This window comes from Palaemon carinicauda, unplaced genomic scaffold, assembly GCF_036898095.1.
Source record: "Palaemon carinicauda isolate YSFRI2023 unplaced genomic scaffold, ASM3689809v2 scaffold483, whole genome shotgun sequence".
NCBI lineage: Eukaryota > Metazoa > Arthropoda > Malacostraca > Decapoda > Palaemonidae > Palaemon > Palaemon carinicauda.
In genome coordinates this window covers 32,501-90,000 of record NW_027171743.1, presented here as the reverse complement: position 1 = coordinate 90,000, position 57,500 = coordinate 32,501, and the positions used below count along the sequence as shown (strand labels likewise).

Here is a 57,500-nt window from a genome sequence, read left to right as displayed (position 1 = left end):
ATTTTGAAACTTTAGTATCATGTACAAACATTTTAGAAACCGTGATCTGTCACTCTAATTGGTCTGTTACTTATCGTTATCAACTCTGTTTTTTTTTCCGATTTTATCTTTCTTTATCCAAACAACTCGGTGTTTTTTATCGTTTGAATTGTAAATTGAGGAAAAACTATAATTTAAAATAGAGGTTTTTAGCTTTTCTATAAATAATGTTTGTTCCACGAATGTATTTCGAATTAAACATTTATAACGCTATTGCTTTAAAGAGTAGTAAAAACTGTCAACAGAAGTATTCATCCTTTGCTATATGATGCTTCTGGTGTAAGGCGCAGGGTCAGTTCTAGTTATCTTTTAAGCGGTTGAGGATGTAAATCAGCACGATGCTTAGATGCAGTTTGGTGTAATCAAGGGCCAAAGTGACAGGTGAACTAATTAAGTAGGACCGTTATATTTTGCGGGAATAGAGTAACAAGGCAAAAGCGTTTATTTGCGTCACCATTCATAGATGTAAATTTATATTTTTCTCCTCTTATTGAATACTTATTCTATACATAGACTTTTTCTTTTTATGTCTCATATCACTAGATTCCTCTTCTGTTCTTTTCCTTCATCTCGTTTTTCAATAATTTATTTTGTATCCGCTCCTTAACAATATTTTTTAAGCATTAGGCCAAAAAGGAAATTGGTCAGCCTGAACTTTATATCTATTTTAAAGAATATTCCATTTTCATTCCATGGTCTTTAAAATATCTATTGTCTATATTTTTATTATTATTATTTTTTTTTTTTTTTACAGACCCGTTTCTTTTTCTGGTGCTAATAATTTTAGACAGTCATAATCACCGCAGCTTTTCTAAATTTCCACTTTCTGTTTTTATCCCAATGGACAATACTGGCATTACATTTCTGTTATTTGGTATGGCCTCTTATCTTAGTTTTGACATTTCTACTTTTGTTCCATTTTAAACTTCACAATATTTTCCAGAGAATTTTATGTTGGTCATATTTGGCAATCGGCAAAATTTCCATGTCTGTTTTCTTGCATTAGTTTTACTTTGTATTTTACCTTCATCCAAGGTCCTGAATGCATTTTCATTTTACATTTATCTAATGTTATGTTTGGAGGGTTGTGATTTCATATTAGCGAGATATATGTCCGGGAAATTTATCTCTTTAAAGTTCCCTTAAAAATTCTTTGTATTTAAATGTATCAATCATAATCTGAAGAGTTAAACTTGTAATCCCTATACATTAACTATCAGCATAGCATTCTGAGATCTAATCTATTCAGTCAGATCATTTTTTTTAAACTGTCTAATGTTTTGCATCGATGATTTACGATGATAAAATATATACTATATATAAGGTGTAGCCCAATAAAAAGAGCGTGGTGGATCCCATAGAACATTTCAAGGTCTTTGAGCAATTACTTGCTCGCTGGTAACACAATTATCCGTCATCTAAAAGGTGATGTTATGTTCACCTAAAATTATGAAATTTGTCATTAATGTATTCATTAGAATTTATGTACGACAGTTGTTATTTTGGAACATTAAAAACTTTAGGTAGACTACTAGTAATTAGCAACATTCCTTTAATTAACTGTCTATTTACATCACTACGTATGATTTCAGGTTAGGCTACTCATATACATATATACATATATACACATATTTGTATAGATTATGTGTATATATATAGTGTGTGTATTTTTTATATAAACTGGGGTCCTCTTACAATGACTGTTCAGTACTTTTATATGATGGGATTTATTCACTTCGAATTTATTGAAAGATTCATACGGAAGAGAGAGAGAGAGAGAGAGAGAGAGAGAGAGAGAGAGAGAGAGAGAGAGAGAGAGAGAGAGAGAGAGAGAGAGAGAGATCTGTTCTTTACGAAGAAAATCTTGCTATTTGGAGACAAACAAAAGACCTACTAGAATGTACTCTGGCACACAAAAATGTAAAGTTCCCGTTGGAATGTACTGGCATTTATTAGTTATTAAAAGAGATACAACATAGAACAAAACACGTAAATCATAGGACAATGATAATTTATTATTATTATTATTATTATTATTATTATTATTATTATTATTATTATTATTATTATTATTATTATTATTATTATTATTATTATTATTATTATTACCTGCTAATCTACAACCTTAGTCGGAATTGCAAGATGCTATAAGCCCAACAAGGAAAATAACCTAGTTAGGAAAGGAAACAAGGAAAAATAAAATATTATAAGAACTGTAACCTTTAAATAAATATTTCCTATATAAACTATGAAAACTTTAACAAAACAAGAGGAAGAGAAATTAGATAAAATAATGTGCCCAGGTTTACTCTCAAGCAAGAGAACTCTAACCCAAGACAGTGGAAGATCATGGTACAGAGGCTATAGCACTAACAAAGACTAGAGAACAATGGTTTCATTTTGGAGTGTCCTACTCCTAGAAGAGCTGCTTATCATAGCTAAAGAGTCTCTTCTACCCTTACCAAGAGGAAAGTAGCCACTGAACAATTATAGTGCAGTAGTTATACCCTTGGGTGAAGAAAAATTGTTTGGTAATCTCAGTGTTGTCTGGTGTATGTGGACAGACGAGAATCTGTGAAGAATAAGCCAGACTATTCGGGCAAAGGAAAAGTAAATCGTAACTAAAGAGAAGACTTAAATGTAGTACTGTCTGGCCGGTTAAAGGACCCAATACCTCTCTAGCGGTAGTAGCTACACGAGTGACTGGTGCCCTGGCCAACCTACTACTAAAGTAGTAAACTAATTTGCATGAGAAATGTGCTACGATGCAATGCTTTGTTCAGAAAAAAAATTTATTAGTTTCCTTTGAAAAAAAGCTTAAACATTAAAATCAAGAATAAAGTTGTTTTTGATTATCTCAAATGGAAAATAGTGGGAATTTTATCTGTGCAGAATGAATGTCAAATACTTCATTTCATTCAATAGGCTTTTGGCTTTTTCAAAATTTTTAGGAATCGATTCGCTAAAAGGATTTACTGGAATATCTGTTTCCTATCAGAATTTACTGATCTCGTAATAACATTTTCAAACAATCTTTTATTATTATTATTATTATTATTATTATTATTATTATTATTATTATTATTATTATTATTATTATTATTATTATTATTATTATTATTATTAGCTAAGCTACAAGTGTAGATGGAAATAGGAAGTTGAAAATGGCAAAACTGCATGAGAAACAAGAAAAGTTAATATGATATATCAAAACTTTGGTAAAATACACGTGTCATATATAAAACATGGCAGTCTGTTCAACATAAAAAAAGGTCATTCCACATTCTAGTCACGTCTGGAATAAAACTTCTAGAATACTTTGCAGTGCTGAATACTTCGTAGTATTTAGCCTTATGTTAGAAAAGTCATGACTTTTAGAATTAACTGTATACTTAGTATTACGTACATAAGAATAGTCTGGAGATATATGACTGCAACATGCATAAAAAATTAATTGAACGACGGTGCCAGAGATTAATGTCTAGACCAGGATTAAGAAATTTAATAAGCCGAAAATTTTTATTCAACAGATTAAGATGAGATTCTGCATCTGAAAGAATTATAAACAATCTTCAGACCCGATTGTTCATCGAATATCTTAAAAGACTTTCACATTGAGCCACTTTTGTACAATTAATGAAGCGGCAGGCCAAATGTGTTCCTCAAAAGTAAATTTCAGTCATGAATCACACATCAAATTTAAAGGAAAATGTATGGAGTTAGAAAAAAACGTTAGTGCTGAGATCAGGATGTTGAGGAGCTACTGTTCACTATCTACTTACAATTATTCTTTGGGTTTTGCTAGGCTTCCCCGTCATGCAATATAATTCAAAACTTGCACCAATTTAGGCTAGATTTCTATTAAGGAATTCAGCAGCCCTAGATCTACATTCAAGGAATGGATTTCAGGCGTAGAGAGTAGCAACGTTTAGATATGCTACTAGATTGTTTTCCAGGCCAAACCACATATCAAGTGTATATAGTATGAGAAGTGAAGGACCAAGGAAACTACCCTCAGGAACACCAGATATCACATTCCTCTACTCAATATGCTGTCAATCCACAATTACTCGTTGCAAGCTATGGCTTTAAAATTCAAAAATAATACCAAGAAAAGACCCACTTACTTTCAACTATTTTAGGCTGAAATGAAGGGATCCAATATTGACAAGGTGAAAGAAAACACTAAAATCATGGCCAATTATACGAACTTCCTGACCACAATCAAGGTTTTTTTTTGTACAGCATTGAAAACTGTATGAACGGCATTACATGCTCCAAGACCTTCGATAAGCCAAATTGTAAATTATAGCGCGTGTAAAGGGTAAACTGAACAGATACCGCCACCGCCCGGAAAAAAAAAAAGAAAAAGTTTATATCATCTTTTCATTAACTTATTATATACCGGCTCATAAGATCATTCTTTGATCGGAATCGTTGGCATGAAGGATAATGTATAGAACTAATAATAGGTCTCTACTCTCCTCTGTTATATACGGATAAATAATTGATTTAAACGTCGATTGGCCTTCAATAAATTGCGTTACTAATGAAAAAAGTACCACATAAGAATGCTGTGCTGCTTTGATTTGAGGTGGGTTGTGTTTTATGAACACCCTATACCCATAACAACCTTTACACTCTCTCTCTCTCTCTCTCTCTCTCTCTCTCTCTCTCTCTCTCTCTCTCTCTCTCTCTCTCTCTCTCTCTCTCTCTCTCTCTCTCTCTCATATATACATAAATATATATATATATATATATATATATATATATATATATATATATATATATATATATATATATATATATATATATATATATATATATATATATATATATATATATATACAAGGGGATTGGTTAAAAAATCTTAGACCAAGACAATACATATCTACTCAGGAAGGACAGATGGCGTTGGGAGAGGTGTAGGTATGATGATGACACCAAGAGCAGAAAAGAATTAACGGAACTAAGAGCTGTAAATTTATTGTTAATTGCTAACTTTAAATCAAAGCAGTGCAATATAAGTATTATAGTTTACTATGCAACAACGAAAGACTCTCCTGAATATAGAAAAGATGAACTCTGTGAAGAAGAACAGAGAGTAATAGATGAGATCCTGGAGAGATATAGGTATTGTGATTGGTGACTTCAATGATGAAGTTGGTGGGAGAAATCATGGTATGGAGAATGTGATGGGTGTTGTGGGTCTTGGTGAAGTTACACATTTCATAGGTATGTGTTCAACAAGCAATATTATCATCGGAGGTACTATTTTACAGCACAAGGCCATACATAAATATATATGGACTTCACCATGTGGCAGTTACAAAAATATAATAGATCACTTAGCCATTGACAAAGCGAAAAGGAGGTATAGAGGTGCAGATATTGGCAGTGATCATCAGCTCCTCATATCCAAACTGATATTAAAATCTAAAGCACCCAAAAAGAAAGGTAAACAGAATACCTAGGTTTGATATAACTAAGCCTCTAGCAGATGAACACAGGAAAACCTTTGCAATTGAATTTATGAATTGATTTGCAGTCTTAAACACATTAAGTGGACGAAGATGAGACAATTATTGAAGAATGGTATGATATCAATAACACATGTCAGCCAGTTGGTAGTGAAGTTTTGTGATATACAGTTATGAGGAGAAATCAGTGGTTATTAAATGATACTTGGGATACTATAAAAGGAGACAGAAGCAGAAATTTATTGTTAAAAGTTTCAGAGGAAGGAATGAAAATTACATGGTAGAGCATGCTTAGTATTCCAATATTTATAAAGAGGTCAAAAGAAAATCCAGGAAAGATTAGAGAAAATATTTAGACAGAGAAAGGAGATGAAGATGACAAAGGTATAAGTTCATATGGGGGCTGTTGTGTAAGAATTGCTCAGAATTATTATTGAAATCTCTTCTGGGGCAAAAAGGAAGAAGCATATAATTATCGAAAAAAAAAATGAAAGTATCATAACAACCGAACATAAAGAAAGGTAACGTTAGATGGTATATTTTGGTGAGGTCAGGAATTAGAGAGATGAAGGGAATAATTTGATTGATGTACCTGAAGCTGAAGAAGACATTGATGTGCCCATTAAAGAATACAGTGTGTTTGAAGTCGAAGTTATTGTTAAAAAACTCAAGAGATGAAAAGTCCCCGGATACGATGAAATTAATGCTAAGATGATAATAAACTGCTAAGATGATAATGGCTTAAATGAAGCGACTCCCAGAATACTTACAAAAATATTTTGTAGAATGTGGCGGGAAGATGCAAAACCTGCGTTGCCAGTCGTTTCAGCAAAGTCACTTTCAGCGAGTTTTTTGTTTCAGATAGGTAATTTTTAGCGAAGCCAATTAACCGAAGTTAATTTTAAGCAATGCATTAAGAGCAAATGCTAGATTTGGTGACTTACTAATAAACTTCGCCAACAAGTATTATGAAGAGAGTTTGAAACAAATATTAGTATTGAGAGTTTTACAAAGGTTATTAAAAGAAATATAAACATAAACACTGTCTTTAACAAAATAGTTATAGATTGAACTTCATAATACTTTTCATGTGTTAAAATATACATAAACAATGTACATCAAGAGTTTGACAATGATTATCATAAGGAAGATAATCATTAACCATATGAAGAATTGTACTAAAAAAGATGGACAATTACTGTTTTCAACTGTGTCCTTTACTATCATTGAGAAGGTATGATTCAAAAATTACAATGTCCACTGCTGTTCGAGGAGGAGGCGGTAACCTGTTTTGTTCATGTCCCAATCTTTAATGCTACTTCATCTGAAACCCCACTTGTTGCTTCCTGAAGTATGTGCCATGATGGATGATATGTCTTTTCGCCATCGATCAAAAATTTATCTTCAATCTTTTCCATGTCAACTTTCACTGAATCATAAGTATGTGGATGGTCACCTTTTTCGTACAATTATTGTCATTGATGTATTCTAAAGATGTGTTTAATGGCCTTCTACAGTTATATGCCTCAAATTGCCATATAATAGTGGTTAGAGTTGCTAAGTGTTTTCTATATATAATTTGAATATAACTTACTTTTATCGTCCACACTTTGATAATATGGTTTCCAAGATTGGTACTACTATTAATTAAAAAAAAAAAAAAAAAAAAAAAAAAACGAATCACATGCCCTTACTATATGGAAAAACTGTAGTCTACTGATTTTAAAATGTTAAATTCTAGTTTTCCAATAAGTAGCAAGAATAGTTGATCACTTTTAGAGTCCCTCACACTGCTCATTGCTTAAAGTGCTCATCGCTTAAATAGTTCCACTTAAGATGACCATAGTCTAAAGAGTATCGCTCAAAACGACTTCACTTAAACGAACCTCGTCGGAACGGTATATAACCAAAACCTTATAAAAGGGAGTTATGAGTGTTGGTGAAAGTGGCAAAAAAAAAATAAATAAATAAAATAAATAAATAAATAAAAATAGGGAGATCTGACTGATGGAATGATAACAGATGCATCAAAATTTCGTCAGTGGTCATGAAAATTTATAGCATGCTCATTCTGAAAAGACTAGACAGAAACATTAATAAAAAGCGGTGGATGTCGAAAAGGTATAAGTTGTACTAACTAAATTTTCATTTGAAGACATGTTTTACAGCAATGTGTATACTATAGAAATCCACTTTCGATGACATTTGTGGAGTATGAAAAAGACTGATAGTGTGCACCAGCCAATTTTATGGAGAGTCCTGCATTATTATGAAGTTCGTCATGAATATATAAGTTTGATTGAGTCTGTTCATGAGCATAGTAAGAGAAAAGTTAATGTCAATGGCGTCCTATCGGATGAATTTTCAGTGAACAGTGGAGTACCCCAAGGGAATGTGTTGTCACCTAAGTTTTTTTAATCGCACTCGTCAATTTTGTAAGGAATAGAACTGTTGGGATTGGTGGAGAACAATTGGACTGGATTGGAAACATGAATTTAGTGAGCCTGCTGTGTTTGGATAATCCTGTCCTTATTAGCAAAATGCCAAAGGATTTCCAAACCCTGCTTACCAAAAGGCATGAAATATCACATGAAATTGGGCTTCGGATATATAGAAGAAAGACAGATATAAGAACCGAATATGCAATAGAAGAATAAATATCATTTGGGGGAGAAAGGATTAATGGGGTAGAATCATTTAAATATTTAAGAACTATGATATACAATATTGGGTCTTCAGAATTGGTGTTTAATGAAGGATTGTAAAAAGCAAATCAGACAATGGCCAGCTTTATTGAAATTCGGAAATCAAATCACCTGAAATTACATATAAAAACAATGCTATATATCAGTTTAGTGAGATCTGTGTTACTATATGGACATGAGTCGTGGTATGACAATGAACCAATACCAAACAGATTCTATAAATATAGAACCCTGCCCTCAGAAGATTATTGGGAGTTGAATGGCTGGACAGGATTAGAAATGAGACTGTAGGAGAATCAACCTGAGTCCCATTTGTTGATGACATCATAGTGAGGGGTAGATGGAGATGGTTTGGTCATGCTTTTCGTACTCCCGAAGAGGGATTAGTTCACCAAACTTTCAACTGGGCTCCATAGGGCACTAGAAGAGTTAGAAGATCTACGCTACATGGCTGAGGACTGATGCGTGAAGTAGATGATGAATGAAGTATTGATATAAACGCTTAAGATAGAGATGACTGGTTAAATCTAGCTGATTTCCTTTGCTTTAATAGGCGTAGGAGATGACGATGAACAGAGTTATTATAAATCTTATTCTATTGATGTATTAAGGTAGCTAGTCATGGGACCAATGCCCAAAAAAGGTAAGAAAATGTCGCAATAGCGATATTATTATCACGAGTTTCTTCAATAAAAAATGAAAAACAACCCTGTGGTTCCTCTCCGTTCATATTTGATAGCCATTTGTCAATTCCTGAGAGGGCAATGATCTCTACAACGGTTCGATATTAGAAGATTTGTCCAGTGATAGGATTAATTTAGGTCGCTTAAAAAGGGGGAAATGGATTAATTAACCTCACATGTAGATGAAAATACCTGAATGCTAGCAATCTATAGAGGATTTGCTGTGCCATTCACTTTCAACGAATTGCAGCAGGGGGATTATGTCAACGTTAGTCACCCTGCCGTCTAACATTACTTTATGTATCACTCTTTTTTACTGTTCGTGTAAGGAAATCGTAGAAGTAAGGGTTTCTGAATTAACACATATCTACATGATTTTTATATAAAAAAGGATAATTTCTCTACTATATAGCAATAAGAAAATATTTTTACCTGTCATTCCCAAGATATTTGCCGAGAAACTGAAAGTTTACAAATTGTGTGTTCTTGTACACACTTCTATACTATATGGGCCTGTATAAGTTAACAGATTGATGACATCTTTCAGTTGATGAGATAATATCTTTGCATTAGTTATAGTCATTGCTCTGAGAAACAAGCCAATACACCTAATATTATGTATTTCGAATTGTTAATTTGCCTGTAGTTTTTCTCCTTGTTTACAATACTACACAAGAGAGAAAGAACGAACGTCTCTACAATCTCACCAAATGTGTACCTTGACTGATAAGAAGTTATTGATTTTCTGCATAAATAGGAATACCTGTCAGGATCTTTCAGGGTGGTCAAAGGGGAAAAAAGAAAAAAAAAAAACTTACTTTCTTCATGCCCTTTCACTTCTAAAAGATAAAGGCTTTGTCTTTTTCATGTATACAGTATTTCACCTCTGAACCTAGTGTTCAGAGGGGGTTAAGGTTAAGATAAAAGTCATATTTGACCAACCTTTTAAACAATACGTGATAGTGTGAGCAAAATAAATAAAAAGATTATATTCATATGTAAAAAGTAAAATGGGACTTCATTCTTGGCCAAATTATGATAACTAGAAGGCTGTTAACTATTATTAGTTTTGGGGACGGAGGCTTCATATCTGGAATTCATAATCGACATATAAATTTCTTATCAAATTCACATTTCATATAGGAGAAGAAATTTGGTGGTGAATTTACTCACAACTGCATGGAAGGGAAACTTCATACCCGTATTTAAAGTTAACAATATTCTAGCTATACTGATGTGTAGGGTAAGGTCCAGATGACATTTATACTTAGAGATTAATGATAGAAATATAATAAATATTAAATGTAGGCTTACTTTGCTCGTTAATCTGTCTTTCTGTTTGTTAGCACGATTCGTTGTGTGGATTCCTTACCTAAGATTGTGAATTATTACAAATGTGACTTTGGATAAGAAAGAATATTATATATATATATATATATATATATATATATATATATATATATATATATATATATATATATATATATATATTATGTATATATATGCATATATATATATATATATAATATATATATATATATATATATATATATATATATATATATATATATATATATATATATATATATATACATATATACATACACACACACACACACACACACATTATATATATATATATATATATATATATATATATATATATATATATATATATATATATACATATATATATATATATATATATATATATATATATATATATATATATATATATATATATATATATATATATGCATATATATACATAATATATATATATATATATATATATATATATATATATATATATATATATATATATATATATATTATATATATATACATATACATATATCAGCCTTGGATGAGATTTGCGGCCATCTTTTGATAGCTACTATCAATTACAAACAAAATTGCTATTATGTACTGGCAAACGTTTTGTTGTAAGCATATAAAATAGAACCCTCGTGGTCGTATGTTATCAAAACCGGTGTATGCAATGCTAAATCTTCTTATTACGTTAATTTCAGTGGTTATAATAATCATTAATTTTATTATTATTACAATACTAAATCTGAATAAAACGTTAGTCTGTTATCATGATTTCCTCCTAACATGGTATTGAAGGAGTTATCGAGATTATATCATAACTATCGATCCTGGTGGTAGAGATTTTATTGTTCTACTTATTTTAGTTCTATTTTCATACCACAGTAAAATGATTTGCAGATATGGAAGGTTATAAATGAACAGTTTTGAGTGAAAGGGTTTATAGCTGCTTCTGCTCATGAGCTACGTTTGTTTACAGAACTTCAACCTTTAAACGAATAATGATAAAACTAAGTGTATGTTATTTCTGTCTCCTATATGGATGTGTTGCCTGTTATAAGTATCGAGGACATACCTATGATAATAACCTTTAGACTTATAGGATGTTGAAACGCTCCTTTGACCATTTTATACTTATTTAAAAGCTTTGACAAGTCAATTGGAATATATCAATACCGGAACGTTTATTTTTCAATGCATATGAAAAACTATGAAACAATTATAATTTTTAATGAACTTCACCTTGGTTTCCTCCTTTATGAAAATTAGGCTGATTATACAAAGTTACAAAAATATTACTAGGTGTATTTGTATATGACCTAAATCTGTATACTACGGAAATCTGTCGAAATCATATAGGAGAATTGTAAGGAAACAAATATAATCGCATATTTAACTCCACTAATTAGATATTAATGACTAATGAGGCCTTTATAAAGCTAGGGTTTCTTCATGAAAAATATATATAACACCAGCTCTAGGATTAGATATAATACCATTTTCTCGAACTGTTAGGGTAAGCTGAAATTTGAACATTCTACAATGGTAGTTAGGAAAACTCTTCAAAACAATTCACCAAATTTATTATAAACATTTCAGAAAAATAAAAATGCTATAAATGGTCTATTTCGATTGCTTGAAGGTGGTTATATCTAGGGGTAATTTCCAAACTACTTTCAGCTTTTCCAACCTCACCTGTATAGACAACAAAAAGGAATATATCAAATATAATAAAAGAAAGGAAATTATATAAATTCAATTTGAACAAAGTATATATGAATAAATCGTAAATTGCATATATGATCTATATAAACCTAATAAGCCATTACCGATAATGTTTGAAGTGCTCGCCAATGTAAGAAACCGGGAATTTATCCTCGGACTAAGCCACTTCAATTAAACATATGGATAAATGATATCCTGGAAAATGAAATACATTCCGACATCAAACACTGTCCTTAAGCTATAAATATAAGCAATATAATTTTGTATAATGTATTCACTATAAAATTCACCCTTCGAATTAAATCTAATATAAAGTCTTACCAATAATATAAATAAGAAAGATGGACGCAGGATGATAACCCAGGACGACATAGCTTCACCAATTATACCTAAGCGAAAGTATTGTACAAATATCACAATTAGTTTAATAGTACACAATATATATATCTATCAGAGAGGAAGGAATTTATTTTTGTATTGGTGCTTTGAAGGCTTAAGGCAACGGATAATGATTACCATTAAACATTTAGAAACTCCTAACAATGCTTGGTTCTCACCTTTATCCATGCAAGCTATGAGACGAGTCGAATGCCCTCGAAGTTTAAAGTTTCATGCCGAAGGAAGCTCAGAGTCCAAATTAAAGGAAGTTAGTTCATGTTGAATTTCGTCAATGCGGAAACACTTGAATCTTTCAACCCAAACATGGTACGGTAAAATAGCAGCACAGCACAAATTCAATGATAAAAAATCTTGTAGCACGTATCAGGCAGCTCAAATCTTCGTGCCCAAATACTGCCAGTGAAGATATGGACGGTATGGTTTGCTAGGCCAGACTGACTTGGGTATATCCATGAACCTCCCAAGTAAAGAGAAAATGGCGTGATTAGCAGGCTTGTTAGCTAATTACTTAGCTCGTAGTAAGCAAGCAGGACTTAGATGGTACCAAGCATATAAATGTAATTTAACTAGTTATTTTAATAGTTTAAGAGAAAAGTCCTCCTTACTTCAATAAATACATATATAAATATACTAATAAACAAATGTAAGAAATACTAATTTCCGTTTAGTCCACGGAAGAGGATGAAGATTTTTCAAAGGTAAAAAATCTTCATCGCTGTAAATGAACATATGAAATTAGAGCAACATTTTTCTTGTTCTTTCCTCATTTACCGTAGCAGCTTTTCTTTTAGGCCGCGAGGAAATTTTCTTTCTATCAGCACCAGGAACATTCTTATTATCAGTATTACAAACTATATCATCAGTAGTATTACTCTCAAGGAAAGGAATTATTTGACTTACATGTAATTTAGTAATTTTTTTAGTTTTCCCTTTCAGTACAGTTACTTGGGTCACCTCTCCCAAATCATTACTTACAACTTCGCGAACTATTCCTAGGGGATAATTACTCCTTTTAGTATGTTCCTCCTTCACAAGAACTACATCTCCTGGCTTTATCAATGCATGAGAAACAGGAAGATACCTGTCCTTTCGGTCAATAGCTTGATATAATAAATTACCTAAAAACTCATTATGATAAATATTATTAAGATTTTCTTTAACCTTGCACAACCCCTGGTAACTCCTCTCTATGTCTCTGGAATCAAAATCTGGATCCTGTGGAATGCTCTGCAATTCAGGAATCAAATTTAACGAAGACAGCTCATACCCTCTGATCAAATGTTCAGGGGTGATTGGTTCAGGAAGAGAATCTTTACTATCATTTCTAACAACTTCCTTAAAAGCTATGGGACGTCTATTAGCGAGATGGATCACATTACATACTAAAAATTCAAAATCCGAATAGGATAAAATGTTATTCTTTATTGCTCCAAAAATTAACCTTTTTACCATTTTAACGCACACCTCAACCACAGATCCCAACTGACTAGCACCTTTGGAATATTGTTGAAAGGAAAGAGGGGCAACATTATTTTCTTCAAAATAAAGCAAAGTTTCTGGATCCCTGATAAACGATGTAATAATATTAGCTCCGGCTACAAGCTGCGATCCCTGATCACTAATGCACAACTGAGGGATCCCATACTCCAAACAATGCATCTGAAAAGCTCTTAAAAATTCACTTACATTTAAACTTTTAACTATCTTCATATTAATTGCTCTAGACCAAGTACAAGTCAAACATAATAACCATACTTTATGTGTCCCACCACTAACTTTAACTGAAAATGGACCAAGATAATCTATAAATATATTGGCAAAAGGTACATTAGGTGGATTACAACGGAAATCTCTATAGGAATTCTGATTAAGTTTAATGCTACGACTATTGAACCGACGGCAATGAACACACTGCTTCAAAGCTTTCTTAACAGTAGAAAAATGTTTGGGTATGAAATAATTTCTTCTTAATTCGGTCAATACGGCATAACTACCAGAATGAAGTAATTTATCATGAGCATTCATTATAATAAGTCCTGTGAGATAACTATCATTAGGCAGTAGAATGGGAAACTTGTCATCTTTGTTTAAATACCACTTCTTAAATTTACTTCTTACTCTAAGCAAACCTTGCTCATCAAAAAATATGTTAAACTTTGTCACAATAGAAGGAATGTCTTTAATAGGCACATTAACTAGACTGAAATATTCAAAAACTTCCGAAAAATATTTCTTCTGCTCAAAAGATATCAATAAATTAATGGCTTGAGCAAAGTAGGGAGTACTAGAATCATCATTATCACACTTCAACCCTGCTCTAACTTTCCATTTCTGGACACACATCAAAACTCTCCGATATACTAGCACTAGTCTCCTAAAAGTGGAAAACTTGTTAATATCAATGAGAGGTTCCGCACTGGACAAAAGCACAGAAAGACCATGGGAACAATTGCTCTCTTCACCAATTTCAAATGCTGGTATTGTGACTGATAGCTCTGGAATATTGGCTTCATCCAAAATAGGTCCTGAAAAATAATTTGAATTCATAAGTTGATTATACGACACACATCTTGTCACCAAATCTGCAGGATTTGCCTTACCAGAAACAAATTTAAAAGTAACAGGAAACATTTCACACTTTCTCTGAATATTATGAATCCTGTTACGAACAAATGTTGTGTGTTTATTCATTTTATCTAGTTTAGATGAAGATGCATTAAGCCAATGTAAAGCACAAATGTAATCTGTATATAAAGTTATATTCACAATCTGTAGAGGCTTCATGCAATGTGACCCAGACAAGTCATTGAAAATTTCCATAGCACATTCTACTCCTAAACTTATTGCATTTAACTCAAGGGCTGGTATCGACTTGCCATCTAGCTGTTTATTAACTAGTTTATTCTTGGCATGAACGAAGCTAAGCTTATTAGTTTCATTATGAAGCAAATAAAGGACACATCCATATATATCACGACTGGCATCTGTAAACACTACAATGCTATATTCACCATTACGAGGACCAACAGATCTAGAAATACGTAAAGGTGCTGCTCTGTTACACTGCTTTGAAATATTTTGCCATTCCTTCTGCAACTCCTGAGATAGTATTTGATCCCATCCAAGTTTCTTTCGACACTGTAATTTATGCATAAATAATCTACACCTGTTAAATAAAGGCATATTAAATCCAAAGATATCGAACTGGGAAGCAATAGTTTGCAATATGGACCTTTTAGTCTTAGCTTCAGCATTTAGATTAATGGGCTTTGTAAATATCTCATCAGAGTACCTATCCCATGTTAGACCGAACAGTTTATTTATTTCAGGAGTGACTACTTTATTCTCTACATCAATTTCATCCTGTAAATCCCTATCATTTGTGACAATCTGTTGAACCTTGAAATTGTATGGCTCAAAAATACATGGAATCTGTTTATAAGCCCAATATAAACTCTCTGAATCATTGAAAGTTACAGCTCCATTATCCATATATATAAGTGAATATATTGAATGCTTCAATTCAGACAACATTGACTGGTCAGATGCTTGTGCAACTAATATGTAATACAGAGCTATCATAAGTAAAAATGGGCTGCATCTTAATCCAAACGGAAGCCTAACATTCTTAAATGCAACCAAGGAAAAATCTCCCTTACTAACATTCTTGTACCAGTAAAACAGTAATCTAGCTTGGTCAGTTTCACTTAAAGCAAGCATATTAAACGCCTTCTGCAAATCAAAAACTAACAAATAATTATCAAACCGTAAATTAAGGAAAGATGATGACAATTTCTGATTCAAAATAGGTCCTGAAAACATACACTGGTTATGTGATAAAGATGTGCTTTTAGAAGATTCCTTGAGATTAGACAAAAACACTACCCTACATTTAGTCGACTCTGTCTAGCTTAAAAATAGGCATATGAGGCAAAAAAGAGAAGTAGGGATGTTCAGCCTTGTAAACGTGTAAATCATATATTGGCTCAATGATACCCAACTTAATCTGCTCTTTAAAAGTTTGATCAACTAATTGTAAATGACCTTCATTCTTCCTGAGCTTCTTAAGGTTTGACTTAAGTATGAGCTTAGATAACACCTCATTTTTAGAAAGTAAATGAGACACTTTGGTATTCCATGACAAAGGAACTTCTATCCTTCCGTCAGATCTTCTACTAATCTGTTTTAAAGTAAATTCAGTTAACTTTTCGTCAAGGTCTGTATTAGTTTCACAATAATTCGTTTGATCATAATTCAAGAAATATTTGCACTCAGATTCGAGAATTTGATCAGTGGCACGCTGCAATTGTCCCTCCAAAATATCACCCTTATCGTTAAGGACTGAAAAAAATGTATTAGTATTAAACCCTGATAGGCAATTTTCTTCCAAAATATCAACACTATTGCTAAGAAAAAATGAATTGCTATAAACATGGATATTAGAACAATTAGCTTCCTTACTTACTGATAAACAAGCTCCCCATCCCCCATTTGTACCTCTGAAATTAGCAAGCAAAGCTTCAATATTACCAGTGAGCATTATTCCTACCTTAGATTCAATGTACACAGAGGGACTCACGTTACCAATCACTATCTCTTTTCCCGTTAAGCAACTAAAAGAATCTGTGCCCAGCAAAAGATGCACATTATCAATTTTCCTCAAATTACTATTCAACAATTTATCAGCAAGAACTAACCCTTTACTGTGCACAGCTTCAACAAGTTCAACCAGGAAGGGTAACTCCAAATTAATGCTTCACCCAGGAAGGGTAACTCCAAATTAATGCTTATCTCCGGAACCACAATTGCCAAAATATGCTCCACTGAATCTCCAATCCTAAGAGGCATTTTAATAACTTTAGTACAGTACCTTTTACTCTCATTAAAACCCTTGACCGTGAGCTCAATGTTTGAGTGAACAATTTTAAACTTTCGTGAATTTGCTAATCTAGCAGACACAAATGTACTCTGAGAACCGCTGTCCTTCAAACCCCTATAGACACTATCATTGCCCTCAAGAGAAAAAGTAAATGTGGGCAATATGGAATTCGTCGAGTACTGGTGTGTTACAGCAACTCCACTGCTAGCCTCCTGTTTGGCATTAGAATTATGTTTATTAGTCCGAGATGATCCATCCCTTGCAGATTCTGACACACAAAGGTAACTCATGTGATAACCATTACAATTTATGCAACGCTTTTTAAACCTAAACCTACACTCGCTAGACATATGGTTTAACATTCCACATTTTACACAACCTCCATAAGACTCAATTATGTGAACTTTTTCTGCAGGAGTAGAGAATTTCTGACATTTATTAACATAATGATTAGTTTCCTTACTATCACTTCTACTACAAAGGAGACAGTTTGGTACAGAAGATTTACTTTCCATTACTTTAGTTTTAACGGCCAAATTATCAGTACTGTCTTTAACAGGAGCATTTCTGAACTTATTTCGAAACTTAATCTCTTGAGAAGGTTTTCCTTTAGTACTTTCGTACCTCTCACTAGCATTAAAAAAAATTATCGAGAATATCATCCAAAGAGGGGTGAGTTTTCGTGGTGATTTGAACCAAGTGACTCTTGAAATTATCATTAATACCACGCCAAGCAAAAAACCTTGTAAACTCATTAGCATCAATTTTTAACGTCCTAACAGCCTCACAAATAGTTCTCAGATTTGAGATATATATGAAAGGATCATCCTTCTCTCCAAGCTTAAGATTCAACAATTTCTGGATGGTAGAATTTATTCTAGCTTCTTTAGAAGCAGAAGCTGAAACCAACAACTCCTTGGCATCTTTATAAGATTGCTTGTCAGCTTCTAAACTATACAACAAATACTTAGCCCTACCATCTATTTGCTGTTTTAGTAAAAGCAACAAATCCCTATCTGGATAACTAAATGCACTGGTTGTGTTTTCAAACTCGGTTATGAACCTTAAAAAATCTTCCCCTTCTCTACTACTAAATTTTGGAAGAGGAGCTGTGGGCTGCTTAAGCAAGCTGCTTCTAGCAGTATCAGTTAAATTAGAAAAAGGATTTGCAGAAACATCAAGCAAGGGCAATAACCTTTCGATTTTATCCAAATAATCTTGACATGAATTTAATTCAGTTTCCAAATCAGCCTCAACTACAGTTTCTCTATCAAAAAATTTTTCAGCTAGAATCTTACTATCGAGATCAGACAACTTTTCCTTATAATGTAAGAGAATAGCTCTCTCAGACAAACGCTCAGAAGGATTAAAGGAATCACAATTATTAACATTATTAAAACATTCAGTGACCTTTTTCCTAATAGTCTTCCGCTGACCTACAAATACCTGTAACTTATTCATAATTAACAAAATATAACGAGCTAGAAAAGAAAATTAATTATTGGACTCTGAGCAACCCTCAAACACAAGAATTTTACTCCGGCAAATTCAGCAGTCTCCATCAAAGCACCACGTTGGGCGCCATAAGCTGAAATTTGAACATTCTACAATGGTAGTTAGGAAAACTCTTCAAAACAATTCACCAAATTTATTATAAACATTTCAGAAAAATAAAAATGCTATAAATGGTCTATTTCGATTGCTTGAAGGTGGTTATATCTAGGGGTAATTTCCAAACTACTTTCAGCTTTTCCAACCTCACCTGTATAGACAACAAAAAGGAATATATCAAATATAATAAAAGAAAGGAAATTATATAAATTCAATTTGAACAAAGTATATATGAATAAATCGTAAATTGCATATATGATCTATATAAACCTAATAAGCCATTACCGATAATGTTTGAAGTGCTCGCCAATGTAAGAAACCGGGAATTTATCCTCGGACTAAGCCACTTCAATTAAACATATGGATAAATGATATCCTGGAAAATGAAATACATTCCGACATCAAACACTGTCCTTAAGCTATAAATATAAGCAATATAATTTTGTATAATGTATTCACTATAAAATTCACCCTTCGAATTAAATCTAATATAAAGTCTTACCAATAATATAAATAAGAAAGATGGACGCAGGATGATAACCCAGGACGACATAGCTTCACCAATTATACCTAAGCGAAAGTATTGTACAAATATCACAATTAGTTTAATAGTACACAATATATATATCTATCAGAGAGGAAGGAATTTATTTTTGTATTGGTGCTTTGAAGGCTTAAGGCAACGGATAATGATTACCATTAAACATTTAGAAACCCCTAACAATGCTTGGTTCTCACCTTTATCCATGCAAGCTATGAGACGAGTCGAATGCCCTCGAAGTTTAAAGTTTCATGCCGAAGGAAGCTCAGAGTCCAAATTAAAGGAAGTTAGTTCATGTTGAATTTCGTCAATGCGGAAACACTTGAATCTTTCAACCCAAACATGGTACGGTAAAATAGCAGCACAGCACAAATTCAATGATAAAAAATCTTGTAGCACGTATCAGGCAGCTCAAATCTTCGTGCCCAAATACTGCCAGTGAAGATATGGACGGTATGGTTTGCTAGGCCAGACTGACTTGGGTATATCCATGAACCTCCCAAGTAAAGAGAAAATGGCGTGATTAGCAGGCTTGTTAGCTAATTACTTAGCTCGTAGTAAGCAAGAAGGACTTAGATGGTACCAAGCATATAAATGTAATTTAACTAGTTATTTTAATAGTTTAAGAGAAAAGTCCTCCTTACTTCAATAAATACATATATAAATATACTAATAAACAAATGTAAGAAATACTAATTTCCGTTTATAGGGTACGAGAGCATTAACCCCGAATTGGAATATGTTTTTCCTTTAAATGGTTGTCATTTTTAAGATGCTTATATATATATATATATATATATATACATATATATATATGTATGTATACATACATATATATATATATATATATATATATACTGTATATATATACACACATATATATACTACTACTACTACTACTACTACTACTACTACTAATGATAATAATAATAATAATAATATTTTATTTTCTATACAGCTAAGGATATATTTATTCCCTTTATGATACTGTTAATATGATTGTATTTTTACGCAAAAGATATTTTGTTAAAAAGAAAATAAGCTAAATTTATTTACATTATAGTATAAATACACATGTGTGTGAATCTTTGTGTCTGTTCTTACGTCACTTAATAGCATAAGCCATTAAAAACAACAGCCCCCAAAAGAAATAGGATTAAAAAAAAGTAAGTAGAGAGTATGTTCGGGTTCTTCCAAAACATTGTCCTTGAATAGTAGTGAAATTAATAGAATATATATAAATATATATATATATATATATATATATATGTATGTATATATATATATATATATATGTATATATATATATATATATATATACTTTGTATATATATATATATATATATATGTATACACACACACATATATATATATATATATATGTATGTATGTATCGATATATTCAAATATATCTGTATATATATATATATATATATATGAATATATATACATATATATATATATATATATATATTTATATATATATATATATATATATTGGTATACACACACACACATATATATATATATATATATATGTATATATATATATATATATATATGTATGTATAAGTATATATATATATATATATATATAAATATACATATATATATATATATATACATATACATATATATATATATTTATATATATACATACATCTATATATATATATATATATATATAAATATATATATATATATATATGTATATATATGTGCATATATATATATATATATATATGCACATATATATATATATATATATATGTATATATATATATATATATATACATATATATATATATATATATATTAGGGGTAATTTATTCTCACGTGGTGGGCTGGTAAGTCGGGGAAAACTCGCTGATAAGAGATTGATGTCCCGCCAAGGAAATCCTGAATTCCAGATTAGCAGTTAGGTTCCGATTTCCTTTTTGGCCTCTCGTGGCATGTTTGGAAGCGACTTGGCCTTTAATTAGAAGGGGCTTGCGATCGATCCCAAGTGTGACGTAGAAACTTATTTTTTATTTAAGCATGATGTTGTGTTGATATTTATCTATCTATCTATCTATATATATATATATATATATATATATATGGTAAATATTTGCTTGGTACATTTAGATGTTTTTTTCTTATTCAAATAAGCCATATATTTTTTATACATTATTGTTTGGATTCTCTTAACGACCTCGGGATCAGAGCCCCAGGTGAAATCACACAAAGACAAGAGCTTGAGACTAGCTGGGAATCGAACCCTGGTCCGGCAAACGTGTTGAGACAGTGACTACCCCTTTGCCACGTGGTAGTCACTTTCTCTACAAGTTTGCCGTACCAGGTTTGATTCCTGGCCTTTTACAAGCTCTTGTCTTTGTGTGATTACGCCTGGGGGTCTGATCCCGAGGTCGTTAAGAGAATTCAGACATTAATGTATAAAAATATATAGTTCATTTGTATATATATATATATATATATATATATATGTGTGTGTGTGTGTGTGTGTGTGTATGTGTATGTGTATATTATGTAAAAACTAAAAGAAATAATACTGAAGCATCGTCTAAAAAAAAATAGTTAGGATTCTATCAAATTATGTTTGAATATTAAATTCTTGAAAATGCATATACGACTGAGGCATATATTGTATAAAGACTCCTAATAGAAATAGAAGCAGCCACATGGTCGATACAATTCCAGAATCGGACATTAATTATCAGTAAATTTGTTAACTAAGATTATGGACACAAATGGATCACTGAAAGATTCTCGATTATTTTCCAGAATTATAAAAAGAACGGAGACTATTATCATAATGCATTATTAACGTCAGTGCAGTATACAAATACAGTTTATAATCTAAATGTCTATATTTACTTCAGAGTCTATACACCAAATGCAGCGTCCAGTTGGATTTATTAACTTTTTCTTTCGGGTGACAAATTTACTGGGAGTATAACTTCAGTGATTTAAACTTTTGTTAATTAAAGTTAATTGGGAAAAGGGCTTGTAGAATTACATGAAGTTTGATTAGTTATGTTAAAAACACTTAACATACATCGCATGTGTTATATGCATTTATGGGCGAATAACAGACAGTAGCGTAATATCAATCCTTATGGAGACCTTAGTAAAACTGGTTATTGAGAGGAAATATAATTCATATAGATGACACGATATTGATTAATCGTGCTACATCTTTTTGATATAAAATAGTTTTCAAGAATTTATATTTTGGAGAAAAATTCATTTTTTTTTCTTCGATTATGTCCATTTGTAAACCATTCACTTTCGTGAAGTGTTGATTATCAGAAGAGAGAAATTTTATTATAATCCGTCGTATTATATGCAATTGTTTAAGAGAATAACTCTCTTACTGTGTCTATGACTCTATGGCCTGATACTTATATCGTAAACCCTCCCAGAGAATCGTTGTTAAAGGTTCTGATAAAATTGAAACATTAGCAGGTTATCTTGTCAACGGAATTTTGTAGACATCAATCATGCAAAAGGGGGAGAGAGAGAGAGAGAGAGAGAGAGAGAGAGAGAGAGAGAGAGAGAGAGAGTAAATTCTAATCTGATGACTGATTCGAATGTCTATCGATTATGAAAAAAAGAGAGATAGAAAGAGGTAGGGTATCGTCCCCTTTTGCTCTTCCTATTGCACCATAAAATAACACCCCCCCTCACAAAAAAAAAAAACTCTTTATAGACTGCTAAGAATAGATCAGTAGATCAGACTGGTCGAAAAAGACGTCTCTTCCTCTTCATTCATATTTCTAAACCTTTATCGGTAAGAAACAAGGAATATCTTGCTACTAGTAGAATATTTTGAGTATTTTGGTTTTGATATTGTATTGGGAGAGAGGTGCTTAACTTTTAAATTTTACTACCAACAACAACAACAACAACAATAATGATAATAATATTAATAATAATAATAATAATGATGATAATAGTAATAATAATAATAATAATAATAATAATAATAATAATAATAATAATAATAATAATAATAATAATAATAATAATAAGCAGTTACGAAAAATTAAACATTATCTCGTCTAACGGAACTAAGACCAAACACTCCTTGTTATGAGCCGAACATTATTTTTGAAAATTAATTTATAAGAAAAAGTAAAGAGTGCTGGAAACATAGTATAATTTGATCTACAACACGCTGAAATTATTCATTCTAAATAAAAGAATTGTAAAATAATTATTTCTAGGCATAAGTTTTCTTCTCCATGAAAATGAAGTTAATACCAAAAGAAGGAAATTAAATAGAGAAAGTTGGCCATCATGGTCGAGAAAATTATTTCAAAATACAAAAATATACTTTGGAATCATATTATATATTGTCTATATTGGTAGTACTTTGAACTTCGAATGGAGTTATCCCCAAAAATACAAGCGGTTTGCAAAATATATGATACTTGAAACTAAACTATGATATGATAAATTTGAGTACTACAACTAAACCTTAGCTTAGCGGTTACATGAACTCAAAAATTTAAACGGAGAGAGAGAGAGAGAGAGAGAGAGAGAGAGAGAGAGAGAGAGAGAGAGAGAATTTTCATCTAACTTATGTAGCACGATTTCTCTTTTACTGGTCTCGAGAGATTTAGGAGTGAGGGATAGAATGCTTGTTTAGAATGCAAAGAGCTTTAGCTCGGTACGCTGCCTTGTTCTATGATGATGAAACTGTGAGATACAGTCTTAGAATTCCAGACTCTTATTCAAGACCTTTCAATAGGACATTTGAAGTGTCGATCTCTTGGGATTTTTCTGGGGAAAGTAGAAAAAACGCATCATTACGATGAACGAGGAGTGGTGGTAGTAGTATTAGTAGTAGTAGTAGCAGTAGTAGTAGTAGAGAGAGAGAGAGAGAGAGAGAGAGAGAGAGAGAGAGAGAGAGAGGAGGTACGCACTCCGAAAAGAGGCGATAGGAATAATAAGTAAACTACTCTATTAAAAGCATGAAACAACTAAATAAAGCAACCGTTAAAATGAAAAAAAAAATATCTAGCTTTATTTTGAAAAATCCTACTCCAACAGGTAAACCATTTTCGTTATAGTGAGCGCTAATTTTAATTTTCTTTATCGAATTGCTTTCCCCAGTGTATTTCAACTTTGTCACACTATAGTAGTACAAGGGATGCCAGTAGGTGAAATTCTAAACTAATATGAAGTCGGAAGATTTTCACCTATTGCATGTCATGCATGAGTGCAGTGAAGTCAAGAGGCACCCCAAGGAAGTCTTTATGTAGATAAACTTATATCCTGTGATTCCCTAAGTCATAAAGCAGTTACATCTTCATTTTTACCTTTAACGATAGGACTTATTTTCTTGTAAGTTACCCCGGTCTTTCTTCTAAGAAACTGTAATTTTCTCTTGGAACAAAGGCAAAATTCTCCTAAGCCATTGTGATTAGAGAGTATAATTTCTTCTAATGAACACCGTGTTAAGACTAGAATAAAGAAAAGACTAAAGGTGCCGTTGCAACTCCACTATTCCTTACTGTAGTCCTAGAAGGAATTTAGAAAAATCTTTGTCAGAAAATAGTCCCGCCAACAATTTTTATTGACGAGAGAGAGAGAGAGAGAGAGAGAGAGAGAGAGAGAGAGAGAGAGAGAGAGAGAGAGTCAATAGGAATAATATTTAGCTCTCTTTTCTTTTAAAAATAAACATTTTATTTTTTTGTTCAAACAGAAATGTAACTGAAAGTTATTACGTAATGTAGCTTTTCCTTTCAATATTGTGATTATGATGTTTTCTTTATTTATCTAAACAATATGTCAAGCATGTATCCAACATTTTCAGTTTATCTTCAATATCTCTCTATAAGGATTAAAAATTGCAGGCCTACTTGACTCGAAGTTATTTTTGAAAGGCGTATATAATGAGGAGAGACAGGAGGATATTCACATCAGTACCCGAATTCTGATATGCAAGTGTTTTGGAAACGCTACTTTTAATAGATTTTGACCTTGACCCCTGCTCTCTGGATAAGTTCAATACCATAGAGAAAGATAGAAGAAAAAAATTGTCATGATCATATCATTAACTTTAACGAACAAATCACAGAACCTCAAATTTTATCCTAAATTCGTACAGGATTTGCAAGAATGAAATGGATCACGTTCATTTGAATAACGTCATGGTAACTGGTATTGAAAGTTTAGTATTTATTCTTAGACTACTAACTTTGCAATACAAGGTTATTCCAATCTCACAATCAGTACAAATACTGCTTGTGGCCAAATTGGATTCAGAGCTCAAATGACTCACCTAGACATGCACTTGTTACGTACTAAACTTTTAGAAAAAGAGGCTAAAGGACATGTTGGTGTATGGACACCTGACCTAGGTTAATTTGAATTCTGATAAAGCGTAGAGGTACAATCATTTACAATTACATAATGCAAATACGCTTACTTGACAAAAGGAATTCATAGGAACAGAAGAGGTATTATCACTTATGCAAGATAATATTTTTCAACCAAGGCCAAATTCACGTTGATCAAAATTTCGTAATTAAAAATAATCTTAATGCATATTTGTTTGTTTGTATATTCAGAACAGTGTCCCAGCTTTTCAAAAGTGATGCTAATAGAACCTTTACACCATATAGGTTCATGAGCTAAGATAAAATGAAGCACACAGTACACAGTGTACATGGCAATATACTTTTTTTACTTAAGCAGTATTTACCGAAAATACGCATCTACTAAGATGCATGAAACCCATAAGTTTCCAACCCTTTAAGGTGGGCTTTTGACCATAAAGGTCTAACTGCTGATTCACGAGCAACCACTTCCTTATTTTTAATAGCTCTAGAGCAGAATATACCTCTATAACCAACATATAAAAAGAAATAATGCTAAATCTATGGAACCTATAACGATAGATATACTATTTCATAAGATTTCTCTGTGTTGTCCTGTAGAATGCTCGGAGAAAAAAATATTTAAGATTAGTAAATCGTCATCATAATGCCTTTTAGGATAAAAATATATCAATGCTTCAGGTAATTTACAATTAAATGAAGAATAATTTATTACCTTTTTTTCAGACATTTGGGTCGAAAAACCTAACTAGGCTGTGTAGCCTATCGTAATTCTCCTTACACAAAGGGGATTAGTTTTCAATAAGAGCTTCTGGTTTTTATGGAAAGGTCCGAATATAATCACATCTCTTTGTGTCCTGGTGTTGAATTGGTCAGTTTCGACTAGGACTAGGTTTGAATCCTTGGCCAACCAAAAGCTCTTATCAAAATACAGTAGTTTTTCACCTGGGGCTTTGATCTCGAGTCAGAGTGAATATGAAATTAAGAGGGATCTGTGTATATATATATATATATATATATATATATATCTATTATATATATATATAAATTTATATTAATATATATTGATATATATATGTATAAATGTATATATATATATATATATATATACACGCATATATATATATATATATATTTGTATATATAAATATTAATATGTATATATATATATATATATATACATAAATGTATATATATATATATATATATATACATATATATATATATATATACATATATATATATATATATACATATATATATACATATATATATATATATATATATATACTGTATAACTTGTAACATCCCAAATACTTTATAGAGTCATCATTTCAGATTGTTTCATTAAATTTTAGGTTGTCAGTTCTATATGAAATCTTATATAGATACCATAACTTTCCAAGATATTTTATACACCATATATAAGCCCTAACTCCATTTATATGCCATCGTATACAGTTCAAGTTCCCCAAAACATAGAATGAATGAAAAATTATATTATTAGCGTTTCAGTTGCTCACCAAAACTATTAAATTCTTCTTTCACACTTGTGTTGAGAAGGATATTTGTAAAAGTAACATCCTTCACTTTATCTCCAATATATATCCGATTATATAACCATGAAACATAAAATTCTGATATACGGGATTTTTCATTTATTATTATGAGCGTCTTTCACATTTAAACCTCATAAAATTTTTATCCTTCTCTTTCCATTTTCAGTGATTAAACCATCAATGTTAAGAATGACTTTGTGAAGGAAATTGAATAAAAATGCCCTGTGAAATTTAACTAATATCATTATTGGTGTGCATATGTCAAAGAAAAGATGAAATATATTTTTGGTTTATTGTCAAACGGCACTTTTTTTATTTCAATTCATTCTAATACCTTATTTTGAGGGGTCTCAAATTCCCACTAGGTTAAAAGTCCAATTATGTTACCTACTACTTATTTTCTCTTATAAACATAATTCTTTGGTCTTGTGCCTTTCTTCGTATATCGCTGAACAAAATTCTTTTCACCCTTTTTTTTCAAGTTATGTGCATTTATTTCCAATGATAGGGCTTCAAACGAACTAATATCCTGATCATTATGATTTCGTATTGCCCTGGCATTTGTTTCAGTTATTTTCACAAAATTGCCTGTATTACTAATACAATTTATAATCATAATGAGATTCTCATGATGACAATGTTGACACTTTACCAGTCTCCTGATAAGTGGGTTCTCAGACTTTTGTAAATGAGCCATGTTTTGCTTCAAACATTCGCATTTTTACAAGTCAAAAGGATGGTGCTATGAACAATTTCTTTAATCTCTCTGACTACTACATTAATCACATTTTTATTGGGACTTTTACCTTTATCATTATTGGTGATATTGTCATAACTATAGGTATCAAAATTAATGCTAGGGATAAAGGTTATTTGGTGTTTACTCTATTGCTGTCAGGTGTTTATGCTAGTCAATTTACACGTTTTGCTAAGCCCCGGATGACTACAGTTTTTAACCATATGATCAGCTAACAAAAAAAAAAAAAAAAAAAAAAATAATTGGATTCAACCATCTGACTTTAGGTTAAGGATTTTCCTTGCATTCTGCAACAGTCATATTTGCAGTTGTAAACTAGAATCGGCGAAATTAGAATTTAAATCACAATTAGTGAGGGAATATGTTTTCTGATAATCATGGGAATAGTTTTATTAGCATTGTTCTTAGCATTCGTGCCTTGGATATACGATTGTGACTTAATATTAAGAATTTGTCTTCACACACCCATAAAGTTCTCCAAGGCAGTGTATAATAACTCATATGGAATATTACTGAATCATAATGGTTACAAGAGTTTCACTTGCTGATCCAGTTTCTCATTACTCTGCTTACTGTCAAACACATCAGCCAAAAGAGTTGCCTTTTCCTCTTGGCAGTTAATGACAGAGCCATCTGGTTTAAGTAAAAGGGGAACTGTTATATGTACACGAAAGAGTGCATATTTAAATGTGGCCCACCAGAAAAGCTTTCGTTTATGGCAAAATTGTATTGCTTTTAAGTTGAAGCTTTTACTCTCTGAGCAAAAGCTCTTAGCTGAGTATAGTTATTCTACGTCAAATGATATCTGGTAACATTAAAAAAATTATATGTCTCCTGTTTTTCCAAATAAGCACGGCTACAATTATCATTGAACCAGGGTTTGTCTTTCACTCGGTACTTCGGCAAACGAGATGGGATACACATATATATTATGCTGACTAGATTCTCATTCAAAAGAGCAACAGGGTCAACACTGCTATAAAATTTTGATCAACTCAAAATGCTATTCAAGTCTAATTTAGATTAGAGTTAGTGTATACTATGTCCAAGCAAGTACAGACATTTGAGTAGCTTCACTTATGATTTGCTTACCGCATGACTCAGAGGCAAAGTCCATGTCATTCAGTAAAATAAATAAAATTTAAACACTCGCTATTGTGAACATTGAAATCACACACACACGCACACACACACACACACACATATATATATATATATATATATACATATATATATATATATATATGCATACATACATATATATATATATATATGCATACATACACATATATATATATATATATATGTGTGTGTGTGTGTGTGTATATATATATATGTGTGTATATATATATATATATATATATTTAACTTAAGAAACTATAATCTTAGTAAAATTGTTGAGATAAACTACTAATAGTTCAATATGATCATCATCATCAACATCATCATCTCCTACACCTATCGACGTGAAGGGCCTCGAATCAGTTATATTTCGCAGGCTGTTTTTATCTTGAGGTTCAAATTCAATATCTCTGCATTCATCATCTACAACTTCATGCTTCAGAGTCATCAACCATTTATGCCTGGAGCTTCCAATTCTTCCAGTACTTGTGGAGGCCAGGTAAATGTTTGGTGAACTAATCTCTTTTTGGGGTGGCAAAGCTCATGCCCAAAGTATCTCCATCTACTCCTTACCATAATCTAATCCACATATGGCACTCGAGTTATCTATCTCCCTAGAGTTGAATTGCTAATCATGCCCTGCCATTTAACTCACAAGATTCATCTGAGAGCTTTGTTCTGAAATATACCAAATTTATTGGAGACTGTTTCATTGCCATACCATGTCTCATGTCCATACAGTAACACCAATCTGACTAAACTGAAATATAGCTAGATATTTACATGTAATTTCGGGCGACTTGATTTCCTAATTTTACTTAACCTAGCCATTGTCTGATCTGTTTATTTTTTTTTCCATTTAACTCCAGTTCCTAATGATTTGAGTAATTCTACCTCATTAACTCTCTCTCCTTTCACTCAAATTTCATCTTCCGTTGCCTATTCGGTACTCATCATTTCTGTCTTTCTTCTATTTTTTCTTGATCCCAGTTTCTTGTGATATTTCATGCACTCTGGTAAGCAAGCATTTTAAATCCAATGGTGTTCTACAACTTCATGCTTCAGAGCAAACATTGTAAATCCAATGATGTTCTACAACTTCATGCTTCAGAGTCATCAACCATGTATGCCTGGGGCTTCCAATTCTTCCAGTACTTTGTGGAGGCCAGGTAAATGTTTGGTGAACTAATATCTTTTATGGAGGCAAAGCTCATGCCCAAAGTATCTCCATCTAATTCTTACCATAATCTAATCCACATATGACACTCGAGTTATCTATCTCCCTAGAGTTGAATTTCTAATCATGCCCTGCCATTTAACTCACAAGATTCATCTGAGAGCTTTGTTCTGAAATATACTAAATCTATTGGAGACTGTTTCATTGCCATACCATGTTTCATGTTCATACAGTAACACCAATCTGACTAAACTGAAATATAGCTAGATATTTACATGTAATTTTGGGCGATTTGATTTCCTAATTTTACTTAACCTAGCTATTGTCTCATCTGTTTATATTTTTTTTCATTTAACTCCAGTTCCCAATGATTTGAGTAATTCTACCTCATTAACTCTTTCTCCTTTCACTCAAATTTCATCTTCCGTTGCATATTCGGTACTCATTATTTCTGTCTTTCTTCTATTTTTTCTTGATCCCAGTTTCTTGTGATATTTCATGCACTCTAGTAAGCAAGCATTGTAAATCCAATGGTGTTCTACAACTTCATGCTTCAGAGAAAACATTGTAAATCCAATGATGTTCTACAACTTCATGCTTCAGAGTCATCAACCATATATGTCTGGGGCTTCCAATTCTTCCAGTACTTTGTGGAGGCCAGGTAAATGTTTGGTGAACTAATATCTTTTATGGAGGCAAAGCTCATGCCCAAAGTATCTCCATCTACTCCTTACCATAATCTAATCCACATATGGCACTCGAGTTATCTATCTCCCTAGAGTTGAATTGCTAATCATGCCCTGCCATTTAACTCACAAGATTCATCTGAGAGCTTTGTTCTGAAATATACTAAATTTATTGGAGACTGTTTCATTGCCATACCATGTCTCATGTTCATACAGTAACACCAATCTGACTAAACTGAAATATAGCTAGATATTTACATGTAATTTCGGGCTACTTGATTTCCTAATTTTACTTAACCTAGCCATTGTCTGATCTGTTTATTTTTTTTCCATTTAACTCCAGTTCCTAATGATTTGAGTAATTCTACCTCATTAACTCTTTCTCCTTTCACTCAAATTTCATCTTCCGTTGCATATTCGGTACTCATCATTTCTGTCTTTCTTCTATTTTTTCTTGATCCTAGTTTCTTGTGATATTTCATGCACTTTGGTAAGCAAGCATTGTAAATCCAATTGTGTTCTGCTAATAAGGACATCATCATCTGCATGCTTTAGGTCAGCTTATTTTCCATTACCAATGCAGTCCAATCCTTCTCAACCAACTCCAACAGTTCTATGCATTATAAAATCCATGGGGAGGAAAAACAACATAGGTGACCACACATTCCATTGGAGTACTATGATGTTCACTGGATATTCATATGATAGGACTCCACTAACATTAACTTTCCTATTGTTACTTATTAGGGTCAAGCAAGCAACAACATATAATGACTTCAGTCAATTACATAAATTACTAATTACCAGATTCGTTTAAGAGAACTCAAGACCCTTTCTCTACATGAAGAAACTCATTGCGTTGTGTTACAAAGACAAAAGGACATACTATATTCTATTGAGCTTTTACCCCCAATTATTACTTACTAGTTTCATATGAAGTTCTTGCCGAGTTCAGATTACAATAGGCATGGGTAAACCACGATACCACATATATATATTTAATTTTACCCAGCCACGGAATCCCATGCAAAGATATGCATATCCCTAGCGATTTATCCCATCCAATGTAATTAAATAATATATAATACTTATCCAAACATCGGTTGACTAATTCATCCACTTCATTAAATGCTGGGAAGGAACGGCATCGTTAATCAAAGGGAAATCCTCCTCACTCTGATTAAGTTCTCCAAAAACCACACTACATACGTTGAGAAGTGACAGGCAGCAACTGTCCCGACTTACCTCTGCTGCCTCTGTCGTAAAAATAATGCGTTCGCTCATTTTCCCAAGTCACGACTTCCACTTCGTTCGCTCACGACAAAAGAAATAACAAAACGAACGAAACCAACTATTCAACACAAACCGAACGAAACTATCAAACAACTTACATCACATTGTTAACCACTTATACAACTATTCAATGCTTATTATAATTAAATATAAACAACCCCTTCATTTGTACAGAAACCTGCACATTTCCACTTAACACAATGTAATATAAAAGAACATTTTCCATATACAATATGAACATATATATCCAATAACCACTGATTTTCCATGTCGTTATTGTAAGTAACAACATACTCCCCGCCACAAAAAGTTATAATATACAAGTATTTACAACAGTCCCTTTTGAATCAAATCTTTTCTAGTTTCTGCAGCCACCCGAGCAGCCTTCCTGGATGGTCGGGTACTCACTTCAGGAATTTTGGCAGGATCAGGAGTCTCACCTTTCTGCCATAACTCTAACGGGTACAACTTCACAATGGGACGCATGAGTCTCTCTTAAAGAAATCAAATATTCATGTTCCCATCCTTTCCATAACTGATCACACAATTTGGATATGTAAAGGAATCTCCTTTCTACATTTGCAGTTTTACTATACAATGGGTTTTCAGATACCTCCTCCCAATTAATAGTTTCCTTGGGAAAGGATCTTAATTTTCTACCCATGATCAGGTGATTGGGAGTTGAAATCTCCTTTTGATCAAGGTCCCCCGAGTTGTAGCTTAGTGGCCTGTCATTTATGATGGATTCCAATTCCACCAAAATGCAGGATAATTCATCATAACTGAGAAGAGCTCAACTGATTACCTTTTTCATACTGGTTTTTAATAGTCCGATCAATCTCTCCCAGATTGCACCAAACCAAGGTGCTCTTGCTGGTATAAATTTTTACTTACACTCTATTTTCTCCAGATGGTTTTGAAAAAGGGGGCGATCTGCCATTGTTTTCAGATATTCAGATGCTGCTACAAAAGTAGTGGCGTTGTCACTCAACATTAGTGAAGGAAAGCCTTTACGGCTGCTAAACTTCCGGAAGGCCATGAGGAATGAGTCAGCGGACTGATTTCTGATTACTTCCAGATGTATACCCCTAGTGATCGGGCATGTGAATAGTATGACATACACCTTCTCCGGATTTTGCTTCCCTTCCTTTATCCATAACGCCCCGGTGTAATTCACCCCCGTAACGCTAAAAGGTTGTTTCCGTTGTACCCGAAATTCCGGTAATGGGGGCATTATATTAGTTCTATATGGTTTTCCTTGAACTTTCTTACAGATCTCGCAATGATGTAACACGCTCTTGACCAGTTGATGCAGCTGTGGAATCCAGAACTCCTGTCTTAACACTAGCTACAGCAGCGTTCACCCCCATGTGTGCTTGCATCACATGATGTCGTCTTATTAACAACTTACTCAGAACACAACCATTTGGCAGTAAAGTAGGAAATTTGACTTCTTCAGGCAGTGTCGCGTGTTCCAACCTGCCCCTACATCACATTACATCATTATCCAAAAACAAATTCAACTTGCGAATTAATGTCAATTTTGGATTTGTTTCCTCCCTTTCAGGGCTTTATATTCTTCTGGAAAGTACTCTCTCTGCACGAGAACAATTGTTTTGACCTTTCCTTCTTGTAAATCTTCCAGAGTCAAACTACCAATTTTTCTGTCATTGGTTGATAGTTTGCAATTCTTTACAAATCGCATTATCCAAGCTATGGTCTTAAAGACCTTGTCAGCATAGCTGAATCTTTCCCAATCTAGCAGGCGTGTTACATCTATGTCCTTTACAACATTGACCACAATGTCCTCTTCACCTTGTATATGTGTACACCCAACCCATGATCTATCAATTGGCAGAGTGTGATTTTTTAACCAAGGGGGTCCCTCCGACCAAAAGGAATTCTTTGCTAACACCTTAGCACTCTTTCTCCGTGTCAACTAATCACTGGGATTTTCAGATGACGGTACGTAAGACAGGACTGACACCAGAATCATAGAGTTAATCTCAATTACTCTGTTTCTCACAAACACAGGCAGAACATTAGTGGACACAATCCAGCTAAGGGCCACTTTACTGTCTGACCAGACATATAATTGTATAAATTCCTTCTCATCAAAGGAGTCAATAATAAATTTTGTCATTCTTGCTCCTAGCAACAATGCCATTAGTTCCAATTTCGGAACTGTCAATTCCTTGATGGGCGCCACTCTGCCCTTTGCCAAAATTATATTAGAGCTTTCACCATTGGCTCTATAGGCCACACAACCATATGAAGTTTCGCTAGCATCGCAGAATATGTGTAAGGTATCACCAGTTCCTAGGCTAGCACTCCTAGGAAAAGATATTTCAAAACACTTCTCCAAGTCCTTGCGTATTTCACTCCATTCCTCTTGTAGCGGGTTGGTGACGAGTTCGTCCCAATCCAGATGTTTCTTCCACAATTTCTGCAAAAATATCCTTGCTTTAATAGTAACAGGGAGAAGCAATCCCAATGGATCGTATATCTGGGCAACGGTACTGAGAATCTCTCTCTTTGACTGACTCGATCTATTAATATGAGTTGGATTGATAATTGAAACTTCTTTAATTATATCCCAATTCAATCCCAATACTTTATGAATTTGTTTTTGTTTGGCTTCAATTTGATAAGCAGCAGCAATAGTTTGCATAGACTCGCTATTGCTAACCCACTCCTTCAAATATAAGTGAGCTTGAGCAAATATTTTGTTGGCATTAAAGTATATATCCATCAACTCAGATTCACCATTAGCCGTAAATTACAAATTATCTACGTACAAACCTTTCTTCAGTCTTTCCACTACATCCACTGTATTGGACCGGGGTAACCACGAGACCACAGTGGACAAGTGATGCTTGATGGTTGCATTTAGAAGAAAAGGTGAGCATGTAGCTCCAAATAATACTGCTCTAAATCTGTATACTATTAATTTACTATTGGGATCTGTTGGATTTCCAACCATAAAAAACGCGTATAATTGCGATCTTTTTCACGTAACTGTACCATTAAAAATGCCTTCTCAATATCACTAATGCAAGCAAAAGTGTTAGTTCTAAATTGCAGCAGGACTCTGAGTAGATCAGCCGTTACGTGTGGTCCAGTCCATAGACAATCATACAGGCTTAATCCATTTTTACCTTGTTTTGATGAGCAACCAAACACTATTCTTATTGGAGTAGTGGCACTGTTTTCAAGCACTCCATGATGTGCTAAGTAATGACAATCCACATCAGATTTATTATAGATTACCTTTTCAATGAATCCTCTATCTTCTTGCTCTTGCAAGATTTTCTGATAATGATCCAAGTAATCCACATCCTTCTGAAACTTGATGCTCTGCTGTCGAAGTCTACTCATGGCCAAACCAAAATTTGTCTTCAATCTGAATCTATTGGTTCTCCACGGCAACGCCACAACACACTGTTTATCAATTTCAGAATAGGTTATAATGCTCTCAAAGTCCTTTAAGACCCTCTGGTCTTGTTCTCGCAACTCACTGCAATCTATTCCCAGTCTGTCCAAACTCCACAATGTGTCCAGATCAATCTTGGGATTTTCATTATGAGTAGCTTCAATTCCTTCAGTTTGTACAGCTAGCTTCAAAATTGTCACTTGAGTCTCCCTAGTGGGGGGAGCACTACATGTGCCTGTCACCACATAACCGAATATGGTAGGCAACAATATTAAGTTTCTAACCCTTTTGAACCCTGGATGCAAAATATTATAAACATTTTCAATCCCTATCAACAATTCAATAGTTGATTGATTCTCAATAGGCAAATCAAAATCTTTATCAGCCAAGCTGATCTTAGTTTTGCATAACGACTTTAAACTTCTCTTAACGACGAATTTCTTCGCATATTCTGGCAGCTCATCCACCACTATGCAGTCCATTATTATCAACTTGCCTTTATGCGGTATGGCGACGCTTATCAACTCGTTTTCATGAACAGGTTTACTAGCTAGATAACCTCTCAAGGCAATCTTTTCAACTCCTTTGGACCTATATTGCAGTCTTTCTAGAACCGATCTTTTAATAAATGTCCTCTCGGCACAAGTATCCAACAGCCCTCTAAGTCGTACCATTCGACCTTTCTTCCCTTTCAGGGGAATTGTTGCTGTTGGTAATATGGATTGCTTACCTGACTTATTTGGTTTGTCCTGCTCATTTACTGATAGTGTTCCCACTTGTACACCACTTTGTTTATTCTTGCTTTGCTTTGTTGTTTGGTCTCTATCACACAAGATGCGATGATGTCTCATCTTACAACCATTATTGCAACTTGATTTATCACAGTCCACACTAAATGCTTCTTAGAAGCACACACAAAACATAACTGCAAAGCTCTGATGCGATTCAACCTTTCATCTCTGGTTGCATAAGTTTTGCACTGTGCCCACCAATGTTCTTTATCACAAAGAGCACATCTTGTGGATTGCTGATAACTGGACTTATTTACATTTCCCTTGGTTTTCTGTCTAACAGCTTGGGATTGATTTACCGTGAATGTAGATATTGACGACAGAGTTTCAGTTTTATTCACATCAATTGGAACAAAAGTTCTTAGATTGCGAATCTCCTCTTCTAGGTATTTCTTAAAGGTGTCTAATACCAACCAATCATCTCCACACCTACGCTTCACAATCTCACTCACGCTTTGAGGCAATTTGGTATAGAGCAAAATAACATAAAGCTCATTCAATTCCAGCCTTTCACTTTCAAGCGATCTTATTGAGCATTCAAAATTAGCTCTGAAAGTTTGTAGTGATTCAGAATTGGCAACAGGAGACTCCATTTCTAGCAATCTTTTCACCAGAACATGCTTAATTTTATCTCCCTTTCCATAAGTAGATAGGAGAAGAGCTACAGCTTGTGGATAATTGGCGGCCTCAAATTTAAATCCCGAGATTAATTTCGAATCTTCTCCTGTGAGCAAACTTCGTAAACATGAAAACTTCTGAATTGGTTCCAAGTCTTTCCGCTGGTGTACTGACACATCATATAGTTCCCAGAAGGAATTCCATTCTAATATATCTCCAGAGTAATGCGGAAGATCCAGTTTGGGCAATCTAATACTGGCTGTAGGTAGTGGCGGTGGTTGCGTTTGAGGATTTAGTAATTTCAAATTGTTAGTAATAGAGCTATTGAGTTTGCCGATATATGTACGGACATCTCTTGCATATTCAGCTTGATTTATCATTTCATCAGACATTTCTTCTTTTTTAACTAAATCCAAAATTGGTTCATCCAAAGCAAGAACTTTGTTCACATTATCTAAAATAGAATCCCTAAGGGAAGTTATAGAATCAATATCTTTCCAATAAAACGTGTGATAACGGATTTGTAAACGCCACGTCTACGCTTCAACGACTCCATTGTGGCAAGACCAAACTCAGACAATACAAATACAATATATATAAATTTTCAATAAATAATAATTATGCATCCAACTATAATAACTGGGTTCAAAAGTTTTAAATTAGCAAATTTTCACGAAGGTGACTCATCACCCAACAATTTTCACCCAAATTAAACAATGAAAAGGAGAAAATTTAATCAAACTTCATATTCGAAACCGTTTTAATCAAGCCTGAAATGCTTCTAACCTTCAAATAGCGCGAAAAAAAACTGTATACTGTTTCTTGCGGCACCACACAAAGAGAAAGGGTTAACCACGTCTGGTTATGTAGGCAGGATACCACATACCAATTTAAAGAAACGCTCAAAAACAAAAGGATTCAACAAGGTTAGGGAGGGTAGGCATTAACCAGCTAAACATCAACACAACATAGCTATTAGCAGGAAAACCCTGTGTAAATGTCCAATATAATCACCAACGGTATTAATCATACATGTGACTAAACCAAAGAATTATTATATGATCGGCGCTCAAAACCTAGAAATTATCGAAAAATCTCACAAATTTCACATAAACCTGGTTGATACGGCAACACATTCCTGCGGACTCATACTAAAGATTCATCAAAATGGCTTACGACTTCGTATATCCCGCGAACAAGTACTACAAACTATTACCAACTTTGCTCACAACACCAAATATACTGCCGACTCATCCTGGTCACGGCACCAAATGTCGTTACTTATTAGGGTCAAACAAGCAACAACATATATTGACTTCAGTCAATTACAAAAATTACTAATTACCAGATTTGTTTAAGAGAACTCAAGACCCTTTCTCTACATAAAGAAACTCATTGCGTTGTGTTACAATGACAAAAGGACATACTATATTCTATTGAGCTTTTTCTCCCCAATTATTACTTACTAGTTTCATATGAAGTTCTTGCCGAGTTCAGATTACAATAGGCACAGGTAAACCACGATACCACATATATATATTTAATTTTACCCAGTCACGGAATCCCACGCACAGATATGCATATCCCTAGCGATTTATCCCATCCAATGTAAATAAATAATATATAATACTTATCCAAACATCGGTTGACTAATTCATCCACTTCATTAAATGCTGGGAAGGAACGGCATCGTTAATCAAAGTGAAACCCTCCTCACTCTGATTAAGTTCTCCAAAAACCACACTACATACGTTGAGAAGTGACAGGCAGCAACTGTCCCGACTTACCTCTGCTGCCTCTGTCGTAAAAATAATGCGTTCGCTCATTTTCCCAAGTCACGACTTCCACTTCGTTCGCTCACGACAAAAGAAATAACAAAACGAACGAAACCAGCTATTCAACACAAACCGAACAAAACTATCAAACAACTTATATCGCATTGTTAACCACTTATACAAGTATTCACAAGACAATATTCCTTCGTAACAATGCTTATTACAATTAAATATAAACAAAACCTTCATTTGTACAAAAACCAGCACATTTCCACTTAACGCAATGTAATATAAAAGAAAATTTTTCATATAAAATATGAACACAGATATCCAATAACCACTGATTTTACATGTCGTTATTGTAAGTAACGACATTTACACTTGTCATGCTAATGAACTGACTTCATTATATTTATATATTTAAGAGAAATTTCATAATAATTAAGGATTCTTCACAAAATTTTCAGGTGCACACCAGCAAAGGCTTTTTTATAGTCCACAAATGCCATCAGAAGTAGATTTCTATGTTCTATGCATTGTTGTACGTCTCAAAAAAAAAAATGGTCATTGCCACTTCTACCTTTTCTAAATCCTGCTTGTTCATCTCTCATCTTTTCATCAATCTTTCTCACTATTCTCTTTAGTATAAGCATACTATATATTTTCATGACAACTGACGAAAGACAAATGTCTCTGTACGTGGTATTACCGTTCAAGGATTTTTGGATGCAATTTTGGATTTAATATCTTATTTGTAGCTGAGCTCTATTGGGAATATCTTTGGTAAAGCAACCAATAGAAGTATCTTCAACTTGAGCGTAAGTGACAATGAACATTGAAACACTGATCTCAAAGATGACGCATAGTATCTGGTTCTAAGTAAAAGTTCAGTAGAATCCTTGGTTAATTGCTTTCGCAAGATTCAAAATACAAGCTGAGCTTATGACATGTTATGGGTATATATATATATATATATATATATATGTATGTATGTATATAAATAAATAAATAAATAAATATGTATATATATATATATATATATACATACATATATATATATATATATATATATGTATGTATGTATGAACATATATCAAAGCACACGTGATTTTAATTAATGTAAATATCACCCATGAAATGCATTTAATACCGAATTCTATCTTGGGAATACATATCCACTTGGAATTCATTTTATGGTAACAGCTTCTGGCCAGGTGGTGATTCGAACCACCACCTGTACGGCTTGAAACTATGCTGGCAGGGACCCTACCGACTCGGCTATCAAGAGAGACTAAAAGTTTATGACAAGTCCCCCTACATATTCCTGTCGAATTCAGGATTTTGTTCATAGACTTGAAATAGACCTATCTCCACCATGATAGCTGAATCGTGAGTTTGCAACACGTGGTTATTTTAATGAAAACATGTATCACAAGCACACGTGATTTTAATTAATGTAAATATCACCCACGAAATGCATTTAATACCCAATTCTATCTTGGGAATACATATCCACTTGGAATTCATTTTATGGCAACAGCTTCTGGCCGGGTGGTGATTCGAACCACCACCTGTACGGCTTGAAACTATGCTGGCAGGAACCCTACCGACTCGGCTATCAAGAGAGACTAAAAGTTTATGACAAGTGCCCCTACATATTCCTATCGAATTCAGGATTTTGTTCATAGACTTGAAATAGACCCATCTCCACGATGATAGCTGAATCGTGAGTTTGCAACACGTGGTTATTTTAATGAACATATATCACAAGCACACGTGATTTTAATTAATGTAAATATCACCCACGAAATGCATTTAATACCGAATTCTATCTTGGGAATACATATCCACTTGGAATTCATTTTATGGTAATAGCTTCTGGCCGGGTGGTGATTCGAACCACCACCTGTACGGCTTGAAACTATGCTGGCAGGGACCCTACCGACTCGGCTATCAAGAGAGACTAAAAGTTTATGACAAGTCGCCCTACATATTCCTGTCGAATTCAGGATTCTGTTCATAGACTTGAAATAGACCCATCTCCACCATGATAGCTGAATCGTGAGTTTGCAACACGTGGTTATTTTAATGAACATATATCACAAGCACACGTGATTTTAATTAATGTAAATATCCCCCACGAAATGCATTTAATACCGAATTCTATCTTGGGAATACATATCCACTTGGAATTCAAGTCTATGAACAGAATCCTGAATTCGACAGGAATATGTAGGGGGACTTGTCATAAACTTTTAGTCTCTCTTGATAGCCGAGTCGGTAGGGTCCCTGCCAGCATAGTTGGTGTTGAATATTTATATGGTTTAAAAACATTTCACTATGCCATGGTTGTTAAAATAACACAAAAGTATCATCAATATATATTCTATAATACACTGGCTTAAAAATGTCTGGACAACTATTTAAAAAATTTTCTTCAAAAGAGGACATCAACATATTTGCAAACAAGGGTCCTAACGGGGAACCCATGCCAACTCCATCGACCTGCGAGTAGAGTTGGCCATTAAAAACAAACATGGAGTCTTGCACAGCAAGCTCAAGAAAAGTCTTAAAATAATGTCTGTTAAAATCATGAAAAATAATTTGGTCGTCATTAAAATTTTATCTAAAATAATATTAATCGTTTCATTTAGTGGCACATTTGTAAAAAGAGATTCTACATCAAAACTTGTCATATGTAGATCACCATCTTATAAAACTATTTGTTGCTGAAACTTATAGCCATTTTTTAGTGAGAACTGGTTGCTTGAGAAATTACTAAGAGACAAGGTGTTTTGATATTTTATAAGATGGGTTGTTATAGGCTGCCATAATGGGTCTAATTATTATAATAGGAACTCCTTCCTTATGTATCTTTGGTAGTCCATATAGAATGCTAAAAGAAGAAACGGTCACAAAAAGTTTTTGGGACGTAGTTTCATAAAAAATACCTTCATTTTTTAGTTTCCTCAAAAATCTGTTAATTTTGTCTTCTCTTTTGTAAATGTCCAAAAAATTTGGTCCACCATGTAACTTATATTTAGTTTGGTCTGCAAGAATATTATTAACCTTATCAATATAGTCGGTTTTATTGAGCAGCACAACACCTTTACCCTTATCTGGTTGACAAATAACCAAACTATCTCGTTTGCCCAATTTTTTCAAGATACTCAAATCCTCCTTCCTGAAAAACGGTGTCCAAGACACTCTCAACTTAGTGTAAGTTTTATGTAAAAGAAAAGACAGCTTATGTTGCAAACCACTTAGGTCATTGATCAAATTTAAGCCCTTGAGTCGTTGAAAAAGCATTTCGAAAGGAAAGTAGAAGTCTGCATACTTAGGTCTGTAGGAGGGTAAATTGAAGTCCTAGCCAAATGATAACAAAAACTCTTCTCTTTTGAAGAGAACATAGTTAGATAGATTAAAAGTACAACAGCTTCTCTTATTAAAATTAGGAGTAACAACACCTAGTGCTTTCAGTTTCTTTTGATGACGTAGTTGTACAGATGAGACATAATTGTTTACAAAATCAGTAAAAAGTTTCTGATAAATAAAACGGTTAATAATAGATAAATCCTGAAAAAGTTGTTCTCGTAGGCGACAAACATTAGTACTTGTATTTTCAATAAGTTTCTGCTTCGTCTCAATCTCCTTCATAAGTAGTTCAACCAAGGCATTTTTGTAAAATTCGGTGTGATATAACGAGGTCTTGTAGAGCCTGAACCTAACAAACTTTGGGTGTACTCCATTTAAAAGACAATACTGAAAGAAATCTAAATCACACTTGGCTTTTTCTTCTCTCAAAGTCGATTTCTCCAATTTTCTCGAGGTGGCCAGGGTCACTGGTGGATAGCGATGTTGGAGGAGTTGCGAAAAGTGCTGAAAACGACGACATCTCAGCCTAAACGCGAAGAAAAAGACGAAAAGAAGTCGATGCAACATCACGGACGTATCAAAGGATTACAGGTGAAGTTCCTATATATGGTGTGCAGCAGGGTCCAAAAACACATCAGTAAAGAGGCCATAATTTATTTAGGAGACGTTTCGAACATTGCAATGTTCATTATCAATCTGTAAAAGATATAGATATAAAATTCCTAATCTTTGTACAATAATTTAAAACAAAATAGTAAAAGAGTATTAAAACATTATAGATTTTTTAACATAAAATCGTAATAAACTAAAACAGTAAAACACAAGAGACCCAGTGCTCACCAAACCATCCATAGGACAAGGTGTAGAACGAATGATTAAAAATTGTTATCCACCTACGACTTTAGTTATGCTAAGAAAAGAGGAGAGGCAGAGATATTAGAGTTTAAACAAGGAACAAGACGTTTGATATATAATGACTCAAGGGTAGTTAAAAATTCGCTATGTTTTGTCCCACCAATAATTGAAAAGTGTTTTTTGTTTACTTGGATTTTGCAAGTGGTGGCATGATTCCTTATATTAGAAAATTCTGGGTTACCAAGTCTCTGACCCGTTCTAAAGCTGTATCCCATATGGCTACAGTATCTCATCTGCAACAACCTTCGGCAAGATCCAACATAGATACCGGGACATCCCGGGCACTTGAATTTATAAATGATGTTGGACCTCATAAAGGTCTGCAGTTTGTCTTTGTAGCCAAAATATACATTAATTTTGAGTGGATTGATTGAGATTAGTTGGATGTTGAGGCAGCCGAACTCTTTTTCTATTAATCTTTCAAGTTTGATGGAAAACTTGTTGTCAGATAAGTAAGGAATAGTAGCGAAAATATTTTTCTTTTCGACATTATACGAAGGTACTGTAGTGGAAAAAATGTCGCAAGAGGAGCTTGGTAATAACCTTATGAACCATACTTTCAGGGTAAGAGTTTGCTTGAAAAAATTAACCAAAAATAAAATATCACTATGAAAGAGTGTCCAGCTTGAGGAATAGCGCAGAGCCCTATAAACAAGTGTGTATATAACATTTAGTTTAAAATTTAAAAAAGAAACAGGAACTATAAAATTTATTGGCAAGTCCAGTGTATGTCTTTTTCGATACACAGTTGTTATAATTTCACCATTGTCTCTACTCACGTTAATGTCTAAAAAGGTAGAGAGTTGTTGTTCTCTTTTTCTATAGTGAACTTCATATTTTGGTGTTGAATATTCATATGGTTTAAAAACATTTCACTATGCCATGGTTGTTTAAATAACACAAAAGTATCATCAACATATCTTCTATAATACACTGGCTTAAAAATGTCTGGACAACTATTTAAATTTTTTCTTCAAAAGAGGACAAACATATTGGCAAACAAGGGTCCTAACGGGGAACCCATGCCAACTCCATCGACCTGCGAGTAGAGTTGGCCATTAAAAACAAACATGGAGTCTTGCACAGCAAACTCAAGAAAAGTCTTAAAATAATGTCTGTTAAAACCATGAAAAATAATTTGGTCGTCATGAAAATTTTATCTAAAATAATATTAATCGTTTCATTTAGTGGCACATTTGTAAAAAGAGATTCTACATCAAAACTTGTCATATGTAGATCACCATCTTATAAAACTATTTGTTGCTGAAACTTATAGCCATTTTTTAGTGAAAACTGGTTGCTTGAGAAATTACTAATTAAAGAGACAAGGTGTTTTGATATTTTATAAGACGGGTTGTTATAGGCTGCCATAATGGGTCTAATTATTCTAATAGGAACTCCTTCCTTATGTATCTTTGGTAGTCCATATAGAATGCTAAAAGAAGAACCTGTCACAAAAAGTTTTTGGTACGTAGTTTCATTTAAGATACCTTCATTTTTTAGTTTCCTCATAAATCTGTTAATTTTGTCTTCTCCTTTGTAAATGTCCAAAAAATTTGGTTCACCATGTAACTTAAATTTAGTTCGGTCTGCAAGAATATTATTAACCTTATCAATATAGTCGGTTTTATTGAGCAGTACAACACCATTACCCTTATCTGGTTGATAAATAACCAAACTATCTCGTTTGCCCAATTTTTTCAAGATACTCAAATCCTCCTTCCTGAATCACGGTGTCCAAGACACTCTCAACTTAGTGTTAGTTTTATGTAAAAGAAAAGACAATTTATGTTGCAAACCACTTAGGTCATTGATCAAATTTAAGCCCTTGAGTCGTTGAAAAAGCATTTCGAAAGGAAAGTAGAAGTCTGCATACTTAGGTCTGTAGGAGGGTAAATTGAAGTCCTAGCCAAATGATAACAAAAACTGTTCTCTTTTGGAGAGAACATAGTTAGATTAAAAATACAACAGTTTCTCTTATTAAAATTAGGAGTAACAACACCTAGTGCTTTCAGTTTCTTTTGATGACGTAGTTGTACAGATGAGACATAATTGTTTACAAAATCATTAAAAAGTTTCTGATAAATAAAACGGTCAATAATATATAAATCCTGAAAAAGTTGTTCTCGTAGGCGACAAACATTAGTACTTGTATTTTCAATAAGTTTCTGCTTCGTCTCAATCTCCTTCATAAGTAGTTCGTCCAAGGCCTTTTTGTAAAATTCGGTGTGATATAACGAGGTCTTGTAGAGCCTGAACCTAACAAACTTTGGGTGTACTCCATTTAAAAGACAATACTGCAAGAAATCCAAATCACACTTGGCTTTTTCTTCTCTCAAAGTCGATTTCTCCAATTTTCTCGAGGTGGCCAGGGTCACTGGTGGATAGCGATGTTGGAGGAGTTGCGAAAAGTGTTGAAAACGACGACATCTCAGCCTAAACGCGAAGAGAAAGACGAAAAGAAGTCGATGCAACACCACGGACGTATCAAAGGATTACAGGTGAAGTTCCTATATAAGGTGTGCAGCAGGGTCCAAAAACACATCAGTAAAGAGGCCATAATTTATTTAGGAGACGTTTCGAACATTGCAATGTTCATTATCAATCTGTAAAAGATAGATATAAAATTCCTAAACCTTGTACAATAATTCAAAACAAAATAGTAAAAGAGTATTAAAACATTATAGATTTTATAACATAAAATCGCAAAAAACTAAACCAGTAAAACACAAGAGACCCAGTGCTCACCAGACCATCCATAGGAAAAGGTGAAGAACGAATGAGTAAAAATTGTTACCCACCTACGACTTCAGTTATGCTAAGAAAAGAGGAGAGGCAGAGATATTAGAGTTTAAACAAGGAACAAGACGCTTGATATATAATGACTCAAGGGTAGTTAAAAATTCGCTATGTTTTGTCCCACCAATAACTGAAAAGTGTTTTTTGTTTACTTGGATTTTGCAAGTGGTGGCATGATTCCTTATATTAGAAAATTCTGGGTTACCAAGTCTCTGACCCGTTCTAAAGCTGTATCCCATATGGCTACAGTATCTCACCTGCAACAACCTTCGGCAAGATCCAACATAGATACCGTGACATCCCGGGCACTTGAATTTATAAATGATGTTGGACCTCATAAAGGTCTGCAGTTTGTCTTTGTAGCCAAAAAATACATTAATTTTGAGTGGATTGATTGGGATTAGTTGGATGTTGAGGCATCCGAACTCTTTTTCTATTATTCTTTTAAGTTTGATGGAAAACCTGTTGTCAGATAAGTAAGGAATAGTAGCGAAAATATTTTTCTTTTCGACATTATATGAAGGTACTGTAGTGGAAAAATGTCGTAAGAGGAGCTTGTTAATAACCTTATGAACCATACTTTCAGGGTATGAGTTTTGCTTGAAAAAATTAACCAAAAATAAAATCTCCCTATGAAAGAGTGACCAACTTGAGGAATAGCGCAGAGCCCTATAAACAAGTGTGTATATACCATTTAGTTTACAATAAAAAAAAAAAAAAACAGGAACTATAAAAATTTTTGACAAGTCCAGTGTATGTCTTTTTCCGATACACAGTTGTTATGATTTCACCATTGTCTCTGCTTACGTTAATGTCTAAAAAAGGTAGAGAGTTGTTGTTCTCTTTTTCTATAGTGAACTTAATATTTTTGTGTTGAATATTTATATGGTTTAAAAACATTTCACTATATATATATATATATATATATATATATATATATATATATATATATATATATATATATATATATATATATATATATATATATATATATATATATATATATATATATATATATAACTGTGTGTGTGTATGTGTGTGTGCATGAGTATGTGTACATATTGTTTTTGTCGCCATTATTGTTAATTTAGTTTTTAACTATGATGTATCTTTTTATTACCATTATTCTTACGCTCTATAGAGAAATTGAGCGAAATCAGGGACAAGTACGTCCTAGACTTCGCTAATGTCGTCTGCTGTATTGCAATATTCGTGGTCTTCGTGCAAATATTCAAGTTATTACAGTTCCGTCCAGAAAATATGATATTCTTGTGTGTTCAGAGTTTCTTTTCGCTAATATGAGGAACACATCGAAGCTCCTTATAACTGGTTTTAATAAATCAATAAATTGGAAAAGGGATGCTATTACTACGGCCAGGGAAATGACGGTCTCTTTTAGGACAGAGTAACCTGTTTCTCGTAATGAATGTGGATGTCATGAGATTTAGGTAATAAAAGTCTGTGGTAAGCATAACAACTTCTATTTATATTTAATCTACCGGATTCCAGACATGGGTGATTCTCTCTTCGATTATATTTTTACTATTATGAGTAGGATGCAATGATTTCAATGGTCACCTTAGGGAGTGGCTAAATTGTGTTTCTCCTACTGATCGCCATGGTTTAAGAGCTTTGAATTTACTTTTGAATCAAGCTTTGAGCAAATCATTAGTGAAGCTACTAAGAGATCTGGTAACTGCTTGTTGTTTACACCGACTCCCTTGGTGCATTGATTTCATTATTAGTGTAGACTGTGCAACCTGTCCCTCATGCAAGATTTATATTAAATCTGAAGCAGACTTGAATTGCATTTTGAGTAATCTTTTGGTCTTGAATTGGTCAAAATTGTATAGGGGTTTCATGCTGATTTTGTATGGAATGAAATTCTAGTCAACATAATTAATAGGCGTAACAATTCTCGTGTTCAAAGGTACCGAAGGGAGATCAAACTATGGTTCAGTGATGATTGTTAGACGGGCTTATTTTGAGAATCCGGAGGGCTATCATCTTTGGAAGGATAACAGATCGGAACTGATTGGAGTAATGAGAAAGATGCCCTTCCTCATTCCAGTTTTCCTGAGGCTGAACTAACTAGTTTAGCTTTTCGATCTCGTGAAATTAACTCTGTTGATAGACCTTAATGCTTACGGAGGTGTAGACCTAAATGGCTTTTTCCTTTGTTCTTTTCATAAAGACAGCAGATTACCTAGCTCCATAGTTTTCTGTTATTTTGCGCAAGTTATTAAGAAGAGAAACATATAGTACTTATTGTAGAATTAGTAATGTTACTCCATTATGTAAATGTGTTTGTGGTAGCTCGAGTCCAACTGATTACCGCCCAATTTCCATAACTTCCATATTATATAAAGTTTTTAACGTTTTTTGGCAAAAAGTCTTTTTAGCTTTGATGGAGGAAATCAACTGTTCCCTACTTGACAATTTGGCTTTTGTAAAGGCTTTGAGGCTTGTGATGCCCTTCTTAAAATCTCTAATGCTGTAGAGAAATCCCTTAAATTTGGTATGAAAATTCCTATGATTGAGCTTGATTTTACTGTTGCCTTTGACCGTGTTAATCGTGAGGCATTTGTTTTAAGACTCAAACAGTTTGGAATGGGTTGGTAGTTTCTTATCATTATTAGAGAACTTTTAGGTAATAGATTAAAAAGAAGTAGTATTGATCAGCATCATATTGGGTATAGGAATGTGATATTTGTGTAGCTATTGATTCTATCCATCTAGAAGTATTGTAAACGTTTTAAAGGCTGTAAAAGAAAAGATATGCCGATAATATGAGGTTTCAGAAGGCGTTGTAAAAGCTGTAGAGGCTGTGCAATGAGTGCAAGTGGTATTATAGCCAGTTATTTATGTCCTATAGAAGTGCTATGAACATTGTGAAGGCCGTCTGAGGAAAGAACTTCCAGTGATTTTATCCTTCTTGAGGCCCATTACTTTTCATACTATATACACATGACACGTAGTTTGTCCACGAAAACATGTTCGCTGCATAAGTAGATGATGCTATTTTCTTTATATTAATTCTATCTCCTGAATGAAGATTAGTTGGCTGAATTCCTAAATAGTGATCTAGCTAAAATTAGTGCATGGTGCAAATTATGGGTAATGAAGTTGAATCCTAACAAAACTCTAAGTATGATTGTATATAAGTCAAGGAGAATTGCTCCTCAACATCCGAATTTCAGCATTTCGATCCCAAGTATGAGGTAGAAATTTATTTCTATTTTAGCACGATATTGTGTTGATATCTATCCATATTGACTCATTAGGGGAGATTTGATTGAATTACTATCAATTGTGTCACCTGGTGGACCAGGAAGTCGGGGAAAACTCGCTGGTAAGAGACTGATGTCTTGCCAGGTAAATGCTGAACTGCAGATTAGCAGTTAGGTTCTGACTTTTTTTATGGCTTCTAGCAGCATAGTTGGAAGCGACCTGGTCTTTCATTAGAAGGGCCTAGGGTTCGATCCCCAGTATGAGGTAAAAATTTATTTCTATTTGAACAAGATATTGTGTTGATACTTATCCATTTCTTACTCTTATTAACGCCTGTATACATACAAATACACACACATCAGTGTATATATACACATATATATTTGTATATATATATTTATATAAAAGTATATATATACAGTATATATATATATATACATATATATATATATATATATATATATATGTATGTATGTATATATATATATATATATATATATATATATATATATATATATATATATATATATATATATATATATATATATATATATATATATATATATATATGTATGTTCCATTGCTGAAAAATATTAAACATTTAGTACGAGTTCACTCTCTCTCTCTCTCTCTCTCTCTCTCTCTCTCTCTCTCTCTCTCTCTCTCTCTCTCTCTCTCTCTCTCTCTCTCTCTCTCTGAAGTAATAGCATAATTAAACAAGCATTATTGATAATAAAATAGCTGGGACGATGCGTATAAATAAGAATACATAAATTTGTTATCGAACATAAACTACAATATCCTTTCTTTGAAAGTAAAATGTCAAATTATAAATATTTTTCTTGAACACAATTATCTAGCTACAGGAGTGCTGAAATGTCCTCACTTACAGATAAGATATTGACGATCATTGTTATATAAAAGAAAAGAATACCAATAATAGGATAATTAGAGTGATATAGTGTAGATTATCTTAGATAATGGTTTAAGTATTGTTAAAAAGATTGAGTGCTAACTTTAGCACAGTTTCTTATTTTTACTGTGTAAAATATAATTCGGTATTACCGTGAGATTTCAGACGCTATCACGCTGCCAGGAGAATTTTACACACATATTGTATAGTACAGACATAGGAGTCTATGTTGGAAATTCACAGTTGATAAAGAAATAAAAGATAGCCGAACGCAATATGTTCTGGTTAGTTGTGGATCTTGATTTCCTTTGTTGAAAAACTCTAACCCCAACGTAGAATCATTTCCTTGTAGAAAAAGATTTGGTAGTGGAACTAATTTTTAGAGAGGATGAGCATATATCAGATTTTTTTTTTTTTTGTAAGCTAACGTATATTCTAGCTTCTTAACCACTAAAGAAGTAATAATTATAATGTTTTTAGCAAAGAATTAGTTGGAAGTGAAGCTGCTAATTTTTGTCAAGTATTCCTAATTTTTTATAGTATTTTTGCATCTATACATGGCATATTAGAATGATAACATAAAAAAATAGATGTGCAATAGTGTTAGATTTCCCTAGATACCAGCTGAATTTTAATCTGATTTCATCTTTTATTTATTCTTTTTAGATGTCTGGCTATGCTTTTACATTTGTGGAAGCAAATAACTTAAGCAATAGATATACATCTTAAGTCAAAAGTAACTGAAGTTAACTGGGTGTTATCTTGTAAAACACTGGACAAGGTTATCAAGGCTAAAAATATGCAGTTGGTAAACATTCACTATGAAAAGCATTACATAAATAGTTTGATATTCAGAAATTGACGAAAATTCCAAAAGTTGTACCATCTACCGAAAGATAAACATGAGTCGCTCAAGTTTGAATGTAGTTGCAAAAGCCATTGTCAAAGTGTCTAATTATATTTTCTTCATTTTAGTATTTTTCTTTCTCTTATAAAAAGGTACCAATATCTTTAACGAAATAAGCTGAAATATCTATTTTCCTTCAGGGGGTTCTGCACGGAAATATCAAATTTAATTTTGACGAAGACTTGATTAACTCTTGAAGAAATTTTGATTGAAATCGTTTAACCATGGCTCCGACTTTAATGAGTTAGCAGATCGAGATGCTTGACTAACATGAAGTTAATTAACTCTATAGTCAAAACCTACTATACTGCATTCATAGGATGATTCAACATAGTTAAACTTTTGAGTCCATTGTTTTATTATTTTCAAGCTCGTGGTGACCAATGCCACTGATGTAATATATTTTTTGGGCTCAAGCCATGTCGTCCTGATGGAAGTTCCTATAGGGTATATTACAACTACGGCGATATTCCCAGAGAATTTACCTTAAGGTACCAGAATTCTAACTCCTGGAGCGAATATCCCTCGTGAAAGGGATATCGCGACATATCAGAGGACGTATTCTTGACACGCCACATGGCAATCTGCACCCCGAACAGAGATTTCGTATCGCAGGGGGCAATTAGCAAGAAACGAATTCGGGAAAGAAAAAGGGGGAGCCGCTCCCAAGGCTCCCTATCTCCCGTTTCGTAAGCGTGCCTGGCGCCAATCCTGGCGCCATCTGTATTCCTTTTGGCGTAGCTTAACAACTCGGTGTTTTTTCCTGTGTTTCTCGCAAATCTTGGATTTATTCTGCTTTTCATGGCTTGTCCATCTTCGTCGGCCTCTGGTAAATTGAGTATCATGTCTTTTATGTATAAATGTAGGCTCTTGGTAAATTTTTAAGTGATTAATAGGTTTAATCTTTGTTACAAGAGCCGTAGCCTACCGGAGGCGTCATGGACGCTGTCGCTCGCTAGGTATAAGTTTAGTTAGTCAGAGCGACATTCCCGGTTGTTTTGCTTTAATAAATTTCAGCTATTTAGCATTACATAGGATTTCCTTTCGTGCTTAGTATTTTTTGGCGAAGTATTCGCCATTCTGGCCTACGCTAGGCCATGTAGCCTAGTCGTTTGGTCCTAGTACTTCATGCATGATTTTGGTTTTTCCGAGTGTATTAAAATTTTATTGAAGCTTTAGGCTATGTTTTATACATTTAAGATTATGTGGAATATTTCCAGGATAGTATACGAGTGAGTTTCGGTGATTTAGGTAATCGATTCTCTTGGTGCCTAGGCTAAGTTGCTTATGGAGCCTTAGTATACTTTCTCATACTCCCCAGTTGCTTTCTTTTCTTCGGAGAAGGTATGCAATCCCTTTCCCTCTATTTAAGCCTTAGGCTTATCCCTAAGTGGTTTATCTGAATTAATTTTCGATAAAACTATACTCGGGTGTTACTGTACATTCCTGTTCCAGTAAGTCTGGTTCAAAGAGGGACAGAACAACAGAGTTTTTTAGTCTGAGTCTGTGTTTGTCTGGCTTGGGGTAGAGTCTCCCTCGCTGGCCTGACACAGACATAGGTGGCTTAGCCTCCTTAGGTCACTACCGAAAGTTTCTGTACGAGATGATTCCTTCTTTTGTGATCTACCAGACTAGTCCTTGTTGCTGTTCTCGGGGGAGGATAAGATTCTTTCCCTGGGAGTAGCAACACCTTCCTTGCTTTGGTGCTCTGGGAGCTGGCAAGTATTGCTGGCCTCCCCCCCTGGATCTCCCTTAGGCTAAGATAAGTTTCTTGGCTGCGGGTGATCCGTCACTAAAGCAAGGTTGGTAGGACCCTCTTTTGTCCCTTCCCCCTCTATCTCCGTAATGGCCTAGCCATTACAGTACTGTACGTCATTCTACATCTGGACCTAAAATAGGTTAGGATATGGAATTGACTCAGTCCCTTACCGGCCGGCAGAGCTGCCGGCCGGCAAGGGTCTTCTGTTTTGAGTGCTGCCCGGACCTCCCTTGGTCCCTCATCCATGCTGGCTGCAGAGTCAGACGGCATTAGTCAGGAAGCCTGAATTAGATTCTCCCCTTCCTTATATGCACTCTTTCGGATTGCCGGGCTTGGAGGTAGTGTACACTCTTATCCCGGCATCTATTCTGTTTTTCTTCTAGTGCTGTACCCGACCCGGCTGCCGGCCTATGAGGCCGGCAGCCGGGCGGTTGTAGTCCTCTGGTTCTTTTGCTGCCAGCTGGCATTGGTCCTGTACCTTTGCCGGCCGGCTTATGTCAACTCTTGTCTGCCGGTCACGAAGAGCGTGGCCGGCAGCCGGGTACTACCTGTGCCGGCCGACATTGGCTGTTGCCGGCCGGCAGTTACTGCCGGCCGGCAAATGCATTTGAACCAGCGTTCTGCCGCCTTATAGCTGTTAAGTAGTATACTTTAAAGCTAGTTATGGTGTGACTTGCCGGCCGGGACATAACCTCCTATACTGTACCAGTATTCTTCAGTATAACATATACTGTAAGAAGAAAACTATAGTATGGGTTTTTGTACAGCACTATGTGTTCTAACACTTTTGTGTTTTCTTGCACAGCCCTTTGCTGTTGCCCTACAGATAGGAAAGTGAGTTCTTTCCTGTCTATTATCCAGGATCTTAAAATCATTCCTTAGGTGTGAGCTCCACCTGTTTCCTCTGGAAACTTTGCATTGGTTATTTTAGAAGAGATTAACCATTTGATTTTATTATCTGGAAGGCTGCAACAAAGGGTTGTGAGGGAAACACAAGTGTGTGTCTTTCCTTTCTGAATTGTTATGCTATACTATGCATATCCAGTGATACATAGTTCCCTTGATACTCATGGAAATTTCTTCTCTTTACTGGAGGACCCTCCAAAGTGCGGAAGTGTTTTCTGCAACGTCCGCAGCAAGAACCTCTGCGGACATGAGTTTTGTAGGAGACACGCAGCATGCGCTGTCTCCAAGGATGATCTCCAGTGTTGGGACCCTCAGGTATGTACTGTGTGCACTAACCTGATTACTGAGGCCTTTGATTCCCCTAGGACGGCGGAATCAAGGGATAAAGCAAGGGAGAAGCTTCGTACCTGGGTAAGGGGCTTCCAAAAGAACACCTCTGGCCCTTATCTTCCAAGTGAGAAGATGAGGGCGTATCTTTTCCCTAAGGCATCAGCTGATGCTGTGATTCCCCAGCCTCAAGAGGAGATCCCCCAAGCTCAGATCCAGGTGGATGCTGAGGTCCCGGTCGCAATGCAAGACATCTAGTTAGATGACAGGATGTCTGACGTGGACAAGCGTCTGGAGGAAGACCTCCTGGCAGAGGGCCAGGATGAAGTTCAAGCCCCAGACGTTGTAGAGGAAGAGGTCGACGAGGTGTTGGCTACTCCGGTTCAGATTCCGGAGCCTATTCCCTCAACATCGGCCGGTCTCCCAGTAGAGCTGGGACAGGCCCTCTCTTCTATTGTTGGAATGATCCAACAAATGCAGAAGGAGAATCAGGAGAAGGCGGCTGCAATGGAACTGCGATGCAGTGCCTTGCAGAATCACAAGTGTCCCAGAAAAGGCTCAATGTGAAAGACCTTCTCTTGTGCTTAGATGCTAACCCATGGATGTATGCTGAGCACATGCCGATGACGACTGGAAAGATCGTCATCTCGGATAAGCTGGGCTCAGTTCCCCTAGAGGAGGTGGAATTCTGGCCCAGCAAGGCATCATATCCGGACTGTTATGTCCGGCTGAGGAAGGAACCAGCTTCAAAGGAGGAGACAGAGCCGAAGGAGGTCATAGTGATGGACCATGCTAAGGCTCAAGCTCTACTTTCATCCTCGATGAAAGAGAGGGGCTTCTCTAACTCAAAGGTAGCTGCATTGAGCAAGAAGCTCCCTTCCTTTGTGTCCTCTCCTGCTAGAGCCTTCCCCTTTTTACAAAAAGGGTTTTCGGCTGTACTAAAAGCAGTCGAAGCCGGCAAGCCTTGCCCCTTTCTGGAGGAGTGTAAACCCTTGTCGCTGGCCCTGCCTATGGACCACAAAGACTGGAAGGACGTCCATCTTACGTTCTCAGTTGGAAAGTTGGAGGCTGATATCGCCGGACGGCAGTTCGGCGAGGACCTCCCCAAGCTTTCTGACTTTCTTTTGCGAAGAGAGTTCGAGACAAAAGAAAGACTGGCTGCCTCAATGTCTCTTCACACTACTCTTGAGACGATGGCAAGTGACCTCAAGGTCCATGAAATGTTCATGGTGGTGGCCAAGACTCATCTGGCCACAGTGACGAAGGACCATTATGGCTTCGTCAAGGCGAGGAGAGCTTGCAGGAAGTTCGTGTTCACCTCGGCTACGGTGAGGCACGAGCCAAGGAAACTAATATCCTCCAACATTTGGGGAAAAGACCTTTTCCCTACCGATTTGGTCAAAGAAGTTGTTGATAAGGCAGCCTTGGAGAATAGAAACCTTCTCCAGAAGTGGGGCCTGGCTATCAAAAGAAAGTCTTCCCCGGATGAGGGTCCTCAACCAAAGAGGAAGACTATGAGGACTAGGCTACCGTCTCAGCCAGCCAAGCCCTTTAGAAAGCAACAGCAACTGCAATTGCCATTGCCTCCAGTGCCACAGATGGTGGCACAAACCCCGACCACTTTTCAGTGGGTACCCCAGGCTGTGTCGAAACAGTCCAAGGCATTCACCCCAACGTTCGAAGGGCAGTCTTCTTCCTTTCGAGCAAAGCCTAGAGGAGCAGCCAGAGGCTCGTCTAGGCGCCCCTCAAGGGGAAGGGCATTCAGGGGTGGTCATGGTCAGGGAGGCAAGACCTCAGGACGGCAGTCCAAGTGAGATGATACCGGTAGGAGGGAGACTTCTGAAATTTTAGGATCGATGGACCTTCGATCCCTGGGATCACAGCCTACTCAAGAATGGACTGGGATGGAGCTGGTACAGCACTCCACCCCCGGGCCATCGGTTTTTCCAACACTCCACCCCCGTTCTTGAGGAGTACGTTCAAGAACTGTTGGAGAAAATTGTGATCCGAAAGGTGAAGTCCATCAAATTCCAAGGGAGGCTGTTTTGTGTTCCCAAGAAAGACTCGGAAAAGCTCAGAGTCATTCTGGACTTGTCGCCACTCAAAAAGTTCATAGTGAATTGCAAATTCAAAATGCTAACACTGCAACACATAAGGACCTTACTGCCCAAGAGGGCATACTCCGTCTCTATAGACTTGTCAGACGCCTATTGGCACATCCCAATCAGCCGTCGACTCTCCCCCTACCTAGGGTTCAGGCTACAACGAAGACTATACGCCTTCAGAGCCATGCCATTCGAGCTAAACATTGCCCCAAGGATTTTCACGAAGCTTGCGTGCGCAGCTTTCAAACAATTACGCCTAAAGGGAATTCAGGTAGTAGCCTACCTGGACGACTGGTTGGTGTGGGCAGCCTCCGAGACAGAATGCTTGCAAGCTTCCAGTCAAGTGATCCAGTTCCTAGAGTACCTAGGCTTCAAGATCAACAGAAAAAAGTCTCAACTTTCTCCATCTCAAAAGTTCCAGTGGCTGGGAATCCACTGGGACCTTTTGTCACACCGTTTCTCCATACCGGCGAAGAAAAGGAAGGAGATAGCGGGTTCTGTCAAGAGACTTCTAGATTCCGAAAGGATATCAAGACGCGAACAGGAGAGAGTACTGGGCTCTCTCCAGTTTGCTTCGGTGACAGACCCAGTGCTAAGAGCACAGCTAAAGTATGCAACCGGAGTTTGGAGAAGTTATGCATCAAACGCGCGAAGAGATCTGAGAAGACCAGTTCCACTTCGGCTACGTACTCTTCTCAGGCCTTGGTCCCAAGCCAGACATCTAAAGAAGTCGGTTCTTCTTCAGCCACCTCCCCCGTCGGTGACGATTCACTCAGACGCCTCGAAGGAGGGATGGGGAGGTCACTCTCATCGGAAAAAAAGTCCAGGGGACTTGGTCCAAGCTATTCAAGACCTTTCACATAAACTTTCTAGAAGCTATGGCAGTGCTCCTTACCTTAAAGAGAGTCTCCCCGCGTCACTCGATCAACATAAGGTTGGTGATTGACAGCGAGGTAGTTGTGAGATGCTTGAATCGACAAGGATCGAGGTCACCACCTCTCAACCAGGTGATGTTGGCCATTTTCCGATTGGCGGAAAAGAAGAAGTGGTACCTGTCGGCAGTTCACCTTCAAGGAGTCCGCAACGTAACAGCGGACGCTCTATCCAGGTTCAAACCGATAGAGTCGGAATGATCCTTAGACGCAGGATCATTCTCCTTCATTCTGAATCAAGTCCCAGAACTGCAGATAGACCTCTTTGCGACGAAAGACAACAAGAAGTTGCCCCTGTACGTGTCCCCGTACGAGGACCCCTTAGCGGAAGCAGTGGACGCGATGTACCTCAACTGGAACAGAGGGTCCAGGATTT

The 57,500-nt window shown here is 34.8% G+C and overlaps 1 protein-coding gene across 2 annotated transcripts; it reads right to left on the bottom strand.

The window, feature by feature from the left end:
- Nucleotides 1–12,543: 12,543 nt before the first annotated feature.
- Nucleotides 12,544–19,951, bottom strand: LOC137637002 (uncharacterized). Of its 2 annotated transcripts, none has more exons than XM_068369317.1 (3): nucleotides 19,356–19,951; nucleotides 19,139–19,229; nucleotides 12,544–19,004 (listed from the first exon to the last, which is right to left on the bottom strand). In XM_068369317.1, the coding sequence occupies exon 3, from the start codon at nucleotides 16,183–16,185 to the stop codon at nucleotides 13,099–13,101; it is 3,087 nt and encodes a 1,028-aa protein (XP_068225418.1). In that variant the 5' UTR covers nucleotides 16,186–19,004; nucleotides 19,139–19,229; nucleotides 19,356–19,951; the 3' UTR covers nucleotides 12,544–13,098. The 2 variants fall into 2 exon arrangements, with proteins under 2 accessions (XP_068225418.1, XP_068225419.1); XM_068369318.1 differs by having other exon boundaries at nucleotides 12,544–19,229; nucleotides 19,356–19,423; nucleotides 19,592–19,951.
- Between the last annotated feature and the right edge of the window lie 37,549 nt (nucleotides 19,952–57,500).

Excerpts from the sequence above, each read along its gene's own strand:
- LOC137637002 (XM_068369317.1), bottom strand. The coding sequence starts at position 16,185 with ATGTTTTCAGGACCTATTTTGAATCAGAAATTGTCATCATCTTTCCTT.